Source organism: Photinus pyralis, unplaced genomic scaffold, assembly GCF_008802855.1.
Source record: "Photinus pyralis isolate 1611_PpyrPB1 unplaced genomic scaffold, Ppyr1.3 Ppyr1.4_LG7, whole genome shotgun sequence".
Taxonomy (NCBI): Eukaryota; Metazoa; Arthropoda; class Insecta; order Coleoptera; family Lampyridae; genus Photinus; species Photinus pyralis.
The window spans coordinates 6,927,963-7,000,051 of NW_022170738.1; the positions used below are offsets into that span (position 1 = coordinate 6,927,963).

The window sequence follows — 72,089 nt, forward strand, 5'->3', positions numbered from 1 at the left end:
ATTAGAACTAAACGATTTTCAGGTTTTACGTAAAAAAGTGCGATATAGTGTTTCTGTTTTATGTTAGCACCAATAATCATATTTTTTAAAGCACGTATTTATGTTTAAACTCCATATTTTATGTCTAGACATATAAACATACATTACCATTTTTATACTTTACGGCTTGGATTAAATTTAAACTTGATTTATAGCAGTAGGCGTATGTAAATGTAAACAAATTCAAGAAAACAAACAATTACTTGCATGTAATGTTAAAAAAGTGACCCAAAATTAAAATGATGTAATTCGCTCGTAATGTGTCCCATTCTTCTCTGATATATGATGTCTTCTAGATTTTTGGATTATTGGTTGCTATATAAGTAAATTGAATTATGTTCAGGCTCATTCTCAATTATCGATGCCGAAGTGATGAATAGTAAAATTCACGCTTGCGTTATAAATGTACAACGTAAATGGATTTACGTTACAGTAGGTACTATGACGTTTTCTGAAGAGTCGTCGAATAATCAAATCTTTCGGATCTATCTACGCTATATGTACACTTTGCTTAAACTGATACGCCCTTCATATATCTACTTTAACATGTGAAAAAAGACGAACTGTAGAAGAAAGAAATTATAATATATATGTTGCTCCAAATCGATTTTTTTCTCAATTTTTGATTGAGATTGCATTTATTTGTATTGGATGGCTAATTCATTGTAGGTATCTTATTAACTCATTAAGGGTATGGCTGAGCTTTTTATAAAAAGTAATCATACACAAGCAATTATCCTTATGTTCATTAAAAAAAACGCATCAACTTAATTGGGGAGTGTTGTACTTTTCCATCTCTGAACTGCCTTTTAATTCTATTATTTGATACCGGGCACTTTTCTAAAGCGACTATAATTGCTATTATACCTATCAATTTATAAAATGCATTTTCTTCACGTCGAATCGATTAAATGAAAATACCGTTTTGGCAGGCGCAAATTCAGTCATTTGTAATTTAACCTCATCACTTAAGCTTCATGCATAATGACAGATTTAGCAATTACAAATTAAACCAAGAAGTGACATAGCAATCTGCTCTACCTAATAGCATAGACCAGACCAAATACAATAGACTGAGCACCGGTTTTAATGTGGACCAATACGTATAGATGGAGTTGGACCAACAGAAGTCGCTTACCAGCAACCAGTGGCGCACTGAATTAACGTCAGAAATGTTAAAACTTAATAATTTTATAATACTGAAAACCCGTCATTTGACAGATTGCGTGATCAATATTATTATTTTGATTGGTAAATAGTATGATTATTTTGGTTTGTATGCTGTGTAATATCGTCCGATTTTTGAATTATTAATAATTAGAGTTGTAAAAATTGTGTTCTCTGACCAATTCTTGCAAACGCTCAGAAACCGAAAGGAGATTGACGAAAATATATGCGGACTTTTTTAAAGGGCATTAATTAAATTTTCTACAAAAAAGTCCGCGGCAGCTTATGCCGACGACGCGAAGTTCCGTTTGGAAACGACAACCGTTTGAAGATTATCACCTCTCCCGCGTAATTGCATTGCCTACTCCTACTCCATTCATAAAGATACGCGATATAAACCTAACACCAGAGGAATTTGCCGATGTTTGCGCCGGTTTTATAGTTACTGCATTTGCTAAAAATATACTTACATTCTTTCGAATTACGAATTTTACATTGGAGATTCCGCCATTACGGGGGCCGAAATAGTGGTAACGTTTAGGAATGTAAATTGCTGCACATGCGTTTTTACGTGCTTATAGGTAGGTACTTCGTTTTCAAAGAAGTTTAGTTTGCATCTACATTAGGGGTGGGCGATATCAATATGTATCCATACTTTCCTAATATCGATATGACGATATGGCAAAACATCGACGATCGACGATCGATATATCGAATATCGATATAGGTATGGAATATCGTTCGTCAATATCGACATCGAAATATCGAATAGCGATGTGTAGAACTTCGATATGCTGATGTTGCATAATAAATGTCGAGTACCGATATACGTGTTTTGCCGCATTTTCATTTTTGCAGTTATTCTTTACATGAGAATGAAACAAGGTAAAAAAAACATGACGAAAATTGCGTCTGTGGTCAAATCAAACCCTTGCTTTGCTTTACCCAAGTGCTTAACACCTGTGATGTGGGGTGTCTAATTAACTAATTTAACCATCCACGATATCGACACAATATAGCAGTGTATTATCCTTGTTTATCTGCTTAATAGTTATCAATTATAAAATATATCGATATTCGATATTTGATATATCGACATATATCGATTTCAATAGAGCATCGAATATCGATATTTAAAACGCAATATCGCCCACCCCTAATCTACATTATAAATTTATACCTAACCGCAGTTTGAAATACTTTCTTTGCAGAATCTGGCGGCTTCTGAAGGCATACTTGCAAATTTTTTTATTATTTTTTCTGTAGCATTTTTAAACAGGATATAAAATAACGCCATGTAAATATCAAAGTCTAATACATAAATTTTTGCAGATAAAGTAAAATTAAATTTCACAATCACTTATATGAGGCTAATACAAAAAAATAAATTATTTACACATTTTTGACGATCAAAATCTTAGGATGAGTTCGACGATGAGGCTGTCGTAACGCTGAACTGTAATAATTACATTTTTTATGTAAAGTAATTGTTATTAGATTGATCAATAAAAATTTTACGTGCTCCAAACATTGTTCATGTGTTATTAGATGCGGGCATTTTCGTTTAATGAAAACCTTTAAAACATATTTTTGGAAAAAAATTGGCAAATTTTTTTTACAACTATACTGGAGCCAGTACTTACCAACAGTTTTCATTGAAAAGGAAGTTATTTTAGTTAACAATTTTGTTGGGACTTTTAAGCTCTCCTCGTTTAGATTAATGTTATAGTCTTTATTCAAAATTAATAACTGTTGTTTATCATTTAAATTTCGCGACCCCAAAAAATTTGCCTGACAATGTTCGCAATTAAATTTTTCCATTAATTTTTTTACAATATAACCAGCAAAATATGTCGTTGAACACTCTTTCAATTTGATTACATATTTCCGTTGGCGACTGGCTTTTCGTGGTTGATTCGGATGACAATGAGGCTAAAGACTCATCATCGCTTTCGTCAACGTCTCGTTCGATATGAGAAGTCTCGTGTCCAGCACTATCAGCGAACATATAAGCTTCATCCGGTTCACAGTTGGATTTTTTTGGGGGTTTAATTAAATTTAATACGGTATTGGATTTGAAAAGCCCATTGAAAATTCGTACAGTGGGATTTTTGTTATATCCACCGCGCTGTCGATATTGTGAAAATAAATTTTCCAACGGGTCCTGATTCAATCTTGCTGTCAACACATAAGGAAGGTCTTCTGTTTTAATGTGATGATGAAGCATTTGTATCGCTTTAATTGATTGAAGCATTCCACTAAAGCTGGGTGGTGTGGTGGTGCATTTTGAGTTGCCTTTGGACGAACATTTTTGTAAATTGGACATTACTTCGAATCCATTTTGTAGAGCCTGTACTACTGCAGTATTTTTGTCACATAATGGACGTTGCCAAGGCTTCTTTCTGTGTACAAATTTGGAATTCAAGGCATCAAACAATCGATCTACGACTTCTACAAAATCCGCAGTGTACTTTGCCTCCTCTGGCATCAGTTGTTTACAGTCGATTGCAGTGCGTAGTGCAGCCGCGACACTATGACTTAAAATTTGGGTTGCCAAGCGCACACTCATTTTGTGAAATGGGTTTGGCCTTAAATGTTTATCTGTTAGCGAAACCAAAGCCCTTCCGGTAATACTTTTTTTGTCAATCTCGTATATCTGTTGAATATATGCCCAGGATATACGTGCGGTACCATCTTTTATAAAATCTTCCTGCAGTAAGTTATTACGTAAGCTTTTCACCAAATGGGGAACATCAAAAATCGCAAAATATTTGTGATTGTTGTGGATAAAAAATGGGCGGTCTGCAGTGGCTTGTAAATCTTTGAAACATTTTTGATTTACTGTCGCTTGGTCGCAGACGGTGGCCATGGGTTCTAAACCATGCTTTCGCAAATTGTCCAAGTTTTGCAAAATGATTTTTTGCAAGACGCCGGATTTTACCCCATTTTCGGAGAAATAGTAAGAAATTGGTAATTTCCAATCCGAGTAAATTCCTCTTGCCATTAGTACGAGGGCATGTTTTGCTGGTACAGGTCTCGTGCCAAATTCACCCAAATCTTCAAATCCTAAAATTTTGCCTGTTGATTTACACAGCTCTACTTCTTGCTTAATATCTATTTCGTCAAATAACAAAATGCATTGTTTTTCTTTTTGTTCCATTGATGCAGATTTTTGTTTAATATTTTCAAAAAAGAGTTTATTAAAGCCTGGTTTGGTTTTATAGCTGCGTAATGATCTCTTTAATTTCGTCTCCGATGGTAAAATGAATCCATTGTTTAATAGAAATCTATAAGTAGTTGGAGATTTATAATAAATCCCAAAAGCCGCTTTTATTTCGTCAGCTGTCCAAGCTGTTCGACGTTTGTGCTTTAATTGCATGTTTACAACTGTTCGCGGTAGAAAGTCTAAATCATCTATACTTCGAACAGCTGTCTTTGTCTGAGTAGGTTTCGTTTGTGGTTGACTTTTTGGTGACGGCAGGTCGGTTATTTTTTCGAGAAACTTCATCCCAGGAGAAGATGATTGCTTTCCCGTTTCAAGCGACCTACTACGTCTGCTGGGTGTGAGCAAGAGCATGTGAATCTCTTGCCTTTTCCTCTTCGGTGTTGCTGGATCAGACTCAATCACGTTTTCTGGCGATGAGAGATCTATCACGTCTCCATAACACTTCACATTAGGGGACATTGGTTGCTTTCGCGGTTCGGATAAAGGTGCAGATCTGGCAGGTGTGTCAAGCTCGCGTCTTAAAGGTTCGACATATTTGTCCCTCAATTGATCATCTTTGGAATCATAATGAAATGGTAAAGCACTGCGAGGCAATTTCGCTGAATTTTTCAAATCTGGAGAAAAGTGCTCACCACAAAGAAAACGTTTTTTCAGTTTTTCATTCTCCAAAAGTACGATCGCCGAGTTCCCGCAGAGTGTAAGCCATTTTTTACACGCTTCATCGTCATTTACAGGAAAGAAACGTTTCCGAAGTCCTGGTGTATTTCTTGCAGATTTCTTGCAATTAAGGTAAGAACATAAATTTCCAGACATTTCTCCTATAACAAGTACGTACATTAATATTGGCAGTGAAGGAAAAATATAAGAAACGTAATCAAATTACTAAGCCAATGAAATACTAATTAATCCATGCGGTAGAGAATAAAACGGTAGGCATAATCTAATATTACAAATATGAAATAATATCACAGTAACTTACCTGGATAGCTATTTCACGTCACTAATCTAACTAATAATGTCCATAAATTTACGCACAAATTCGCACCTTTAAAAAAGTTCGCCTAAACAATACAATAATCAAATAACAGCGACACACACACACACCCACACAAGGTAGCTTCTACACTGTGAAATTTGACTCTGCTAAAACATTTCCTGTAGCTGACATGATAAGGCGAGTAACCAACGCTTTTGCATGAACGGAAAACATCATCACGATTCGCGAAATAAAATTTGAAACGCTACTGAGGTCATCGTAATTAATGTGTGCGCCATCTATGCGACCAATGATTCATTACGCCGTGCACAGTCATTTGGTCTATGATAGACCAGACCAAATACAATCTATGCTAATAGTAATATGTCCATGCCCAAAGTCATTTACACTTACACTATCCGATTATCATTTGGGCAACTCCAATGCTACTGAAAGATTATTAACGACCTCCTAAGCGAGTTCATGATCTTGGACTTTCTGACCGTCCGTCCGTCTGCAACAAATATAGCAAACGAACTCCTGGGTCACTGAAAATGTAATCCGTTCTGTGCTCGTTTATGACGATGCGCCACCGTGTAGTAACCTGGACCTGAAGGAAGGGCACGCCGGATTCGTTCTTTTCGTCCAGGTTGTAGAACAGTGCGTTCAGCCTGGACTTAATCGGTAGGCTATTGTAATGCTCCATGACCCACTGTAGTCGAGTAAAATTAGAGTAATATTTGCTCAAACCTAGAACAAATTCGGGACAAGCAACCCATGTCCGAAATTAGTAGTACCAATAATGCTCTTCAACATACTAAAAGTCCCCGTATGTCCGAGGTGCGGAACATCCTGAAAATTGAGCCGCCATCTTGGATTTTCATGTTTTTTGCTAATAACTTTGTTATTATTATTTTTTTCGGAAAAAGTTAGGAAAGGGAATTTGTGAAGCTTTAAAATACGAATCTAATGCTTCTTTATTTCTCGAAATCGATTGCAAACTAAGGGAGTTATAATTTTTTTATTGTATCAATAATCGCACTATACACGAATAACTTCGCGAATAATTCCATTTATCCGATAGGCGAAATTCATTGGAACTTTATAGACCAAAGACTAATTATTCTTTATCGATTCAACAATTTTCAGTCCAAATTTTAGTTTACCGCCCCCTCCTGGGGCAATATTTTCAAATAACTACCGAATGTTGGTTTTACAATCATCAATAAAGTGGATGATAAAGTGTGTCACAATATTCTATTTGCACATGCGGTATCAGGGCGGGACACAACTTCGGCTTTCTACAAAAAAGGCAAGACTTGCGCTTTAACTACTTTACAAAATGATGAGACTCTATCAAAGTCGATATTGATTTATTCCATGACGTGAAAGCGCCTATGGATGAGCTTCTCAAACAAGGACAAGCATTTATGTTGAAGTGGTACGGTGCCAAAAAATGCAAAACGCTCGATGACTACCGGTACATCAAGTACAACCAAGTCGTGGCAAGGCAGAATCTCTTTACTAATTTCGAGCTAGCAACATTACCTCCTACATCGCATGCTGCTAGATTACATTTGAGACGGGTGTATCTACAGGTCCAGAATTGGATGGGCGAGGAATTGAACCCTAAAGACTTTGGCTGGTTTACGAATCAAAACAATGTCTTGGAGCCCGTAAGAATGGAAAAACCCTGTGGACCGGATCTCATTTTGAAAATGCTGTTTTGCGGTTGCAAAGAAATGTTTTCTAATTCTTGTAGCTGTAGGAAGTCGGGGCTCAAATGCACTGCATGTTGCAAGAATTGTACTGGCAATTTTTGCGGCAACAGCTTAGACCCAGAAAGTGATGATGCTGAACCTTTACCCTAAATTGTCGATTGCAAACAAATATACGTTAATCATGTTTAGTTTTGTAATTAGTTTAGATCAACTATACTAGAAAAGGGGGATGAAGCGAGGGCAGATGGGCGGAGAGGGGGGTGAGGGCAGGAGGGGGAGTAACACACATATCTCTGCGCATGTCTGGGGGAGGGCGGAGTGTTGCACTGTCGTATAGTATACACAGCGAAAGCTGTATAGTGCGATTACAATAAAAAAATCATAACTCCCTTAGTTTTCAATCGATTTCGAGAAATGAAGAAGCATTGGATTTGTATTTTAAAGCTTCACAAATTCCCTTTCCTGACTTTTTCCGAAAAAAAATAATAATAACAAAGTTATTAGCAAAAAACATGAAAATCCAAGATGGCGGCTCAATTTTCAGGATGTTCCGCAAGTCGGAGATATGGGGACTTTTAGTATGTTAAGAGTCTTCTTTACCCAAGCGCAACTTTTTTACATTATAGTATATAGATGATTATAGTTGCAAGATACAAGATGATATTTTTGCTTTGTCAACTCCTGTCTTGGTCCTTAGTTAGTTCCCGCCGAGACTAAGCAGCGGCGCCACTTGTTACACTGAAATTGTTAATTTACCGCCCGCCAAGATACAGACTTTATTTACAAAAAATATGATTTCATTTTTTGGGGTCATGTTTAGAATTAACTTATCTAAAAAACTGTCGGTTTACTTTTTCCAAAAATCGTCTTGATCGCGAGTAAAAAAATGAAACAGATTAGCGCAATAATCGGTGCAAAACAGCTAATCTTTAAAAAATCGATATTCAGTTGCTATACACTTTTTAAAAAAAATAGTCCGAACATTTTGTAGATAAAGGTCTAAATTTATAAAATAGTTCTTAAAAAAATTTTTTTTTCGATAACAACTTGAGTTTTTATGGCGGGCGCTCTTATGGAAATTTACATTGGGTGCAGTGGGTACAGAAGACTCTTAAAGAGCATTATTGGTACTACTAATTTCGGGCATCGCTTGCTTGTCCTGAATTTGTTCTAGGTTGAACTCTAATTTTACTCGACTACTGCCGCACTTCGGGATACGTCATAGGGAGGTACGTGCGCGGCTTCCACCAGCTAGCGGCCGCCTTCGGTAATTGCTGCTCGGCCAGTGCGTGTTGGGTTCGTTGGGAACGGCATTTTTGACGAAGTGGTCTCCGAAGAAGCTGGCAGGGTCTTCGAGTGGGTGCCCGGAGAAGACAGGAAGATCGGTAGTGGTGCCCTTTACTGCTTAGAGTGTGGCGGCGAGAGGGTGTTTATAAAAATACAATTAACTGTCTTTTATTCATTATACATTGCGTTTACTTCATTTTATAAATAAATAAATTTGAATATTTCCTACCACTCCGAAGTGTGTTTTTGCGAATAAATGCATTTTAGCTATTTGCTTGAAAGGATTTTTGAGCCCGAAACCCCATTTACTCATATTATATTGTTCTATTGCACCAAAGCTAAGAACCGCTTCATATTTAATAAACTCCAAAAGCGGATCTAAAAAAGCAGCAGATCGTCTCGGTTTGAATCACGGTGTCTTACACAGTGGTTTGAATCTACGGGTCATTGGATTTGACCCATATTCAATGGGATTGTTACATGTGCCATGTAGGTCAATTGTGCAAAGTTTGAACTGAATAGGTTCACAGATTTAAACGTGTTTAAATCTGTGATAGGTTCAAGCGTTTCCCAGAGGCAGAGTGGCGTTCACGGTGTCATTGGATTTGACCCATTTTCAATAGATTTGTTACATGTGCCGTGTAGGTCAACTGTACAAAGTTTGAACCGAATCGATTCAAGCGTTTGGCAGTTATCGTGTTCACGGACAGCCGGGTAGACGGACATCATCGCCTCCCCTATAAAGCTTGCTTCACTTTGCTCTGCCGCTTAACAATGATTAGTGTCTTATCATTTTTCTCGCTCCAGTAAAAACAATGTACGGATTATAAAACAGGGGATGAAATTGAGTTTGGATTCACATTTCTTGACAAAATTTTGAGGATAACGTATCCGTCTTTAAAAGTGTTGTGTAGTTATAAAAATTTTAAATGTTAAACTCAAAAGTATGCCAGTCGACTCCTTGGTTTCTGTCTCACTTCAATTATTGTTGTTTTATGTACTATCCTTGTTTAGATTGGGATGACAAACACAGCATACAAAAAGTTCAAATTTGGTGCTGTAGATTTATCTACAGCGTCTGTCGTTACGAGCACGTTTCCAATAAAATTCAGCAACTAGAGTGGTTGAATATGGAAATGCGTTTCTAGTATCAGTTGACACGTTTCACTCGTACGATAGTAACATCCCTGCACAATTTGTAGCTCACGTATGATATCCCAATCATCTATACATTCCGTCGTCAAACGTCATAAATGCATGCCTCAACATTCTGCATCTTTTTGTCGCCGATGCTAACCGTATAATTCACCCTGCGTCGGGCGCAATGCGTCTCACAGATTATTAGCTGACACATTTGCTTATGTTTCGGTGGAAAAACGGAAGCGGTTATAAGTCTTTTGTTTTCAGTCCTATTTAACCTCACAGATTAATTGCGCCTCTTCACGAAAGTTTTTTCAATTATATATTTTTTTTAAAATTACTGCATGAATGATTTTATATAATGCTATTGCATATCCTATTTTACAAGTCCAAGTTGATAAACATTGATTTTAAATAATAATCTGAGCGATTAATTGCCCAAAATTGCAACAGATTTGTTCCTGCAGCACATTACCGCAGGGCGCACTAATTGCATTATGTTTTCATTTTCATTTATTTCTGTATATTTGCCAACTATTTGTAATGTAACACTCGTCAAAACTTAATAAAAATTGTCTACAATCTAATGGATTCATTGCGTCCCGGTGGTGTTGCAAATACTATTGCGCCCGAGGCGACGTAGGGTTAAATTATATAATTCTATACAAACTCAAATTAAACAGCGCAGTAGCACAGATAATTGTGACAGTAGTTAAAAATTCAAACTCGAAATAAGACATAAATTTCGAATTGCACCCATCTCTTGCGTTTCTCTTTTTTTCAGCGTTGTCGAATAGAGAATTTAATATACTTAAGTATCATACAAAAACGGTCGTTTATTATTTTTATTTTAGAAATTTTTCAGCACCCATAGCTCCACTCCATATAAACGTCGCAGGTGTTGTTAGGTTTTGTTAGAAAAAAAAACCTACGTTAATTGTTCGCATCAAATGCAATTGTTAATTCTCGCATAATGAATGGTGTTTTTCTTCTGTTGATCATTAGAATAGATTCATCTGTTTTATTAAAGGTGATCATGCATATATAATTGCACTTCATTGTTGATCCTGAACAAGATCAATATGACTCTTGTAACGGCTTGAATTATTTTGGTTTCTGGGACTGCCGATTGGTCTCTGCTTTATTTGAACGTAAACTTCAAAAGTGAGCGTTTATACAGCTAAAAACGAGCAATTAGTGTCTGCATGAAAATGGCACGTCTTTGTTGCGAATTATAAAGCAAATACACACCTTTGTCGAGCGGATCGTGTTTGTAACTTTGTGCTCCCAATTATTAGATACAGATTACGTGTTTCAAAGTTCGCCGTAGTTTTATGCCCTTTCAATTGAAATTAATTTAACCTTCACTTTAAAGCGCAATCAAAGGAGAAAAGACAAGCGTTGTTACTTTGCGTTATAATTATAACACAAAATTATATGACAACAAAACTGATGGTTTGATGAATAGGATGAACGGTTGTACGGGCGGTAGAAACATAACTTTTAGTAAGATAACCTTAACAGAAAGCTGTGCTACACTGCTTCCTTTTTAGCGCGCATTGTTGGAAAAATATACGCTACTATATTCGTTATGGCTGACTGACTGTCCGACTGAGATCACAGCAATTACAATAGCTAGAGACTTCAAATTTTGACTATAAGCTTTCTAATGCAGTGTAGATGTGCAGGCTTAGTCTATTTACTTGTGAGATCGATAATTGAAGAAAATAATTTCAATATGGTTTTCGGAGGTGCTATAATTTTACCGTTAGATAGCGCTACCAGTATAACAACTTAATTAGTAGCGCATTTACTATATTAGTTATGGCTGGCTGGCTGGCAGTCCGGCTGAGATCTCAGCAATTACAATTGCTAGAGATTTTAAATTTTCACTAAAAACTTTCTGATGTAGTGTAGATGTGCAGACTCTAGTCTATTTCGGGTTAGATTACTCATGAGATCGATAATTTTAAACTTTGCTAATGAAAAACTAATCTGCATTACCAAAAATGCGCTTTCATCATGCATACCTATGCTGATTTACAACTTGTTTTAAAACTCAACTCAACGAGATTTTTCCGTAATCGGACAACGCGCGTTGAACTTCTCCCATAACTTTAGCAAATTCCTATTCTTAATTGTTTTCTATTTTTAGCATTGGAAATGCTTATGTTTTGGTATGGGTATGAATTTACCAGATTTACCGAGTAGAAAAAAAAGACAGTTTGTCGCGTCTAGTGTTGATTGTACCGTACTCGACTGCAATCGGTAGATTCAGGAAAAGTCGCGAATACTGTCGATACGGTACTTACTTAACAGTGTGCAGGGGTTTTGTTAATTCGAGTTTCGAATTGAAAATTCTCTCACATCGCCCGTGATAGTATTACAAGCATGTTACGCTGCTTATTATTCAGAAAGTTTACGTTGTTCCGCGTGAAGGGTTATTTATGGCTTTATAGGTTATACGGTTATCATTTCCAATGTCTCCGATGGTTGCAAGGATTGCGAAATCGGTGAATTCTTTTAATGGTAGAAGAACGAAAGATGGTACTACACTGATCTTTGGATGAACCATGAACCTAATTATTAACTCATTTTACAACCAATGTTCGAAGGCGCTATTATGGTCACTTTCTCCATCCATCCATCCATCCGAGGGCGCCACTACTACAGTTTTCAATATGCGCAAGCCATGCGCCTAGTAGCTATCGGTCCCTCAATGAAATCGTGCCCACGTGTTTACGTATTTAAATATCCATGAGGCATTCGACGCGGCCTCAGCTTGCCTCATTCGCGTTCGTCCTCAAGGGAATGTTTTTGCCCCGCAGCACAACAATATAAATTGACTAAAAAGAAAAGCCGTCAATGCGTTCCACTGAAGTAAGTTTTGCCAAAAAAATATCACAAATTTCCATAAAAGTACAATGTTGCCGCCGCCAATTTTACCACACAATTATTTAATCAATGTTTACCCTGGTTGGTTAATCAAGGAGTCTTTGTTTTGTGCATATCAATTGAATTTAATCAAAGGTTTCATTTAATTTTTTGATAGAAATAATTTCAACGCATACCTATATTGTAACGCGATTGTTGTAGATTAGATTTCGTACTGTAGGTACGGGTCCGTATCTGTACTTGAAGGGGAGTTCTGGTGATTTTAAAAACTGCGGTAAAGTGACGTGTAAAAAAGCTGGTGATCACATCACATAAAGGACGTTAAGATAAAAACATTGAGTTAGAAAACTAATGGAGGGAATCAAATGCTTGGCCAGACGTAGACCACGGGAACCAAAAGTGGCCTCTAGCTGTGATTAAAGTACCACACCACTTCCGTTATCATTAGCGTCTCACTTCAGTGGCGTAGAGATATAATTTTCTTTCCACTAATAGGAATAATAACAAAAAAAACGTATAGAAGGAGTAAAATACATGATCGTGATAAAGTAAACAAAATAGACAAGGATGGGAAAGTATGCAGATTTAATATAATCATTGATTACAAATCTAAATATACATCGATGTGTTCCATTAGTACCTATAATTAAGGCCAGTTTACTAGGTATATCCACTACAACTTGACAACTCCCATTAAATTCACTGTGTTGATCAATAGCTACAATTGATTGGTTGGTCTCAGGTTCATTACAAGTTTTGATAGTACCTACTGCATATTTCCATATTTGACGAGATATTTGATGAACATTTTCCGGTGCAACCTTTGGTCGAAATCACAGTCAATGAAGCGTTGTGAGCACAAAAGTAAATTTCGAGAACTGTTCTTGAGATATATTTACAAATGTAATATTACCATTTTGCTCGAAGTACCGGTTCGTTTGGAAAACTAAGAAACATAAACTAGGTACCTACAACCTCGCCTACAACATGATAAATGACATGTCTTACCGATTAGTAGGGGAGCTAGCACGAAATCCACTGAACGAGAATGATCAAAATTTTAACTGATGGTGTTCCATTTTGCCCTATCAGAGTATGCTAAAATCGATCGTCTGCCGCCTCAGGTCATACGACTTAAGGCGCTGAGGGTACTTCTTGTGCTACCAATTCTGAAAGGTTGTTTTTCGAGAAAATAAGTTATACACCAAATGAAAACGTTGATAATAACTCTTAAAAAAATATTTAAAAAAATCGCGTACATTAATTCATAACTCCGTAAAGAAACAATTCTTAGTCGGTTTTTCACGAACTTTCTACGGATATAACTAGGTTACCGTTGGAAGAATGAAGCTGAATGATAGGTACAGCCAATGACTATGAGAGTGTTTCTTTTTTAAATTTTTTCTCTAATTATAAGATATCTTATAATGTTAAGATAATAAGATAATCTTGTAATTAGAGAAAAAATTTAAAAACGAAACACCGTTAAGTCATTAGTAGTACCTATCATCTCTGTAAAAAAAATCAGCTTCATTCGTTCAACCATAACCTAGTTATATTCGTAGAAAGTTCGTGAAAAACCGACTAAGAATTGTTTTTTTACGGAGTTATCAAATGTGCGCGATTTTTTTAAATATTTTTTTAAGAGCTATTATCAACGTTTTCATTTGGTGTATAACTTATTTTCTCGAAAAACAACCTTTCAGAATTGGTACCACAAGAAGTACCCGCAGCGCTTTAAGTCGTATGACCTGAGGCGGCAGACGATCGATTTTAGCATAGTTAAAATTTTGATCATTCTCGTTCAGTGGATTTCGTGTTAGCTCCCCTACTAGATGAAAGGAAATGCCCTGTTTCTTCCCTTTATGAGAAATTTTGCATGATACGCAGCTAATCATTACACTATGCGGCAGTTAGTTATTTATATAAACCAGAGCACAAACCGATCCGAAATTATTAAGTACGTACTTTAAAATGGCAAATTTAATAAAATTTGAATTTGGTGGAAAACTGACAGTGTCAGGACCCGCGTTTTCATATGTCAAATAATGTCGGCCAAAATGTACCTTCACGGGAACCTATCCACGCGAGTGGCCTCTATCTGTGGCAACTTCCGTCTACAAAAATTCTTACCCCCTCTACCATTATATTCCCTCCATTAGTTTTCTAACTCAATGGATAAAAATAATGTAGTGTGAATAGAACTTTACTTATACAATCCCAGACCAAATGGGCTTTATGCTTGCTTGCTTTCCTTATAAATTTCGCATATTTTCATTTTGTAGGTCCTCATCTATATTAAGTCTTGGTTTTTTACCTGGTAACTGTGGCTTAAAAAATCCGTCACCTTTAATTATCTTTTTTCAAAATACGAGGGACTCTTTCTCTCTCTATTCTTAATGCAGTTTTTATAAAGAAAGTTATCAAAACGCACAAAGTAAAAGCGTATGTACCACTTGCTTTGTGGTCAAGAGTGCATCTCAAAATAAATTAATTAATTTTGTTTAGACCAACACTTAACGAACGTTTAACCTTAAAGGTCTGTTTGATTTGATACAGTGACCAAAGTAGAAAGGTCAAGCAACGATAATGTCCTTTTGTTTTCCGCAACCCATTTGGTTAATGTTGTATATTGTAGAACACCTAAGGCCCGATGCACACGATACGTAATAAGTACTGACGTTCCTTTAGTCCAGTCAAATTAGCTCTAAAAGTAGTATAAACTGGATGTTGTCATTTCACTGAACGAAACCAAGCGTATTCTATGTAAAAAAATCCGCTGAATCGGAAAATCATAGTCTCCCCGGCCGAAAACGCCCGGAACATATTGTTATAAACAAAAAACGAAGAAAAAATGGGAAAATGTCGTGTTTTTTCACATTTGACTGCCAATATCTCGTTAACTATTGCCCAGGGAAAAAATGAATAGAAATGAACTTGTTTAGAATAAAATTTTCTATAAGATACAAATCCGGAATTACATTTTTCCATAAATAACAATAACAGTTGAAAATGAGCGTTCCGGACCAACTGTATCTTATAGAAAATTTTATTCTAAACTTTTCTTCGTTTTTTGTTTATAACAATATGTTCCGGGCGTTTCCGGCCAGGGGGACTATGATTTTCGGATTCAGCAATTTTTTTACATAGGATGCGCTTGGTGTCGTTGAGTGAAGTGACAACATCCAGCCCAAACCGCCATTTGACTGAACTACTTGTGTATTTCGCCATTACTCCCAACGTATTTCTGACGATCTTGACAGAAAACAATCTCGCCGTTCCGCGAATTACTTTGTAGCACGTGCACCGGGCCTAAACAACGATAAACGCGACGATAACCACGAACCCTCCAATCTCATTAAGAGAATCTTAGTATCTCGTCAAGTGAATAATATCGTCTGTGTTTATTAACAAAAATGCTGCTGTTTACAGCGTTCCTAATTTCCCTCAAGTGCCATGTGACTCTTAGTGATTTTGCTACAGTAGTGGACAGTGTAAAAAACGACGAACCGCTAATTCTAACACCTCTCATAAATGCTGGGAAGATAAAAGAAGCACAGGATGCATCTGAAGTGAAATTCAACGGGTTTAAAAACGTAGTAAGTTATTCAGGTTATTTCACTGTCAATGAAGAGTACAATTCGAACCTCTTCTTCTGGTTCTTTCCATCGCGAACGAGTTACGCGAACGATCCCGTTCTTTTATGGCTTCAAGGCGGACCTGGCTCGTCCTCGTTAATGGGTTTATTTTTAGAAAATGGCCCTTTTACTGTAAAATCTAAGCGGGGATTAAAATTCAGATCTGAAACATGGATACAAACCCATTCGGTCATCTACATCGACAATCCCGTCGGGACTGGCTTCAGTTTCACCAACGACGGTGGTTATCTTGAGAACGAAGTGGATATAGGCAAACAGCTATACGAAGCGCTGTTGCAGTTTTTCAAACTTTTTCCCAATTTACAAAAGAACGAGTTCTACATTAGTGGAGAGTCGTACGCCGGCAAGTATGTGCCGGCTATTTCTCACACCATTATGAAGCAAAATCCTGGCGCGAAACTGAAAATCAACTTGCAAGGATTAGCGATTGGGAATGGTTTGTGTGATCCGGAAAATCAGTTGGTGTATGGTGACTACATGTACCAGATTGGGCTGATAGATATTAATGGGAAGGCTACGATCGACAAAATGACACAAGACGCGGTGGATCTAATTCGCAAGAGACAATGGACGCAAGCATTGGACATATTTAACAAACTTTTCTTCGAGAAGCCACAAAGCGTGTTTAGTAATATGACAGGTTTCCATAATTTTTACAATTACCTTCAGGTGGACAAAATCAATCACGATTATATTGAAAAGTATTTGCATAGGCATGATGTAAGAGATGCAATTCATGTTGGAAATAGGACAATGAATTATAATCCAGTTGTAAGACATCACCTCCTTGCGGATTTCTTACAGTCCATTGCACCCCTCCTAACAGAATTGCTCGACAACTATAGGGTGCTCATTTATAGCGGACAGCTGGATGTTATTATACCATACCCATCAACTGTAAGCTTCCTACGAAAGTTGACCTTTAGGGAAGCTATGATGTACCAAACGGCACCCAGGTATCAGTGGCGTGTCGACAACGAGTTGGCGGGTTATGTTAAACAAGCAGGAAAATTGACGGAAGTTTTAGTACGTGATGCCGGCCATTTAGTTCCAGCGGATAAGCCTAAAATTGCACTGGACATGATCACAAGATTTACAAGAAATAAACCGTTCCATTCAACCATTAATAATTAGTATATAGCTATAAGCTTTATGATCTTTTCGATTTCATTTGTATGCCGATATTAAATTAGTGTTGAAACCAAAGACATAACGTGCTGTTTTTTATTCCTGGAATTTTTTCGTCATGCTCGTCAAAACGTAAATAAGATACGAGCGACATTTTGGTATGGTAACCTGCTGTGCATCCTACATCCAGTGGCTTGTTGAGTATTATATATACCAAAAGACTAAGCTGTTTCAATCCCTATGGTGCTCCTTGCCGTCAACTTTGCCTTGTTCTTGCACCTCTTTTGGTATCTATACATGTATTATTATTGTTAAAAATTGTGGCAGTGCTTCTAGGTTATTTCTGAAATTTTAATGCCACCTTTCTCTAATAAAACCAAATTAATCGCTTATACCAAACATGTAGGGGAAGGGGGCAGAGTTTAAAGTTGGAATGTCTCGAAAACGAAGTTTCGGTAGAGGGTGTTCATAAAGAGGAAATGTCATGTCCATGGGATCAGAGCTTCAACAGTGAATATTTCGAAAATGGAGTCTGGAAAGGATACTGTGGTGACGGCTGTGTGCACGTAAAGTAAATTCGACGAAGAAAGATTTGTATATCGCACACATCGCACATTTGCACGATATACCAGTCTTTCTTCGTCGAATTAAAAACATAACTTCTTTTCATTTACAATCCACAAACATTTAACAATAAATGTTGTTATACTCAAAGATATAACTCAAGATCAAGTTTCATGGATTGCATTAGTAAGAACCAATTTTGTAGCTCAATATCTGAACAAAGTAATCAGAACAAACTGTGGCCAAATTGCGCCTAATCTCTAAAAAGAGGTGCATAAAAGGACAAATTCGTGGTTTTCCAAAATTATTGGTTTCTACCACAGAATCGAGGCTTAGGTATTTGCTAGGGTATTTGTTTCTGAATAAATACTCACCAAATGCCAAATTGTGATCATCTATCTTTAATGCGTAAGTCTAAGCATAAACTAAGCACTACGCTCTCCTCTAAATTTCCACCATGCACCCCAGAACCAAAAGCAATTTGGTAGATAATACAAAAGTGTTCGCGTTTCTAATTCATCATGAATATATATTGTCCCTGAAACCGTGTTAAATTTTATTTGATTAGACAAACAGAGACAATGGTTTCGAGTATTCCGACACTTATTTGAGCGAACGCCTACTAAGTAATAATAATAATAATAATAATAATATTTTAATGCTATCGTGCAAAGCACTTACATGCGTGAAAAAACATATAGAACAATATACATAAGAAAACAAACGTATCAACAATTACATGACTAACTAAATACAGTTAACATTTCTAACGGACTGAACAAATTCTTCAAAAGAATAGAATACATTACGGGACAAATAGTTTTTTAAAGACACCTTAAGTTCCTTGACTCTAAGATTTCTAACATTTAAAGGGAGACAGTTGTAAAGAGACTGGCCCTGAAACAAAGTTCCATTTTGCGTAACTGACAATCTGCAGAATTTTGTATTCAGATTTAGTTTGTGTCTTGTGTTATAGTCATGTTTATCTGATTGCTGATTAAACATAGATATATTATTCTTAATATACAAAACTGCTTCCAATATAAATAATGAAGGAAACGTCAATATTCCAAGGTTTTTGAAAGCCTTGTGACAATCATCACGATAACCAAGCCCGGCGATGACTCGAACAGCTTTTCGTTGTAATTTAAACACCTTATGCCAAGAGCAGCAATGTCCCCAGGTCAATATTGCATAGCACAAGGTACTTTGTACTAATGCAAAATATGCTGCTTTAACAATATTACTAGAGACGTTGCTAACAAGTCGACGTAAGAGAAATATTAATTTACATAGTTTCTTAGCAACCAACTCACACTGAGGACCGAAACTTAAACGTGAATCAATAACACATCCTAAGAATTTAACATGCGGTACAGTAACGTAAGTACCTGAGTCCGATTTTTTTAAAGTAAAATTCATGAGGGCTGTTTTTGTAGTGTTCACTGACAATTTGTTTGCTAGGCACCAATCCTTAACTAAATTTAAACTATCATTAGATTTAGCAAAAGCTAACCTAGCATCACTCTCGCTGGAAATAAGCGTCGCGTCATCAGCATATAAGATGCAGGTTACATTAGATGGAAGACACAGAGGTAAATCGTTAACATATATAAGAAACAGCAAGGGACCAAGAATGGACCCCTGCGGTACTCCTCTTCTTAACGGTAAAACATCCGAACGTTGATTGTTAAAAGATACACACTGAAAACGATTACTTAAATAAGGCATTAACAAGTTGGCGCTATTATAACTAAAATTATAAATGCATCTGAGTTTACTAATTAAAATATCATACGCGACACAATCGAAAGCTTTTGAAAGATCTATAAATGTTGCTACAGTGTTCAAACGTCTTTCAAAGCCTTCCAGTATAACTCCCGTAAAGTCTATAATTGCTTTAGCCGTACCCCGTCCTTTCCGGAAGCCGTACTGCTTATCGTAGAACAAATCATTTTTTTCGAAATAATCTAAGCTGATCGTATAGAATTATTTCAATGACTTTTGAGAAAACCGGAAGGATAGACACGGGCCTAAATTCGGTAATATCACTCGCACCAGGTCTTTTTGGAATTGGAATAACCAATGAAGTTCTTAATTCTTCGGGAAAAACCCCCGACGAAATAATAGAATTAATAACAAAAGTAAGAGGCGGTACCAGTAAACTCATGTTACTTTTTATAAATTTTGCGTTTAGTTCGTAAATGTCTCTACATGTTCCCGTTTTTAGTTTTCTCAAAGAATGCCTAACTGTAATTTGAGAAACCTGCACAAACTCAAAATGCAAGGCTTGATCTATTTGAGTACAATAGTGAAGTGGATCTATGTCCCTTCCAGGATCATTATCATCAGTACTATTAGCAGTGTTCGAAAAGTATACACTAAATTCATCAGCAGTTAGTGTTGATTGAATGTGGGTATTTGAGTTCGTATGAGCGTTTATGATTTTCCACATTACGCGAGTTGAATTGTTCGAACCACGAATTAACTTATTGTTCGCTTCGGTTTTAGCCGCTTGGATCTCCTTTTTATATTGACTATACAGATACTTCTTAATTTGATACAAGTTAGGGAAACGGTATGTCTTGTACAGCTTGGTAAACAGATGAAGTTTATCTCTTAGGCATTTAAGTCTCTCGGTAAACCAGCTTACATTATGATCGCAAGGCCTACTGTTCACTACGCGAGTCGGAAAACACACTAGAAAGGTCTTATAAAATTCTTTAAAAAAAATGGAAAAAGAGGGACTTCCGCACTTTTCGTTTGTTAATAAACACTTCCAGTCATATATACAAAACTTCGAAAAAAATTCACAACACCCTACCTCCGTTAAAGGGCGATGGATTGTAGTTTGATACTGTTTAATGTACGGTGATTGCGTACCTCGCACTTCGATTACTTGACCCATATGGTCTGAAAAGTCACAATCAATAGTTCCAGATGCAAAACTATTGGTTGAAAAATTAATAAATATATTGTCTATGCAGTTATGATTACGAGTAGGTGTAAACACTGTTTGTATAAACAGTACCCACTCTACAACGAAATTAAAGGACCCGAACCGCCCGCTCAGCATCCCGGACTTTCTGTCTGTCTGTTTTGGGTCAGCTTTTATTGGTTTTGTGTACCATTTCATGTTAGCGTAAGTGTGAACCGTATGTGGTGAGGAAACTCACTTTCTTGCTGTTCACACCGCAATTTAAGGCTCATTTCTGGTCTCAACTTGCAGTAAACTATTACAACTAGGTACTCTAAATTTCTATGAAATACTCAAATTTATAACAACACTCTTACCCAAGCTGCTGGAAATCTTGCACCATATTCCACTCAAACGTCATCTTACTGCTCCAGTGAGCCAACCTAAACTTTTTGATACCTACATGGAAGTACGGTACCTACATAAATAAGGTATCAAATTTTCTAGAGACAGCAAACTCGAAACTTGTTCGTGGATAGGGTCAAACGTATGGCTAGAGCTGGAGGGGGGGGGGGTCAAATGACCTTATTAACAAGTTCATGATTTTGGAATTTACTGAACGAAATCAAAGTCAGAATTCAAGGCTCTGCGGAAAAGGTGGACGTGTATTTTGCAATTCTTCAGAGGTTTTCTCCCTACTTTCTAGTCCTTCTCTTGAAAGCGACTCACTCCGTTTTTAGTTAGGACCAAAGTTACCATCGACGCGTTGTTGACGGAATGTCGAAGATACGATGCGATCTAAATCTTAATTAATTTATCGTTGCACGAACCGAGATTTAGTAATTCGGGTACACCACAACGGATACCGGAACGACTTTCTTTGATGTTGCCGATAAGAATCTCCGTATTGAAACTGTCAACGCTTAGATCATCATCGAACGGAATGTCCAGAGCCGCTGCAACTTTTCTGTTTTAAATGTGGGACCACAGGTTGTACTATACGTTATTATAGATTTTGTTCGGGAAACGGTCCGAGGGGGACTTCATAAGTCGTCGGGAGCTCTCTGATGGTCAATTTACTCAGACGACGTCGTTTCATTATGTCTCGACTAAAATTTCTCACTGCAACATGTAGATACGCCAAGATTTGAGAGTTTATGTTTAAGTGCACATATTTGATTCGCGCTCGTCGAAAACTGTTATTATTGAAACCTTGTTTTTTATTTTTTATTTTTTTATTTTATTATCCCTCTCTTGTTTTGGGCCCTCAACAGGCATACGCCCAATTACAGAGTGACCCGCATAATGCTATTTAGAGGTGCCTCTGCAGAAGGTCTTAAGATGGTCTATACTACTCCGGTATTTACCTTACGAATTAGGAAAACTGCAGGAAAACCTAATTCGGAGTAGCCGGTAGAATGCTCGGAACTGGCCTAAGGTAATTTCCATCTCCGCCACAGATGAAAAATTCACCTCAACCCAGGTTCGAACACCCGACCTTCGGATTTATAACCCAATGCTCTTACCACTGAGCCATAAATCCGTAAATTCCAAATTACAACATTTACGTTACGTTTTATTAATTAACCTGCGTCATGTGATTATTGCCGATGGTGGTACCATAATTTTTACGGGTTATGTGACCACGCCCATTACTCTAAAAAACCGAACTGTAAGTATTAATGTATTGGTCGTACCTACTTAATTTAATATTAGGCATCTATTTCTGGGGTTTGCTTCAAAGAACGATGGGACATATAGATTGATTACTTACCGTAAGTTGAAGTTAGTCACATTAAAGGATGATTTTCCCATACCTTACGTTTCCCCATTATAAGACGTGCGTTGCCTCAACTCCATCGATATCAAGTCCGCATATTGGCAAGTTAGAAGGGCATCATTTTCGAGACCATATACTGCTTTCACTGTGCCCGGACGGGGCTTATACCAATTCTTCAGAGTGCCTTTTGGGCAGACGAATACACCGGCAACCTGGCAGCGTCTCATCGAAAAAATTGTGGGATCAGAATTACAACCAAATATGGGACGCGATCGTCCTCTCTTCTGATCTCTTCAGTTTTTAGCTGAAAAATCATAAAAGTAAACTAAATCCCCTACAATTTTAGTTCAACCACAGTTTTTTTTGGTGCAGTACTTCCCAAGATACAGCCATCCAAAAACTTGCAAGTAGAAAATTTAAGTTTTGAGTCTCTGTTAGTCAAAGCATTGGTTTAAATAGTAATTTTATGGGTAGCCAGTGTTAACGCAAATATTTGACCAAACCGAAGCACGTAAAGCCATACTTTTAATGTTATCTTAAAAAACGAAACATTTTCAACATTAATACCATTCGGTCTGTCCATCGAGCAATAATATTGTTTGATATTCCTCACACCTGTGTCAAACCACCCTGACTCTAGCCCTCCCTCTGTAAGCAAGCGGACTCTTTGGGGGCCCATTCTTTGTTCCAGCCCTCTCATCTCCTAGAGGTGGAGACGACACCCTTCCAAAGCTGCACCCAGACTTTTTGAAACGTTGATCAATTCACTCGTACGGATTTTCGCCGGTTACCTTGTACAGGCTGTAAAACGAAGGGCAAGTAGAAGGCAGGAATTTATTTAATAATTAATCTCACTGGCTGAAAGCATATGAGAAGGTGCGTTCAACCAGATTCATTTGTGTTCATTACATTACATATAATCGTAAATAAATAAATTTTAAGTGGAGAATGTGGATTCTCGGTCCAGGCCACTGGTTAGAGTGTGTGCCAGTTCGATTCTTGTAGTTTTGCTAGAAAAATTATGCACCATTTAGTCTGAGACACTTCCCACAATCGTTGGCAAATACTCGGCAAGAACAAATGTGGGAGCCTTTGCTTCACACAATTTACACTAATATGTACACTGTCGTCCATAGTTCAGAAGTGCGTTATTTGTTATTTTGCGGACGGTCATCTTCATTTTGTTCTACACACAGGGAATGATTTCGAGTAAATCGAGTAATTAAGTGTAACATTCTTTTAGGTTGGTAGGTAGGTACCATATGACCTGCATTACGTACTAACACTTCAGTCAAGTTACCCGCACATTTAGCATAACCTGCCAGCATATCTTCGACTATCCATTTGCTTCTGGAAACGGAACCATACAACTTCGAGCTGCTGAAATTCAACTTATTTAAGTAGTTGATTGTGCCAGTATAAGGCACAATAATGTCTAGCTGCCCATTATAAACCAAAACACGGTACGAATTTAACAATTCAGATATCCAAACGGCGACTGACTGCATAATGTCAGGGATTAAGTAGCGAACAACCATTTGTCCCTTAAAGACATGATCAACCGGAACATGTAGCGCTGACATTAGATCGTCCCGCAAAATATATATTAACGCTTCAATATTATGCGTAGGGCTTTCGTCCAGCAAACTATTTGTGTCATTGTAACCGGTCAACTTTGAAAATAGAGTATCGGTATCATTTCCATTGTAAATCAAATCGCTAAAACTGAAATAGGCCTCCTCCCACTTCTCCAAATGGATAAGATCGATTATCTTCTGTTCTTGAGCTTCCATCTTCTTCTTATCGTTCATGTCGATTAAACCTGTTTGGTATAAATAGTCGCTGTATTTGATTTGATTCACTGGATCGCTGAATCCGTTACCGATTCCTAAGCCTTGCAAGTTGATCTTCAGTTTAGCAACAGGATTTTTCTTATGGATGGCGTAGGATATCGCAGGTACGTATTTGCCTCCATAAGATTCACCGAACACATAAAATGGATTCCTTTGAATTTCCGGAAAGAGTTGAAAAAACTGAATTAGTGCAGTGTAAAGGTGATCGCCGACAACGGTCTGATTTCTGGCGTAAGTTTCGGGATCAGTGAAACTATATCCGGTACCCACTGGATTATCCATGTAAATGACGGAATGGTTCGTGGTCCATCTGTGTTTTCTTAATTCTAGTGTTAGATCGGGCTGAACTGTAAATGGACCGTGTTCCAAAAACACCCCGACCATAGTAGAGGTACCTGGCCCTCCTTGCAGCCATAAAATGACGGGCGCGTATTCGTAATCAACCTCTGCGGGAAAAAACCAAAAGAATAAGTTTGAGTTAAAGTTTTCATTTACGGTCAAATACCCTGAGTAACTTTTAACATTTTTGAAATCTTCAAACTTCACTTCCGCTCTCAGTCTTGCTTCTTTCACATTTCCCTTGCTTATGAGAGGAGTAAGTATGAGTGGTGCACAATCCTCTAGGCTGTTATCGCAGGTTGAATTTTCACCCGAAGAGAAGCAGATCATGCAAAGAACCCCGATAATTAAGGTTGTTAAACCCATTTCACACGTACGAATGTTTGTCCGAAACCCAAACTGACAAATAGGTTACTTGTATAATGTAAGAAACGTGTGATAGCTTATCACGCGTGATAACCCCTAATGAAATTTGTTGATTAAAGAACATCAATCTAATGCGACTATTTTGAAAATGCACTATTTTTTCAGAAGGAACGCACTTCGCCAATTTACAAAAATGTTGACTGTATATTGTAGGTAACCAGCCAAACGTGAGAAAATCTTCTGGAATGCCAGTTCAAGGGATTTCCGTTGTGCTTACTAAAAACGTTACCCGTACTCTCCTGCCTCCCATTTCACCGTCTATAAAATTCTAGTAATTTGTTCTAGGGATTTTAACCAAATGTGAATTAGAATCGGCACTACATTAACTTAGTTACTTTTCTAGGGATTTTATTTTAGTACCATTTAGAATATCTGCAGAATCTGATAGACTAGAAGAGTCTAAAGAATTCAAAAGAACCGACGAAACTGAAAAATGGAAAAAATAAGAAGATTAAAGAAGGCCACGTGTCTAAAAGCGCACAATGAGAAGAATTCGGTGAAATGAAAGATTTTGGATAATCCAAACAATCTCAGATCTAATGTAGGTATCTATCTAATCCAGGCGTCAGAGACTGAAAAGCTTTGAATAGACACAAAAATTCCTATTTTTTTCGTATATGTCTAGAGAAATAAATATTAAAAATGCACACCTAAATCGATCGGCAACATATTGTTTAAACAAATAAAAGATACGATGTTAGTGATTTTCCTAAATATCTTCAAAAATATTGATTTTAGGCCAAAAATTGTATAATACAAAAATATTTCTCGTAAAATTTTACATGAAAATGGTCCTTACATTATATTCGATAAAACTAATATTTCTGAAGATATAGCCGTCCAAAGATGCGTACCGTAGTTTAGTATTGACCACGCTTTAGTTCTCTTACGCGGCGTTGCCACTAACAATTTGAACAACTGCTAGAAATACATCGAGAAATATGCAAGTATTCCATTCTGTATACCTGAACCCACCTCGAGATCCTTTCCGGTCAGAGCAGGACCTATACGAACCGAAAGAGGACGTGTTTAGACTCATTACTAGGGATGGCAATAAATATTGAATAATCGATTAATCGGACATTTGATAAACGAATAATACTAATCGATTTTCGATTAAAATTGACAGAAATTAATCGATTAATTGGTCGTTCAAGACGCTGGAGAAACTGGAAAACCGGAGCGCCAGCAGTGCCAATGTAGCTACAAATCCCAGACCAACTCGTATACGCAAAAGAAGAAAAGACTCGTCAATAGGAACTGAATTCATGTAAAAATTATTTCAAATACACCATTGTTAAAAGTTAAAATAAAATTATTCCAACTCTGTACCTCAGAGGTAAGCTGTACTAAGTCCATTTTTCACACATATAGTCACATAAGTTTTGTTGTTCTACACGAAATTTATGGATTTAGTATTTTTTGATGATAAACAACAGAGTTAGCGAATTTTAAACAGTACTAAGTCGCAGTAACATTGCGAGGTAAACTGTAATAAGTGGACTTAGTATCAATAGTTGTATTGTTTTGATGGACATGGAAAAATGTGCTATTGTTTGCGTTTTGTCCGTCTGTCCGTCCGTCCGGACCCACTTCTGCCGTTTTGAACTACTTCTAGAGTCCAGGAATTTTTGCAGTAGGTAGCCATATACCTTAAAGGTGTTCCAAATGGCCATCAAATTTCGCTGTCTTAAAGCCCCCCCTCCCCCCCTCAATTATTTCCTGAGATGGGAGTGACTGGTTTCATCCTTCATGGTGCCCTAAGAGAGCGAATATCTCGAAAACGGTTTGTCGGAGGACGTAAGGTCAAATTATTCCTTTGTGCTTCTTATAATGTGGTTTTCTGTAAACTTTTGAATTTGTCACTTAGTATACTTTACCTCTGAGGTACAGAACTGATTTTGTACTTCAAATCACTTCCATACCATATTTTCGTGTCAACAGGTTCTTTGTATATTGTTCTAGCAGAAAAATTAAAATTACAATGATTACATTATAATTTTGAGCAGAAATAGGTATCACTTAATTATATCATTTTATCTCAACCTACTGGTGCTTTCTATGCCGACGTGATGCGCAGTTGGTAGAGTGAGGCGCGCTACTTTACAGGTCTGTATCTTCAAAAATATTAGAAAATAATGTAAGTAACATATATAAAATTTTATGGGGATTATTTTTGTATTCCTTAGTTTTTATCCTAAAATCGATATTTTAGAATATATTTTAAAAAAACGTGAAAATCGTACTTTTTATTTGTTTAAACAACACGTTGCCGACCGATTTCAGGTGTGCATTTTCAATATCTGTTACTTTAGACCTATAAGAAGCAATAGAAAGAGAAAAAGCTTCAATAGGAATTGTTGTGTCTTAAAAACCTCTGACGCCTGTATTAATCTGAAGAATCTGGATATCGAACGAATCTGAAATAATTGAAAAAACCTGGAAATTTCGTAGCATTCGCAGAGTACCTACCTGAACATAGTAAGGATCAGAATCCACACTAAAAGGACCCCAAGCGTATTAAGTCAGGAGAATCGGAAAAATTAGAAGAAACGAAAGTTTAAGCTGAAAATTCGGATGATTAGGAAGGTTCTGATAGATATGAGAAAACCACCCCTGTTAAAGATTTTAGAAATTTGAAAAATCCCAAGAATTACAAAACCAGAAAATAGAAAAATAAGTATGTTTGAAGAATTTGAAGAAACTTAAAAAATTGGAAGAGGTCTAATAAGCAACGGGAGGGCCCAAGGCGTTTTGAAGAACTATTAATTTTGAAACATTTTGAAAGATACAGGTAAGCAATTTTATATTCTGAAGAAGCGGATATAGTGGACTCAGTGAGAAGGATTCGAAGGGCCAAAATCCAAAGAAACCAGAACCGAAAAATTGTAATGTTAATAATAAAAGTTTTCCACATGCTGCGAACTTAAATGGACACGCTGTATATATCAAATTGGCGCCAATTTGTTGGTCATAAAGGCCACTTAAAACCTCTATATGATATTTCAAGGCTAGATCTATTTTTATAATATTTAAGGAGGTCGCTGCGTTGTAAGGTTGTTACGTAAATTCTTGTAAAAAAAGTCTCGCTTGCGTGATTACATGATAAATCGAGGATTATCAACAGCTAATAGTTTTAATCGACGCAATAATCCTAAAAGGGCAAAATAGTGAGAATAAGTGCGCACATTTAACTCGACCATTACTTAGAACGTATCTTACTTACGTACCCACCCCAAGTTCGCAAAAAATACGTACGATGCGCCATAATAATTGATTGCAATTGTAACGTTATAAATCGCTGCCATGCGCAAATATTTCATCTAGCAGACCAGTTCTCAGTATCTGTCATTGATTTTGTTAGTGTAGACGTCGCGGTTTTAGTTGCAATTCTTTATAACGGTAACCGTTACAATGTGCAAATCACTTTGTGTCACTTTGTTACTGTTAACGTGTATTTTACAAACGCATAGTATTACGAATATGTACCCTAAAATAGAGTCAGAGTTATATCGAGGGGGCAGCGGTGAACCCTTAATATTGACGCCGTTAATAAAACAAGGGAGAATTAAAGAAGCTCAACATGCTGCCAGTGTATCTCTTAACGACGTCAAACAAGTAAAGAGTTACGCGGCGTACCTGACGGTAAACGAACAATTTAATTCTAATTTATTCTTCTGGTTCTTCCCCTCACAATTAAATTACGCCAACGACCCTGTAATTCTTTGGCTTCAAGGGGGCCCCGGTGCGACTTCCTTGATAGGCCTTTTTACGGAAAATGGGCCATTTATTGTAACACCACAGCAAACGCTCACTCCCAGAAAATATTCGTGGACTTACGGGCATTCGGTCATCTACATCGACAATCCCGTTGGAACTGGCTACAGTTTTACAGACGATGGAGGTTACTCACAAAATGAAACCGTGATCGGCGAAAATGTGTACAGGGCATTACTGCAATTTTTCCAACTATTCCCCGAAATCCAACGCAACCCCTTCTTCATAACTGGCGAGTCTTACGCCGGAAAATACGTGCCCGCTGTTTCGTACACCATTCACAAAAAAAATCCCACCGCTACACAAAAAATCAATTTGCAAGGATTGAGTATAGGAAACGGATTAAGCGACCCCATAAATCAATTAAGATATGGAGACTACCTATACCAGATCGGCCTGGTCGATACAAACGTGAGGAAACACATGCTGAACATGGAAATCAAGGGAATTAAGTATATTCAACACGAAGACTATGCAAATGCATTCAGAGTGTTTGATGACCTGCTCAACGGCGATCTAAATAACCACACTTCGCTTTTCAAAAATGTGACCGGTTTTGACAACTATTTCAACTATTTATTCGCCGAAAATGACGACAGCAGCTACATGGGCAAATTTATTCAACGAAGCGATATCCGATCGGCAATACACGTCGGTGGCGCCAAGTTTAATGGGCAAAACGAACTGGTAGAACAAAATTTGATAACGGATATTATGAGATCTGTTAGAGACTGGGTGTCTGAGCTTCTCTCCCATTATAGAGTTTTAATTTATAATGGACAGTTGGACATTGTTGTGGCGTATCCGCTAACTGTCAATTATTTGAAGAATCTTAATTATAGTGCCGCAAGAGAATATAAAACCGCAGCAAGGTATCAGTGGCGAATGGGCAAGGAAATTGCTGGTTATGTGAAGGTTGCTGGGAATTTAACTGAAATAATGGTCAGAAACGCTGGCCATATGGTTCCGAAAGATCAGCCCAAATGGGCGTTAGATTTAATTACTAGATTTACCCGTAATAAACCATACCATAATGAATTATGAATAAATTAAACAATTTTCTTGCGTAATTATAATGTATTTTCTAGTTTCTTTTGTAGTTGATGGCCTTCCTATTCTACTAAAAACGGTACCTATAATAAATAAGCCTAAACCTAAATAAGGTATACATTCTCAAACATTCTCTAAAATTTAAATTACCTATAGGTACCTACAGGTATCAATTTTTTCTTCGACGTTAACGACGAGAAAATAGTCACCAAAGATGGGCGAAATACGTTAACACATTAATCGTTTATTAACGATGTTAACATAATGCTTTAACGCTATTCTTGACTCTCGTTAAACGTAAAAGTTCCGTTATGAGTGAGAGCAGCGTGGTTTAATGGTACCTGTAATAATTGCTTCGTGTTTACACTGTAAAGTGCTACCTACATATAAACACATAGAGCGTTTAAAAAAAGCGACAGAGCGCCTCGGTGTGACCCCACGGAGTCATTGGATTTGACCCATTTTCAATTGGCTTGTTACATGTGGTATAACATCAGGGTGACAATTTGAAAACTTACCACCCCCCATATCTTAGTAAATAAACGAGATATTTAAAAAAATCAAAATCCGTTTCGGTAATTCGGAGGGGGAATCACAATGACATAGTTGGCGACGCACCCCCTCCAACCCCCTGCGCCCCAGCCACCCCAACTTTTAAATCTTAAATAGTGACCCCCCATGTGTGATACGTCGTTGGAAAGCTCTGAAAAAAATGCTTTCCAACCATACCAAATAGCATTACATTTAGGTTAGTAATTATCGTGCAAATCAAAAAATAAACTAATATGATACATTTGAAATCTGTCGTATTTAAAACGCAACCGGCAACATAGACGAACTAAGACAGAGAATAATTCAAGAATATCGAAATATTGTAAAACCAACATTTGAAAAAGTTCGACAATAGTTTGAGAATAGATAACTGGCGATCAAAAATGAGTTGCTGTCGAGTCGGCTTTGGAAGTTCAAGTTAAATACGATTTTCCATGTAAACAAAAATTTCAAAGGGCGACTCGACAGCAACTCATTTTTGATCGCATAGTAATACTGTCTTACCAAGAACGGAAACCATTTTGAACATTTATTGAAATAAAAGCCAACTTTAGAAAATGTATCATATTAGTTTATTTTTTGATTTGCACGATAATTACTAACCTAAATGTAATGCTATTTGGTATGGTTGGAAAGCATTTTTCAGAGCTTTCCAACGACGTATCACACATGGGGGGTCACTATTTAAGATTTAAAAGTTGGGGTGGCTAGGGCGCAGGGGGTGTGAGGGGGTGCGTCGCCAACTATGTAATTGTGATTCCCCCTCCGAATTACCGAAACGGATTTTGATTTTTTTAAATATCTTGTTTATTTACTAAGATATGGGGGGTGGTAAGTTTTCAAATTGTCACCCTGTATATATGTATGTTAACTGTGCAAAGTTTGAACCGAACAGGTTCCAGCGTTTGCCAGAGGCAGAGAGGCGTGACCCTACGGGGTCATTAGATTTGACCCATTTTTAATAAACATATAGGGGCATATAAGTCTACTGTGCAAAGTTTCAACCGAATACAGGTTCAAGCGTTTGGCAGGGACAGAGAAGCGTAACCCCAATGTGTCATTGGATTTGACCCATTTTCAATAGGTAGGTACCTAAATATTATATTCTGCACGGCAAGAAAGTAAAGGCATACATTGCCTATACTTACGTTTATTGTATGTATAGTACGCAAAGGCACGGATGCGAGTCTTGGACGTGTGTTTGTGCGCATGTGCGGAGCCTTAAAAGTATATTTTTCAGTCCTAGGTATTAAAAGTAACTTTTACGGACTTTGCACATGTGTAGGTAGGTACATGACTTCATTAAGTCCACAAACGTAAAAATGCCTACTTTGACCCCACAAACACGCGTCTAAAACGCGCATCCAATGCCTGTGGTGTATAAATTTTTTGTGCAAAACGCTGCGGCCCCCTTTTGTTTGCGGCCTGGCCTAGTGGTAAATCCGGCACTGTAGCCAACAAGCGCCACACATCCATATTATAAACATTGTATTACAATGTTATAAGCACAGATTTAAATATACTATACCTATAAATCCAAATTATCATATTTTAGGTATTTATTATTATTATCACTCTCTTTTCTGGGCCCCCAACAGGCTTGCGCCCAATTACAGAGTGACCCGCATAATGCAAATTGTTGGTATCTAGTGGTTGCTAAGGGTTTTGAAGATATATTTTTAAGCGCGAATTAATTGTTTAATAAATCGCAAATCATATAACTCGAGTTAAATTAACCTTGTGAAATATGATTTCAATCAAGTTCCAAAGGTATTTTCGAATAAGGATAGTTTTTTTACCCATAAAAACAAAAAGTCAAAGGATCGAAAGGTCAAGTGGCAATAGAGGGCAGGTTTTCCTTATAAAAACGAAAATAACTTGAATATCAAGCTTTAGGTACTAAAAGCCACAAAATTACACACAAAAGCCAAAAATGCCAAAGACGCTAGCTTCTTCTGGTATTTTGGGTAGTGGTGCAACTTCTTTTACACAGATGCAGCTTTAAAAGTAAACCCTAACTAATACAAATTTAGAAGAAAAATAGTTACAAAAGCTGAAACCATTATGACAAAACACAAACCTATAATAAACACTATTTAATTGTCTAACAAATTTATATACAGTTCTTTTAATTTATATTACTCAACTCCTTGGATAAATTTCGACAAAAAATCTTTGGGTTTCGGTTCCCAAGTTTCATGAAAATAGTCCATTACATGGCTTTTTTGCTTCCAAATGTTCACACATTCTTTCAGCTCCATTTGTCCCTAAAAGATAACACACCATTAGAGAAATTCGAGAACATGTAGATAATCATAGGTTTAATTAAAACACGGAAAATTACTTCTATTAGATTGTGCCCGTACAACACACCTTATTTTTACAGAGCTTAAAGTGTAAACTGAAATACACTGTTTTTAAAGCATTAGGAAAGTAGAGAAATTAAAGGTAATACAGACACGAATCGGAAATCTCTGCACATACCTTAACTATCAACATATCAATAACACGAACGTCAGTTAAATTTTCGTGCTTTATAAATTCATCGCGAAGTTTTTGCTTGCACTCCTCCACAGATTTCGGTATATCATATTTTCGAACTGCAAAAATTGGAATGAGAATTACGTAAAATTAAGGTTATGTTACCTATGTAGGGTATTTGTTTACACCAAGCTTTGTATAAATTAATCGCTCGCTTTCTGGCTTCTTCATTATCAACGGACAAGATTGGCTTCACTTTCCGAGGAATTAATCTTGCTGCATTTGCTGCCATTTCAAATGCAAAAATTTTACGTTCCTTGTTTTCTATTTTAATTGCCAAAATAACCGTCGTCGTCGCTAATGGCGCTAATGCTGCATGAGGAAGTGGCAAAATGACGGGCACTATTTTGCAGAAATAGCACAGTATTATACACAGTGATGGAATTTTTTAGACGGACGGTGCGGTGCACGTGATTGTGCACGCATTGGCATAGTTTGCTCAATAATTTCGGTTTGCTTGAAAATGAGGAAGGCAGGGAGATGCTGAGGGCCTGAGGCTAGCTAGAATAATTATGGTGTACAATCCTTATTTAATCCTATAGAATCTCATACTGTGTAAGTGGGTTGTAGTTGGTACTTGGTACTGGTTTGCTTTCTCTGCAGTGAACGCTACCGCTGTGTTAGCGCACCTGCATCGTAAGAACATACAGTCCCCGCCTCCGCGAGATACATCCAGGCGTGCATCGATAATATTATTTCAGAATTTTGTCAAATTAACAAGCAATTTGGTGCCATCCGCCTTTATCTATAAACACACGGCGCCAGTGCATAGATTAGACTTCATACACCGGGACACTTTAGGTCATCACAAAATACGAGTACATCGTGACCGGAATTCCCTGTGAATTCGAGTCTAAATGTATTCGCCATTTAAAATAGCACTAGAGGCGCTGATGTAATTTACAAAATGTAGTTGCACAGCCGTCTATAATTACAAGCCATGCTGAGAAGTTTGGCAACGTTGTTCGAAAGTCAATCGGTGGGCCGATTTAGTTTTAACGGCGTCTTGTTGCTCTTGAAAAATGGCATTTTCCTCTCTCCTGTGTTTCTCCTTGGCGGTTTTAATATAGAAGAAAGATACTTAGGCAGCTTACAATTGTGCATATATATTATTTATTTACAAAAATGGATAATAACATTTTTATTTGACTTTAAAATTCGGAACGCTGTAAATTGGTAACTGCATCATAATGTGTTTTCCCTCGAGATCTCCGAAATTGGTGAACTTCTGTCGAAACAGGTCGAGGTGAAGCACACGCTTGAGCACTTAATTTCGGTAAAAGGACAGTAAATCGCTGTGCATCAGCGAGGTTTTATCAACGACCAGGTGTGATTCGGAATGGCAGACTTTAAGCCAGCCGCTACTCCAGTGGGTGTAGGTACGAAGCTTTTAAAGAGGGGAGCCCTGTAGACTTCAAATTCCCGTACCATGAACTCTTGGGAATAAGTTGAAAGGTTCCTTCAGAAAATCGATTTGACATGTCTGTGCTAGAATACCTAAAATACAAACTAATTGTATTTTTTCATGATAAACACTTACCGTACTTACGTACCACGAAGCGTGTAGGTCATATTTGAGCTTGTACAGGTACTTTGAACAAATACAAGTGCTTCTAAAGGGTCCAGTAACGAGTAGCCTGCTTTAGAGGTTATGAAAACAAATCGATATATTTCGTTTAGCAACTTACCTGAATAATAACTTCTGTTCATTCCGTACGGAGTAACACAAATTGTCGGAATCTCGCTCTGTTAAAACAGGTAAATTGGAATATTACACCCAAAACACATATAAAATACACACAAAATCTGTCAAGTTGAATTGCGAAATCGGCCTACCATGCAGTGTTGCCATAATTCTCAGCACGGCTTGTAATTATAGACGGCTGTGGTAGTTGTGAGCGCTTTGAAGGCTGTGTATTAAGTGAAAGTGTACCATCATTTTTAAAGTGAATTGAGTTTATCCTAACTCGTTGATTTTATCTATCCTACTTGAAAGCCCTTTTTCTTACGAACTCGAGGTCGAAGCTGATGTCTTGAATTAGCTTGATTAATTTCATTTTCTAATTACAAATAAAGACAAGAATTTATCATTCAATTTCTAGAGCACTATGTGTGCCTTTACAACAACTCGCATTACTTTACGTCGATAACTGTTAAGTTGGTAATCTTTACTTAGCGCACCCGCTAACAGACTTGCGCAGTGAGTATGCGCTGTATACTAGTTGTGGTTGTCGATATACAATAAATGTATGTGTCGTAGTGTTCTGATTCTGACCTTTTTCTCTTTACTTTCTCCCGCCGCTGTGCAAATATCAACAATAACGCTTTAATTAATGGACAGTGTCTGTGTCATAATTACACACTTACGACAAACAATGTTTTTCGATGTTTCGGGCTTTAATAAATAATGACGATTAAATTTTTTTTACTATTTGTGGCATAATTGCACAGAATGCACATCCTTGAATGTGGTATGCTTAGATATGCCGCTTTCACGTGTCGGCATATGAAATCAATGTGAGAGAAAAAGGCGCTGGGCGTAAGAGCTTGTCCAGAAGGAACGAATTCACCGAGATTCTCTTGCGCGTGTTACGCGCGTACCTATTGCGTCCAGAAGGAGCGTAAAAACGCACGAACATTTGGGAATGCAAGTATACTGTCAGTAGAAAATATGGGGTTGAACGAAGCCTTCGCTGTGAATTTCGCGCGTATATACAGGGTGACAATTTGAAAACTTACCACCCCCCATATCTTAGTAAATAAACGAGATATTTAAAAAAATCAAAATCCGTTTCGGTAATTCGGAGGGGGAATCACAATGACATAGTTGGCGACGCACCCCCTCCAACCCCCTGCGCCCCAGCCACCCCAACTTTTAAATCTTAAATAGTGACCCCCCATGTGTGATACGTCGTTGGAAAGCTCTGAAAAAATGCTTTCCAACCATACCAAATAGCATTACATTTAGGTTAGTAATTATCGTGCAAATCAAAAAATAAACATGGAAAATCGTATTTAACTTGAACTTCCAAAGCCGACTCGACAGCAACTCATTTTTGATCGCCAGTTATAATCTATTCTCAAACTCTTGTCGAACCTTTTCAAATGTTGGTTTTGCAATATTTCGACATTCTTGAATTATTCTCTGTCTTAGTTCGTCTATGTTCGCCGGTTGCGTTTTAAATACGACAGATTTCAAATGTATCATATTAGTTTATTTTTTGATTTGCACGATAATTACTAACCTAAATGTAATGCTATTTGGTATGGTTGGAAAGCATTTTTTCAGAGCTTTCCAACGACGTATCACACATGGGGGGTCACTATTTAAGATTTAAAAGTTGGGGTGGCTGGGGCGCAGGGGGTTGGAGGGGGTGCGTCGCCAACTATGTCATTGTGATTCCCCCACCGAATTACCGAAACGGATTTTGATTTTTTTAAATATCTCGTTTATTTACTAAGATATGGGGGGTGGTAAGTTTTCAAATTGTCACCCTGTATAGTTGACTTTGCTTGTGGACCCGATGTATTGGCGCCTAGTATCTTGTTAACGCGCGTATATAATTTGCGCGAAACGATTCGCGGCTAATTCGTTCCTTTTGGACAAGGTCGCCCTTTAAGCGAACGTTGTTAATTGTAGCGTAATTACTCTGATTGCAGCTGAAGTTTTTCAAAGCGGAGCGTATGTCAACAGAATGATGTATTCCTATTTTTTTGTGTATTTGCACTGTTCACAATTAAAGACTGGAAAAGTTATGCGTTAAACTTGAGGTTACACGATGTTTTCTTTAATTCTCCTTATCCTTCACTGTCGTCTTAAATGAAATCTACCACATCACTTTCCAGCGACAGCTACTCATTCGTGGTTGCGTAATTGAAGTGTAAATAAAGAAACGCTACCTCAATGGTGTCTTCTCCCAGCTGTATTTATTGCAATGTGCTGCCACCAGAGGGTTCACTGATGTTATTTGAAAAAGTGGGTCCATTACATGTGCACTACTATGTGTATAATTGATTTAACCAAGCAACTAAAGAAGTGGAGCTCTGGAGCCACATTCGACTGCGTTTATAGATCCACGCTCAATATTCAACAAATCTTTTTGTTAAAAATAAATGAAATAAGTAATTGTTAATCGATGGAATCGTGTAACAAGTGTGATATTATGTGGATACATGTACTGCTAAAAGTATGAAAAGTATTGTTACAATTGGTATGGGTAATACAGCATAATCTTTATGTTATACCTACACTATTTTGTTGTAGAGATACACTCCTAATTATGAATATGGTAGAGCCTACTATTCAAATCGACAACCAAAATAAAGTATTAACATACATCGCAATTCCAGTAGAAGCCTTACAGGAGTGCAACGGTCAGAACTTCACTGTTCTTTCGGATACACAAAGTCTTTTATTCAAGGCTTTTTCGGAGACCGATACACAATTGCAGGTAGAAAATGAAAGTGGTACCAACATTTGTAGGCAAGTAAGTTTAAGTGTGATTAGATGGCAAGGTACGCATAGATTGTGAGACATTTGCTCCAACTAAATTATCTAATTGTAATTGCCTGATCAAGCATTGTTCTCGTTTCAATGTGATATTGAATCTTTTCATCTTGATAGAAGCTTTGTCTTTGTGCACTGCATAACCTCGTATTATAGGTACATTTCAGCGTGAAATGCTCTCATTACACAAGGTGACCGAAACATAGTTCACATGCTAATTTATTTCCGCTGTTTATCGGGGTGATTAAGTAGGTTTGTGACCTTTAGCACCAGCCACCACTGATTTTGGAAATAGGAAACCGTAGCTTGCTAGATATTGTTTAAAAATTGAAATGCATCATTTTCTCTCTCGATTTCTACTCTTGATCTAAAATGTGAATGAACAAAATAATAATAAAGACACTTTAAGGCTGTAAGATCACACAAGTTGAAGGTAGGTGTCGAGGAAGTATTTACATCAGGAACTTTCTTGCATGGCAATCTATGATTATGAAACTTTTAAATTAGGTAATTGATTGTTTCTTCATGCAAATTTTATATCAAAAATATATTACATCGTAAAAATGGTGAAACGAAGGATGATTCACTAATATTAAATTATGTTTGCCAATTACCCACCACCAATAACTGCTTATGACTTAATAATTACAAGTGCTTTCAATTGCCAATTACTGGTGGTGACAGCCAACCAATACTAGTAGCCGTCTACAACTGCCAATGGCTGGTTGTGGTGCTATTGACTTGTAACATTTAAGTAGAAATATCTCGAGAAATATTAATAAATTGCAATTTTATTTTTAATAATGTACAAAGTGAGTCAAATAGACTCTTTGGGGCTCCTTTAGTATGTGATCTGGGGACCTTCTATAATTGTCTGCCTATTTTTAAAAACGCTATGTAATCTTGTTACCAATGAAACAGTATTCTAGGTACTGGAAGTAGGATGTGAACTTGAACTGTACCAAATTTGAGGGTGACCATTGGGATCCGAGAATAGAGTTGGTTAAATGAAGGTAAAGTGGTGCATTTTGGAGCGAATCTAACTAATTAAAACTTACTTTTGGAGGTAGGTATTTGATAAAGTAGCTGCTCGCAATATTGGCCCCGAGAGGCGCTAATTACTCTTCTTTTTTGCAATTTTTTTGTTTATATTTAACAAATAGTATTGTTTTAGAATGTAATATAATATGATTCCACCTTTTCTGAACCATATTATTATAGACGAGATTATAGATTACATTTTTCTAGACCGGGAAACATTTAATTCTCCACTATGAGTCCGCCTTGTAATGGGAGCATTTAGGCTTGGATTTAAATGTTTCAATTTTTTCACATAAATAGTAAAATGGTAATTTTAAAAGCTGTAAAAAATTTCATGGTTCTGAAGTGTCCTCCCAACTAATTTTGAGATCATTTAATCTATTCAACTTCGTACATTATTGACGTCATCTGAATTTACCACACTGCCATCCATATTATTGTTCCATTTTCCTTCTCCAGCACTGTTATCGAGATATTCGCACTTAAACCGACGTAGCCAATAGATATGTTTCATCCACACATTCTATTATTTTCCTTTGTGAGTACCCTCCTTCAACACTACTGTCTTGAGCCATTATAGTTATGCTTTGGCCAGATGTTCTAATAGCCTTGTGTAAGTGCCTTCCTCTGACATTCCGTTCTTGAGACAATCGCACTTTTACATCATCAACGAATATATCTCGTACAGACGTTTCTTTTTGCCTTTGTGTGTACTATAATCTGACACTCTGGTTTCTAGATATGAGGTATTATAACTTAGCTCGAAAAGATGTTGGACAGAATACCATGAAGGATAATACTAGTTTTTAACCCCCTCTCCCAATTACAAAAAGGTAAGGAATTATAACCAATTTTGATAATAGATCGTGGAGGAAAACGATAGTTGGTAGAAGTCAATTCCTTTCGTTCACTTTCTATTAGAGTACCATGAAGAATAAAACCAGGGTCTTTCCCCCCTCCGCCTCAATTTTGATAAGGAGCAAGAGAGAAGGGATTTTACTGATAATTGTGGTGTGATGCGTATCAGCTACCATTATGTGCCACCACAGTTGTAAGGAAACAAACCGTACGTACTGTGTTTTTGTCGCTTATTAAACAACTGCTGTTAAGTTTTACCGATTTTTGTGTATTATTTAACACATTCAAGTTGTACGAAAGAGAAAAAAATTAATTTTCTAATGATGTACCTATCACATGATCTATATTACCATTTAAAAAATTCAAGATGGCGGTCGCATTAAAAAAACCCTGTGTCGAAAGAAATTTTTATAACCTCCAAATATTTGAAATAATTTCAAATAGGAGCGTTCTAATTTTCTTGTTTATATCTCAAAGGGTTGAACATTTTTAGATATGAAAAATTTTTTAAATATAAAAATCTATCTAATCTGGTCAAAATAACGGTTTTGCGATATTCAGGCGCACGTAGCACTAACACAACACATGTTCGCAGCATCAGGAAACTTCATTTCTTTTCTATTACACTGAACTCAGTTACTGGAGCTGCTTTGTTGAATTAAAACAACATTTTTCTTATGGCTATTCAAACGGGAAAGACTTTACACTTTTGTTGATAAAATAACGTTCTCACGAAACTGCATCTTCAAATAACCAGAAAGGCCAATTACTTACTTTAGAAAATTAGCGTACAACATACATGTTCTTTTCCTGTCGCGAGGTGAACAGCATACGGCGAGACAGCTCTTTCTCTTCCTTATTTTTCCTACTCCAACGGAACACCACTCTAATTCCTACTTCCGCCAATCTCAAATACAACACTAATAAGAAACGCTTTAGGTGTCCCTTTCCCCATAACAAAATTACGCCCAAAAGATATCGTGCACTTGTATCATTTGTTTAAAAAAAATCAATTAATTCTCGTCCGATAACATTCCTTATCGAAAAACGAACAGATGTTTCTTACATTCACGCACGTACACAAATTCATGTTTTACAATTTAAATAAACAAATTTACACGAATGATAAAATTTAAACAACTATGCAATTCTAAAATGGAAAAATAGACACTAAAATACCGAATTCCGATTAAATAAACCAGTTCTGTGCTTCTTTGTGTTTGTAATAAAATCCTCCAGATTTAGATTAAATTAAAACATTGGCAGGTGGGACCGCTATTATTTCAGCGTAAATAATGTCCACCTGACATTGTTTACACAACAGTAATTTACTTAGTAGGAAATTTGATAAACTATTTATTTTAATAAATTCCCACCTAATTTCTTAGATTTTCAGCTAAAATAATTTTTTACTCCATCCTGATATACTTACATATCAAGTGAGTTTTCTAAGTAACTTGAGCAAATGTCTTGCAATCTGTATGTGATCATTTCAATGTGTTTTTGACTTTGTACTAAGCAGCAATGTTTTAGCCACTGCGGATTGCGAATTTATCTCAATACACTGCCAAAACTGGAATACAAACTGTGATAGATACAAATAAATATAATGAAATTAGGTACGTAATCTGTATCAGTATATTTCCTAAAATGGAATACCCCATTCTACGCATTCGCCCACCTAGTTTTCGACATTGATGTTATCTTTCATTAGATGTGTCTGTCGTTAAAATTTCAGGAAAATTAAATGCGATCTGGAATGTCTAATGTTACTATAGCTATACTGAGCTAGTGTTTCCTACTGAACAATCATTTCATGCATTTCCAGAACTTGTGGAACAATTCTCCTGAAATTTTAATAGTACATCCTTTTAATAAAGGTGACCTAAATGTATAATGCTTTTAACAGTTTAAGAAAAGAATCTGTGTTAAAGTCAAGCAATGCATCGACGGAAAATAAAAGAACGAAAGTCAAACTCAGTAAACTTGTTGCGGGTGAAGTTAAAGATGAGCTAGGCTCGTTTAAATGTCAACTCTGTGATGAAGTACTTGAGAAAATGTCGACGTATCGGAAACATATGCAGATGCATCGTGACACTAAAAAGTATAAATGCGAGAAATGCTCGTGTAGCTATAACGTCGAAGATAATTTCAAACTTCACATGGCACTGCACGAGCAGTCGCAACCTACTTGTCCAATTTGTGATAAAAAATTTCAAAGGCTGGCTAGTTTTAAAGCTCATATTATCGTGCACGAAGTAGAGGAGACGTTCACTTGCGTGGAATGTCTCTCAGAGTTTGAAACCGAGGTAAGTTTGTCACTTCTTAATGGCGGTGCTAATAACGTTATTGCAGAACGAGCTCAACACTCACATGTTGACTCATCAGCAAGGTGAAATAGAGCAGGCTGTGGAGGAGTCACCGTTACAGTGCTCCATTTGTAGCTATGTATTTGATGATCCAGAACGGCGGAAAGAACATATCGCCTATCACATTAAAGTAGTTAATTGTATAGGGAGTAAGTGCTAATTTTGTGTTTTTAGATGAAGAAACTGGTTCAGCCTTCCAAGCGTCCAAAACGTAAAGTGGATACAAATAATCCGGCGCATCAATATAAATGTAGCGTTTGCGGTAAATCATTTTCTAAATTATGTCTTCTGGATAGGCATTTTCGGATACATAGCGGCGAAAAACCGTATGCTGTAAGTAACCACGATACAGACAGTATTTAAAAAGAATAATTGAAAATTACATAGTGATTTAATCTCCGATCTATGTAAATAAACATGAAACATCAAAATGTATGTAAAAAAACAATTGTTCTCTCTTCTGTCATTTTAAATCGTCACATAACTAATAGATGGCGCGAAAGCGAGATGTAGTACACTGCTCTAGAAGAATTCATACCGTCGACTTCAGGTAAGAGACGAAAAAATAGACGGTCAAACGTACGAGGGGTTTTTATTATTTATAATGGTTATGAGTTATGACCTTTATTTGGTTTTCAATGTATCTAAGCTTTAGAGCCCCATTTAGTTTTTAAAGTCAGTTTCAAATGATGACACTAGAAAGTCGACTTTGGGATTTTGCATGGAGTTGAGTTAGGATCGGCCCTATATGGCTAAAAAAATTGAGTATTACTTTTGTAAATAACATCACCACAAAAAGGAGCCAATGACCTCGAAAAAGAAATATGACCACAAAATGGGGTCTTGAACGGCGACCAACCTTTGAACTTTGAACGGGGACCAACCTTTGGACTTTGAACGGCGAGCAATCTTTTTTTAGGTTTTAATATCTGCGCCAGAATTTGAAATATTCGCTGGCTCCTTATAAAACATGCAAAATTTCAAAAGTTCATTTATTTTCAAACCCTTTGTGATACTAATCATTACATTTTTTGCAGTGCCATTTATGCAAACGTGCATTTACTCAAAAAGGAACGTTACAAATTCATCTTATTCGTCATAGTGGAGTTAAACCCTTTCGATGTTCGCTTTGCCCTGCATCATTTTGTCAAAAAGGTAATCTCGCCGCAATCAAACCTCATTGTAGCAATCTCTTTTGCAGGTAATTTAAGGGTTCACTTTCAGAAGACGCACGTGATGCCGGTGGCCGGAGCGAAAGCGTACCAGTGCTCTATGTGCACGTGTATTTTTAAAACGGTGTCATCTTTGAACACTCACACTACAAGAGTTCACGCACGAGATAACTGTGATGATTTGTCCGATTTAGTCGCGCAATTAAAAAGGTTAGATAAGCAGTTTGTGCCCGAAACCGATGACCCGAAAGCTTCACTTGAGGCGCTTAACGAAAGGTTCGATGAAGGTGCAAGTTTAGTAAAGTATGTGAAGTTGGTGGATTACAACACTGAAGACGGTTTTCGACGGTACTTAGTCAAAAAGAGGAAAGTAGGCAATCACCAGTGGTATATTTGTTCTTTTTGCACGAAGGAATTTAAAAAGCCTTCTGATCTGATACGTCACATTAGAGTACATACGCGTGAGAAACCATTTAAGGTGCGCAAACAATGCGATTTCATAATCTAATGTTAGTCTTTACAGTGTAAGCAATGTGATCAAGCATTCTCGTTAAAATCAACTTTAACGCACCATCTCAATACCCATCTGACGGAAACGCAGTACAAGTGTATTGTTTGCTCGAAAGCTTTTGCATCTATGAGTGCATTAAACATGCATCGCAGGTTAGTATCTTGCACTCTCTTGTGTCGCTATTATTCAAGCAATTGCAGGCGACACGACCTGAATCCTGGAAAACATAGAACTCATCATCGATACAAATGTCCTGTGTGTGCCAAAATTTTCAATTCGAGTTGTATTATGAAAATGCATATGAAAAGTCACGGTGATGGGAAGACTGCAACTCCTGTAGGAGGCGTTGTAATGCAGGAACCGATGGTAGAAACTGCCAATGGTAATTCATTGTTTTATTAAATTGATTTAATTATTATTTTATTGTCTTTGTTTAATCTGCTTCTTTAGTATTCTGAAGTTTAAGAACCCCCCAGTTTTGTCAATGTTTTCAATACATGTTATAAGACAATAATTACAAGAACAATTTTTCAGGTTTACTCCCATTGTCAGCGCCGCCATTAGTGAAAGTAGAAACCACGAAGCCAAGACCTTATCAGTGCTCAATTTGTGCATCAACATTTACGCGAACCATTCATCTGAAGCGTCATATGCTTATACATACTGGTGAAAAAAGGTTCAATTGTGATATTTGTAATAAGTAAGTAGATACTTAGTTATTGCAGGATTACAGTATTTAATTTATGAAGGTCATTTCATCTAACCTACGCAAAAGAGCACATGAAATTCCACAGTGGGGAACGTAATTACATGTGTAAGGTGTGCGATAAAAAATTTGTTACCAACGCCATTTTAAAGCGACATGCGTTGATACACAATTCTTCAAGACCTTATATCTGCCCTTACTGTCTGAAACCGTTTAAGACGGTCGCAATGTGTCGTAAGCATATTAATATACACAAGCGCGACTTTGAGATTGAGGTAGGAATATAATAAATTAATTATGTTTTACGAAAATTGTACTACTTGTAGCAATTACGAATTGATAAAGTTGATGTCGATCTAACACACCCACTAATTCCTTCCAACGATACGAAAAATGCCGCTCGAACTTCTAATGTTACCAAGATATTTTTTACTGATGCTGAAAAAGGGATTATCATTACAACTCCAGTGAATGACACTGAGGTATGTTATTTCAATTTCGTTGTACAGGTTCTTTTTGGTAAGTACGTACTACATGCGGTCAATATCTTGGTTTAGGTCTCTTAATTCACAAAATCAGCCTTGAAACTTGACCAATTAACAAATTATATCCATTCTCAAAATAAGTAAAAATTTACATCAACATAAGAAAATAAAACATTTTCTTTGGAGGATGACTTAATTATGTTCGAAAGTTCAGAACCTCAGTACATAATGTATACAGTAAAGTGTTAAATAAAGTAAACAAATCAAATTAATAACGTATCTCCAAAGTAACATCCCAAAAAAATAGGGTTTAGGTAATATACTTACCCACAATGTCTTTTAAGTTTTCTACATCTTTATGACAGTGTTGTCAGATCTATGAACCTGAAAATATACATAACCTTGGAAATAGACTGGATGAGTGATACACTAATTCATAATAAAGTGCATGGGTCATGCTATTATTGATGACGTAGATGTTATTGAAGATAGTTCTTCACAAAATGGCAGGATGTCACGAAGTTACAGATGTTTAAATCGAACAGATCGTATTATTTCCAGGAGTCAAACCAACATGTCTTCACAGGTGGTGTAAAGTTACCGGGACGTTAGCAGCTAAAGTACATGTGGGATTAGAAATCATCCTATAGGTAATCCACAAAAACTTAATTAAAGAGAGCCCTTGTATTCGTATATTGGCAAAGTGGTCTATCCTCAAAATCCCACATAAGTGGAAAATACCAAAAATTTGAAATTCTGTAATCTTGTTCGCTGAGTCAAGCGCCATTTGAACTGATCTGTCTCTTCTGCGGCGAATCAGGCCATGCCTGTTTTCCTATCTCGTGATCACGTGGTCATGTTAAATTTGATCTTTATCTAAAATTCATCTTTACCACATAATGGATTTGGATTCGATTCTTATTCTTAATGCAATACAAATCGGTTCAAGCAAATGGTCCTCAAAGGTCGATTCCTTTAGGAATATTAAAATTACTTCGAACAAAATTCATTATGCAAATTCAGTTATTGACGTGGGTAATGATCTCTTTTGGTAACATTTGATCTTATCTCTCCTTTAGAAATATGGAAACAGATCACTTCGATGATACAGTTCACTTTCTGCACTGTTATCTTCATGATGAATGCAAAGTTCGGCGGAAGAAAAGTTCGTATGAATCACGAATCTAAGCAAACCGGCTTCAATTTGGCGAATGTAAAACTCAAGATCGTGATTATGCAAAGGAATAAAATTTCAATTCTCCGCTGTGTTGATAATAATTTTGCCCAATCTATTAACTAGGATTCGTTGCGGTAAAATGCATTGACTAATTGTCTTTAAATTTCTTGCCGTATGCCGTTGTGTACAAAATTTTATTTATCGTAAGGCGCTGTCTAAAGACATCAAGTTTAAAGAACTGCCTTTTAAACAGCCCTTACGGTTAGCGATCCGAAAAAAAAATTTGATCACAATGAGTTTAATGGCAGTTTATTTACCTATTCCCGTTTTTTATTTGAGAAGCGGTTCTCCGAATCACAAATGTTCCTTCTCGTAGATTTTACTACTCGTACATAAAAAGGCCTTGCTACTAATCAGGCTACTAAAACGTTTTTTGTCCCCCCATAATTTCGTGTAATTCGTCTATTCGCTCACATAAAATTGCCGATAATTCTCAGTTTGTCAGAAATCCGAATTTGTTTAAATGTTTCTCCACCACATACTCGAATTTAGGAGTTTTCACTACTTAATATGTACCCGAAGTTAAACTGCTTAGTTTCTACTACTATTCGGATAGATTTCACTCAATGCACGTTCTGGTTCTTGAAATCGCACACGAATCTTCACACATACGCGAGGATATCTCTCACAATCCAGCAAAAAAATCGACCGCGAATAAATTTTTTCACACATCAAAACCTGGTCACTCCTGAAGTTAAACGGAAACCTTTTGTAAATACATGAAATAAACCAATAATAATAATAAGCGTATCCCAATTTGGTACGGGCTCACGTTCGTAACTTCACTAAGAATTCAATTTCAGCGTACCCCACGTAGTACGTGACCTGTCGCGAAAATCAACTCTTCTTTTTTTTTCGCTATTTATTTTAAACTCGCCCGTTAGAAATTCTGAAATGGAACCTATTTTCTGAACGCAACAACCTCGACTAGCGTACCTTTTTTAACGGATACCAAACCTGTATTTTTGTCACGTGCTAGGCTTTAATTAAAACGGAAGGAAACTCTAAGGTTTGACGATATCGTGGCGACCGCGCTCGGTTTCAAAATGCTAATTCAAAACCAAATTCTTGACACGGCAAAGTTGTTTGTTTCAAATTTTCTTTTTCTTTCAAATTGATTCTGATAATCGGTACAAGATTCGATTTAAGTAAGCCATTACCGTTGCTATTTATGGGTTCACTACAGAAGGAATTAAGTAAGTCCATACTTCTCCAAATGCTGAGTTTCTCTTCTTTTGAAAGCCCGGTTCCCTTTATTTTAACGTTTGATTTTTTTAAATCGATTGTTTCCTTTTTGTCCTCCTCCAAGGTCGAAAACATAGTTCTTGTTTCAAGGCCCAGACTTGAGCAAACTTTTAAAACAGTACACCACTGTTGTAGGACAAAAATCCCTACTGGCTGGACTATTGGTATATAGGGAGATTCACTTAAACCGTACGTTAGAAGTTTGAATAGTTGAAATAGAAACTTGAAATTTGGTTTACAGTCATATTTGACCATTGCAAATTGAAATAAAACAATTTCAAGATGGCACCACATCCGTAAATACCAGAAATGGTTCTTTTAAATAGACATACCGTGTGATAGAAGCAGATTTAATTTTTTTAAGCAACCCATTTGCAATGTATTTGTTTCCTACATATTAAGATTGCTAAAAAATGTAATTCACTTGGTAAACAGATGAGCGAAGGTTGACCATATGTGGGATCTTGTACTATTTGCAACCTATATGGGATGATTGCCCAGAAATATAACTTGTAATGATGCTTAATTGGGAACTGTTCTTGGTTTTATCGTCAGATTGTTACTTTTACAGATAGTACCCAACTTACAAGCCACTTTGGATCAACCTGTACCATTTCCAAACAAACCCAGAAATGTCTCATTACTCACGAACACTGGCTCTACAACCATTTTGGAAAACATGGACGAAAATGTTACAAATCTCAGCCAAGAGAGTTTAACAGGCACATCCGACGTCAATTTCCAAACCGTATATGTAAATTCCGACGACATACAGTCATTCACTAGTGCTAATCTTTATAGCGCCTGCTTGTCACAATTAAAGGTAAGAAAAGCTGCGATTATCATTGAAAACGACTGCGACTCTTACGAATGTTTTTAGAACAACGATCCGTTATTGCTGAGCGGAATAAATGAAATTCAAGATCCGAACTTGATGTTTTCGACGGACCCTACACTAAACCAAATTACTGACTCCCAGCTGGACACGCAAAACTTGGAAACCTTACTGCCGACGTTCAGCGTCAATAACGTTTTTCAGAACATTGTCTTGTCGACCGATGACTACATCGATATGAATCAGATACCTTTGTTTGCCAATATAAACGACTCCAGCAAAAAGGTTCAAACGACCGACCAGAAATATGTGATCGACAGGAACCTTATTGAGCTAAGTGACGACGCCTTGGTTGGGAATCCTGCAATGTCGAACTTGTTGCCTAACGCACCTACCTTGGAGGGATCCTTTGATGCAGTCGATTCAGTAAACCAGCTAGACTTGTCATGTTCTTCGTGCAAGAAGAGTTTGAATGATATTGCCGATTTCCAAAATCATGTTTGTGAAGATAAAGAGGATGACCTCAAAGGCAAGGGTAGGACGAGACCTAACAGAAAAGTGGAAGCGAAGAAAAGCACTCGTCGGGTAAGTATGACTATTCCTGTTCATCGATTAGCACAAACTTGTAGGCTAAGATCAGCGAAAAGGACCTCTTTTGTATTGAAGAGGGTGAAAATCTAAAGTACAAATGTACATTTTGTGACAAGGATTTCTCAAATAAAATGATATACACTCGTCACTTATTGTCTCACATAACGGCGAAAAGCAATGTATGCCCCTTTTGCACTAAAGAATTTAAAAAACGCTCGGATATGGTGAGATTGATTATTATATTGTGTTTTGCTATTTTTCTATTTGTAGACTCGGCACATACGGACGCATACTGGCGAACGTCCATATAAATGTGACAAGTGTGGGAAAAGGTTCTCTCTCAAATCAACGCTGGAGTCGCACGATCGCACACATCAGCCAGGTGGCAACAAGGAATTCAGTTGTGCCGTTTGTAGTTCAAACTTTAGCTCAAAGTCCAGTCTGAAAGTACATACATTAGTGCATACAGGTAAAAGAACCGAAACGTATTAATGGGATATTTTTACATATGTTTAGGTGTGAAACCGTTTGCGTGTCATATTTGTTCGGAGAAGTTTCGTACTTCGGCTCATAGGAAGTCTCATATACGAGGTCACTTTAAAACAAATGATTCCAAGAAGAATGGCCAGTCCAAATCTTCGAAAATAAAATTGTTGCAGGCGATAACTTTGGACGCGCAGAATTTGGAAAATAAAAGTACTAAGGAAGATACTCCTCATGTGCACCTAAAGGTATTTTTAGATTATGAAACTTTCATTTTTTACCGCGAACGTTCAATTTTATTCTAAAATTCATTTAGTGTGCACATTAAATGGTAGCGATTTTGATTGGTTTGGAGAGGTAATGATCAACATGGTTGAACGGTATAACATATATCAATTGCACAAGTCAGTGGAATTAGCAGCTTATAGCCAGATTCTCGGCCAGATTTGAGTCCATTTTCTCACAGTCTGCCTATTTTTTTATGTAGTAGCTTTGTTTCAGACCTGATGTACTAAATAACCTTTAACAAAGAACTTTTATTTGAAATTGATATAATCCACAAACTCACCTTAATTCAGGGAGATCATACATTGTTGATGAGATGGAGAATTTTTTTTAGAAAATTTACTCTAAAATGAGCTTATTTCATTTCCATTATCTCACCATGTGTAACACTGTAAAATGTAAAATATTCTGTCGGAAGGTTTTTATTACAATAATAATAAGATTGAGTAGATACTGGATATATTGGAGAGTAACAGATTCCCATGTACGGTTAGTGACAAAAGTAATGATCGCCTAATAGGTCAACTGCAACTTCATTGGTTGGTTGGTTCACATTTCCAAGTTGCACAATATATTAAAATGTTGGTTTCATATGCTGCAGGATTTACCTATTCGGCGATCATTACTTATGTTAGTGAACGTACATTCGACAGAGTTTTCTGTGCTTGTCTGCCGTAGCTTAACCGCATCACTGCTTGAAACCACTCCCACATAATGTGTTCCATTCCTTAGTTGGTTTCTTCTATATTTATATTGTTTGTAACAGTCATCTTATTTGATTCCTGCTTTAGAATATGGGACTGCCAGCAGATGTAGAGTAAGAGACAACCTTTTTATTAGTATTCTTCCAATCTACCCAGAAATGTGGTCTAGCTTGATTAGTGGTGACTAAGACTAAGACAAATAAAATTTATATTCGTTGGCGGAGTTATATATTGAATATACTTACTGCAAGAAATCTCCTCTACATAATATACAGAGTGTTCCTTAAAGACATACTAATATTTAAGGGGGTGATTCATGAACTCATTTTAATATAAAAAAATTTTTATGAACGTATGTCTTAAACGTTTTAATTTTTTAGATACAGGGTGGTCAAGTTTTAAAAAAAATTCGGTTTTTTAATAATAGAGCTAATATTGTAGAGATCTTTATGAAATTTGGTACATGTCTTCTATGCATCAAGGTGCATTTTCTTATGTGCAAAAGTTTTTATTTTCTCTACCAGTGAATTTTGCAAATTTTTTTGGAGAAAAAAAACTACGCCACTGCTTTCTCTTAAAATAAAAATTATTTTTTCAAATTTCATACAGATTGCTGCAATATTATCTCTGTTATTATTAAAAAACTGATTTTTTTAAACTTGACCACCCTGTATCTCAAAAATTAAAACGTTTAGGACATACGTTCATAGAGAGTTTTTTTTGCTTAAAATGCATGTCCTGTCCTGTATAGATATAAGAGGGCGGTTGTAGAAGTTTGCTTTCCTTTTTTGGTAGGTTAAGAACAGATTTTCTCAGTATCCTGTAACTTGTAAGTAGGAAAAAAAGCATAGGTGAGGAAGATCATTGAATCTGGATAGAATCAAACAAGGTTGGTAGCCTAGAGGCTTTTGATTCTGTCCGGAATTACAATCTGCATTCCATCCTCCGCAGTTAAGATGTTTGATATTTTGGTAAGGGAGAGGGTTGGCAACCTTGGCCCCGTTGGTAATGTGATAAGCTCCGCCAGATGTGTTTCAAAGTAATTATAAATTTGCCTAGTTTCCCAACCGCAGTTGTATTGAGGTTTTGCTGAAATCACTTCTTGGGTTGATGCCCAGAACACGTCGTCTCCTCAGACTACGCGGAAATTCCACCAATTTCTGTCTATTGCCAGTTTCACATAGACTGGTAACCAAGGTTGTCAAGACCAGTATGGTACTACTACGACACCCTCAGCTTCATCTGTTTGAAATATTCTTAGGATGATTGAACAAGGGGTAAAAGAAATGTAAGTTACTCCATGATAGAGTAAAGACGTCGCAAGCTACTGGATCTGATTGCCACATTTCGCATTTGCGATTAGCTATGGAGGCGAATAAATCAATATATGGTATTTTTCAGTCTGCTCTTTATTTTCTGAATGAGAGAGTCCACTAAAGACCACTCTGTGTCTGGACGAAAAGCGCGAGACTCGACACCCGCTTCCCAATTGTCCTTGGTGTTAATATAGGAAGCAAATATCCTAATATTTCCCTCTTTGCACCATTGCCAGATCTCCCTAGTTTGTTCATACGTTCGTGCTGCACACTGCCTACTTGACTCACACATGCGATGGCGGTGGTATTGTCGCATCTGACAACGACAGGAAAATTCTTTAAACTTTAGTGAAACAAAATTACCCTAGGAGGATAGCTTGGAGTTCCATAAAATTAATATGGTGTAATTGTTCGTTTGTCAACCACTATCCCCGCTCCCTTTTGTTCCTACAGCATGCCTCCCAACTTGTGGACGATGCGTCCGAGAAAATCTCGAAAGCGAAAGATTCGTGAGTGATAGCCATTATTGACCATCTGGACATTATTCTGCCACCAATCAAAATTCAGAATGGGCATGGATGCATTAAAGTTCATGTGTTATTCTCTCTCAAAGCGTATAATGCTTTGAAGAGTTTTGTGTATATCCAGCCGTACTTCGTTGCTGGGTATACTGGAACTAAGAGTCCGGCAAAGCTTGCAAAATCACGGATTTTACAAGATTGTCTGTTTCGAAAAAATCTAATCAGTTGTAGTATTTTATTCCTTTTTACCACCCGCACGATAGTAAGGGAGGTATTGCATTGGGGTAAAAAATGACTCCCCACTTTTTTGACGGAAATACACGTTTTTTCTTTCCATGTTCTTTTCATTTTCAAAAACTGCAGAATTCTTTTTTTGCGCTTTTTGTTCTTTAACATTTGATGTGGGTTTTTTGTTCTCTTTTATTGTTTTTCGTTCTTCTTTTTCTTTCAAATCTAATCCTTTTTGGTTCATCGAGGTTGACATACAGAGTGTTTCGAAATTCGCGCACACGGACTATGGAATGATGTTATACGACAAAAACTGAACAAAAAGTTCCTCAACCAGTTTTCCATCAGACTGCTATTTTTCGAGCTACCGCGGTTTTAAAAATCTCCGCCCCCCCCTACGCTACGCCACTGGTTAAACTTAATGATAACACATTTTTAAAAACAAAAGAAGGTTCAAAATAAAACAAAATATTACAACAGTTGTTCAAAATGTACACCGTCTGCTAGTAAACAAGTCGAAAAAAAAAGTGCCGGTCTGATCAAAACCTGGTAGAGGAACTTTTTATTCAGTTTTCGTTGTATAACACCATCCCACAGTCCTTGTGCGCGAATTTCGAAACACCATGTATTTTTAGTCAGTGTTTTTAAATTTTTGTTATGGTTTTCATCAGTGAGCCAAATAAGTTCTTCTCGATTATTTGGTTTTTCGGACAACTCTTCAATATTATTGTTATTAAGAAAACTGCTATAACAAATATCTAGATCAAGATCTTCTGTCATAATGTTTTCTTTAATATCGCTCATATTTAAATCAGATAGATAGTCATGAATTTGGGCCACTGGTGGAGTTTCGAGATTTAATATTTCTTGTGTTTTGGTCAAATCAGCTTCGTCATCTAAGTTGTATGTTGGTAGTGGTGTCGGTGCTAATTTCGATGCCATTGTTATCTTTGAAACAGGCCTGCCCACACTATCTTCATAAATATTTACAGTTATTGTTGGCAAAGACGAGAGTCTCTGGCGATTGAGCACATACATTTTCGTTTATTGACCATCAGAATTAAACAAAGCCTGGAAGAGTGAAAACTTTTCTTTGCATTCTTCAAAAAAAGTAATAAACTGATGTTTGTGATTTTTTTTGGGGAATCATATTTTGTACTAGTAATGGAAAGAGTCCACATCTAAAAAATCCATGTTGTACTATGCTCAGTAGTCGTCCTTTCATGTTCATGTTTCACTGAAGAAGAGAAGTAAATACTTTTCGTGTAAGTTTCTGGGTATTGTTATCCATGCGCAATATTTTAACAACTCTTTTCCATCCATTACACATCTATGGGTTTGCCAGTTTGGATAAAGACTTACATGTTAGATTAGTATCATTATTTGGCTACGCGGACCTCATCTGGAGTTAAAAGTCAACACAAGTATTGTGAGTATCCCTTTAGGCCCTCGTTTAGGCCTTTACAATACCATTCATTCCCTTTCATATTTTTAAGGCATCATTCTATCCCCTAAGTCTGTAAGCTTACGATTTCCTAATTTTTGGATAACGCTGCACCTGTAGGCTCCAAATGACTGTAAAGTTGGTAGGTTTTATACTTGAGGAACTTTCTTACATTAAATTCATGAGTCAATTGCAATCACAGACGTCACTTATCGTCTTCTAACGTTTTAAAACTAAGTAATAAATTTTCAGACTGCAAGTCCTAAGGAAGAATCTCTGCACATAGCTTTTGAAGAAGCAAATCAGAGCCAGATAGTGGAAATTGATCCAATTTTTCTGCAACAACTGCAGATGAACGGTATACTAATGCAAGATAATATCAACGAAGAATTAGCCTCCCTCATACAAGTAGACGTGAACAATTGCGAAATTGCGAATGGTGAAACGATCGTCGACAATGCGGGCGAACTTCAAAAACGTAACGTGGTAAAAGATTACAGTTGCGAACTTTGTGACAAACGCTATGTCACCAAAGCGACGTTGACTAAACATCAGAAGAAAGTGCATGCAACCAATAATCAGTTTAAATGTACAAAATGTGATGACAAACTTGCCTCCAAAGAGGAATTGGACACTCATCTAAAATTACACTCAGGCTATCGACCCTTTTGTTGCCTATTGTGCGCAAATACGTTTAGAGAAGAAAAAAATCTGAAAACTCATATGAGACGGTAAAGTTTTTTGATATTTCCAGCGGTGATTTACTAATGTTTTTTATTTTAGAATTCATGGTGTATAGGGAAAAATTGTGAAAAACTACTGCAGGGTGTTCAAATGAAATGGTGCTCTAATTAAATATTTGTTTTTATATTAGTATCTAAGTGTGCATTTATATGGTTGATGTATAATGTTTACAGCGTTTCAGATCGAAAGTCTACCATTTGTCCTGCTTGCTTACAGTGGAAAATCGGTCTTATTTATTTCAAGTGTATAAATTGAAACGTGATGCTAAAATATAGATTGTCTCTCCGACGTTGAGTGAGTGCAGAGCATTTCTTTGACATTTTTCGTAAATTTAGTACATGTAAACAGGATGTGCAGACATGTGATGGTTAAAGTTGAGGAGAATATAATGAAACATTTTATTGCTATTACATAATACCTAAGGTTTACTGATTACATTTAAATCAATTTGTTGCTGCCTTCCTTCATTATTTATGTTTCTGTCTGGACACTGTTCAGTTTAAATTGAGCTACTTATTCCAAATGCACATTGAGATTTTCCTTCAACACTTTGGCGCCAGTGGTTAATTATCTGACCAAATACTATTTTAACATAACCATTTTGAATCCTTATTTTGTCCAAATCACAACCTAGAAATTAGACCAAACGAAATTGATGTCAATAATGGTTGTTTGGTTCTACTCCACATTTTATAACTATAAATTTGTTGAAGCAACTTTTTTTACACATTTTCCCCGTTTACACTTCAGCTGAGAAGGCACACAATGGAGGCTTTCTTCCCAGTGAGAACCAGAACCCGGTAGGTAGCGAGAAGAACGGAAAAAAGGAGAAAATATGCTATATTATAACTTCTTGTTCCCCACCTAATATTTTAAAACTTGTGATATTCAGCATCAGTAATAAATTAGAAGCAGGACTATTGAAAATGTAAAAAAATTTACCTAGTTAAGTGCTAAATTAATGTATGAGCTTGTCTGTGACCAAACCACGGCTGGGGTGCAGTCATTTGACTATATTGAAACAGAATTTTTTATCCTATGTTGGCCTAGTCATTTCATAAATCTCTCGCCAGGAAAGATTGCCGGTCACAGAACACTTCATCCCGATCTACAATAGTAGAGTATAGTGTCAATGTTAAAAGAAAAGACTTTTCGTTCAACATTGGCACGATCCTATTCCGGAAGTCGCTCGCATCTTAAGAAAAACATAGATTGTAGATCGACACAAAAGTGTACTGTGACCGGCAATCTTTCTTGGCGAGAATAATATGAGAGTATAATAATGTAGGTTATGTAGAAGATGCAAGCATATCGAGTAAGTAGATGCCTAACGTGTTGGTACGTCAAGAATTGTTCACAGTAGATGGCGCTTCTAGTATTTCTGCTAGTTTGATCAATAGTGATATTTGATCATATGCCTCACTTGGAAATCGTAAAGTCAGCTTTGCGCAGTGGCGATATTGTAACCGATGAAGTATAACTGAGGTGCAATTATTGCTAGTTGAAAACTTTATACCAATACCCCGCCAAGTGGACGTGAAATACCGTCCGCTAAGGCAATTTTTGACAACCTCTACGGGGGTTATTTATGAAACCAAACTAAATCTTCGTTTTTTATACTTATAGGCGTTTTGTGTATGTGTTGCGCTGGTTTTTCGACAGTGCAAATTTGAAATCATAATTAACTTGTACGTCCGTTCTATCCGATGCCGGATGCCAATCCTTTTTTGAACTCCCGTTTTTGACAACCTCTACGGGGGTTATTTATGAAACCAAACTAAATCTTCGTTTTTTATACTTATAGGCGTTTTGTGTATGTGTTGCGCTGGTTTTTCGACAGTGCAAATTTGAAATCATAATTAACTTGTACGTCCGTTCTATCCGATGCCGGATGCCAATCCTTTTTTGAACTCCCGTTAGATGTTAGATCGATAAGTGATACCATTTATCGATCTCCGGAAGGGGAAGGCGAACCAACTCACCCTAGAAAGGTACACTAGTCTCCACAGTTTCAATAAACGACTAGGCGTTCCGTAAAATGACGGATTTTTAAAAGACTATGACAACACAACACATGCAAAATGTAACGAAGAATGAAAATGAAAACGTGTCGTTACAATTTGGGTGAAGGGGGGAAAGATGCCCGTTATTGGTGGTACCCAAGGATGCTATATGTGGTACCATCCTGATCTGATCACACATTTGAGTTTTTACCAGAAAATTCAAAATGCGTCGGCGTAATAAAATCGATTTTTTCTACAACTGTCAAAAAAACCTGTCATTTTCTGACGGATTTCGAAACGCGAAATACTAGATTTTTAAACGGTTAATTAATAAATAAGTAAGGTTGCTATTGACAACGTGCGCGAAATCGTCAACAGTGAAAAAAAGTATTTCGCGCACGTGACAAAGTTGAACTTAAACAGCAAATTTAATTAACAATCGGTTCAGTTGTAGAAAAAATATTGTATATAACGCTAGCGCGAAGTTATTTCGCGCATTTGACTGATATTTTGACTCGGCTTCGCCTTGTCAAAATACCTTCAGTCTCAATGCGCGAAATTGAACTTCGCGCTCTTGGTATATAAATAACTAATTTTATTATACCTGAATGACAATCTCCGTTTTAAACACTCAAATGCGTGCGAAAAAAGGCCTTTAAAACACACGTGCTTTAAAGTTGCTAAGTAACGATACTTCAAGTATGACTTTTGAAACTGTCATCTGGATGAAATAAAAAATCCTCTTAGGTCGCTTTCTGTAAATGCAGAACATTTCTTTGGCTTTTGTACCTATCCTTTGGTTGAAGGTTTCACAAACGCGCGTAATTTAGGGTATGCTTCCAAATCTGTTCCACTTTTTAATCGCAGTATTGCTTTGAAGTTTTGAATGAATGCACCAAAATATAGAAGATTTAAATACCTTTGACATTTCCTTCATATATGCCAGCATTATCGATGCATTTAAGACTGTATTCGTAAGTAACTTCCTATTCATCCATGGAAACAACTTTTCATATTCTTTATAATAGGCTTTACTGGATTGGATTTTACACCTACCAACGTTTGTTTATATTCTACAACAAGCTATTTAATGGACGGTGTATTATCTTTTTCAACGGAAATCGTTTCATTCACAAAGACGATGATTTTTATAAGCAAACGTCAAGTGACATTTCCATGGCAATCGTGAAATTACGAACACCCAGCCCACTTAATTAGACATGTATTCGAGTATAACGTCAATATGACTTCATTGTATTTCCTATTTTTAAATTATACTGCAGGTATAATAAAAAATACTATAAGATACACGTGTATAATAATTGGTCTTTAAAGCACTTGCAACGTTAAAGGCACTCCGCTTTGCGTCGTGCCCTTAAACTCGTTGCGCGTGCTTTAAAGACTTGATTATACACTTGTATCTTAATATACTATTTTACACAGATTTCGCAATCCATGCAACCGTTGGGAGACATTGAAAATGATACGCGTAGTATGATCTTTGATGATACTTAATCGCATAAGGCCATATGTAAAACACAAATAACTCTTATTCACCTGCAGAGGTCAAGCTGACTTAGTGTCGCAAACGTAGGGTGAAGTGGGGAATCGCGGCCCCTTAATCAAGTTCTGTGATTGTGACCACATTTTTTAAGTTAGGGAAATGATTTATATACCAATATAAAGTTCAGACAATACACAATCCTACTTTATTGTCAAAACTTATTATTAACATAAATAAAAATATAGTTTTTTTTAAAAAACCAATAGTGTAGTACCCGCACTTATAGTGAGGTAACCGCGACCAGGGGCTGCTATTACCAAAAAAAAAATATATATATATATATATATATATATATATTGAATAAATACTGAAATTTTGGTTTATTGGCAAAAATCGCAAACATAAGTATTTTTTCTGCTTTTCGCCGTCTGTGCATGCTTGATGATGATTTCTTCCAACTTCTCCATATTATGCAGATATCTTCTGTGATTTCTTTATCAGAATCTTCATCAACGGTTTGTAAGTTCTTGCGAACCATGGGGGTTGATATGTCACCAGATGACGGAAACACTTGTCTCTTAAATTTCCCCCAGCGACATCAGTCATCAGTCTGGTCTTACCCCATAAGCACATGCCTTTGCAGTGAGTTGTTATTTAAAAATGCTTAATGATATTGTAACTTTAAGACTTTGTTTGGTCTATAAAACTGAGATTCTTACCTTCAAAGTTGCACGATTCTTATAAGAAAAGGGTCACTTTCAGAAAATAATTTACTATTCACGTGTAGGTGTCTGGAGCACGTTCAAATTCAAACTAAGCGTTTCTTGTGAGAGGGTCACATGATTTCACTGTTATACCCATGTAAAGTTACTGGGATGGGGAGATACTGAATGTCCGGCATTACCCCCAGGGCCGGTATTTGAATTTGCCCACTTTACCCTAATAACCTTCTGAATTTTAGATTGAATGAATTAACAAGACATTATTGCGCACTATTAAGTAAATACCGTATCGATTGTATCCGCGACTTTTCCTTCACCTCCGATCACGACCGAGTACGGTAGATACCTACATCAATCATCACTTGATGCGACACCGTGTCTTTTCTGCTTGAACGAAACTTGTAACTTCATACTCATATAAGCTACGAAACAAGCATTTCCAATGCTAAAATGTGTTAGTTTCGTTGATAGAATTCCTATGTAACTACTTGGCAATAGTTATTTACATAATAATAACTCATGAAAGTGGTCGTTTACATGACGCGGAGGCTTATTGAAAAGAACGAGGACGCGCAGCGTCCGAGTATCTCTTTAATGCCTCCAAGTCATGTGGACTCACTTTCATGACATATTATGTATAAAATTTTACCTGAAACCGCAACATGTAGATAACTTTTCCAAATTAAATTATTCATGTGTGTGAAATTTTGATACCTAATCACGCATGCTAAAATCACTTTATTTAATTGTTTCCATAGATTTCAAAATAATTAAAACATTCAGTGTCATTTTTAATGCAGTTTGCAATTTATGCTTTGTACTTTTCAACTATACAGTCTTTATAACTAGGTACAAAAGCAGGTATCAGTGAAGAAGGGTACCTACGCGAGACGTTGTTGTAATGTAGCCGAAGCTGCGGCCGCCGTAGTGCAATATTCGCTCCCCAAAATCAAGAAAGAGGTACGAAAAGGCGTACAAACCTTTTAACTACTGGCGCAAAACTAAAGGAATAATTACTTCCACACATATTTCATTAATTGTTAGTAATTAAAAAACCATTATCTTTTTATTTAAAAATATCCACATAGTCTGCATTATAATAATTATCCAATCGGTGATTGAATAACTTATTCAATGAACGATCTAATTGTTATTTTGCATGTACTAGGACTCTAATGGGAGCCAGGGAAAAATATTACAGCACTAATCAGGTAAAGATCAACTTTCTAATGTTAAAATAGCCCTGAAATTTAGATTTTCTTGCCGGTTTCAGGTAAAATAAATAAAACATGTTTCCCTGAAATTCTGAGCAGGTGGAAGGTTTTCTTTATCTTTCTATATCTACACATAAGGATTGTTCTTTTATATTTTGTTGACACCTTTTTTTCTCTTTTAAGGAATTTTTCATGTCAAAAGGTAATCTATCTAAAAAAGAGGATTTTAGCCCGATTAGCCCACTCAAACGCATTCGTTAGAACTGTAGATGACGCAAAGCAAAGGTCAGTTGTGGGCCTCGCACAAACGTTGGCATTTAAAAGAAAACGCATAGCCGATTTGTTAGAATCTGATGCTCCGCTAGGCCTATGGTAAGCAGAAAATTATGTGCATCAATGTTTCTGTTGAAATCAAACTAGATTTGCTTTTGATTTCAAATCAGTTGTTCAGCTGATCTCATAGTGGAGGTGTAGGTAAATCAGTAAATAGTATACAAACACGCATTACATATTGTAACAAAACACCCTCTTTGCAAAACTGATCAAGTTGAAAGCTGCAGATTCTGTTACAATCACGGTTCAGTTTGCGGTAGTGTAGATGCAGCTCAAGCTATTCTTAGATCATAGTAACGAGTTCATTTTTCGGCAAAAATTTTGTTTGTTTGATTATTATTAAAAAATGGTTATACAATCCAGTTTCGCAATTAATTCATGATATAAATCATACATTGCTATCTTTGAAACTTCACTAAGATGTATTCTGCCCCCCGTAAGGCTAAAAACGTACGTATAGCATGTATAAGATTTTCGATTTGTAGGTACATACTATACATACCTCGGTACATACCTACTATCTGAACCCTAGTCAACATCTACAGATCTTTGAATATCCAAATTGTCAGGAGGAAGTTTTAGTACCATTAAGGTACCCTAAAATATTAGCTGGTCAAAATATCAGCTAATAGTACATTAAACTTCCTATTAATTTTGGCTACACAGGATTACCACTTTGATGGGTTACAAATACATTCGTCATAATCCAAATTGTCCATAGGAGTTATTAGACTTTTACGTTCTGTCATATTGAACTGTTTCAACAACTGATTTGCTCTCGGCTTGATATATTATCCTCAGCCGCTAAAGTGCACCTACTGATGACTTTAATACTGAATACTTTAATTTGTATCGGGCACCAATACAGCGACTTAATTAATAGTGTAGGAACTTAACAAAATCCTGCATTATTGCTAGCTTTTTTATTAATCAGTTCAATTCTGTAACTAACAAGTTTGCAATATTACTAATCATAGCAAGATTGTTCACAGAAAATTCCAGCAATATTATGAGCATTCATAACAACTTGAACAATATTGCTAATATTACTACACTTTGTGAAACTAGTTAGAACTTAGTAACAGAGTGTTATCCCGGACCCAAATGAAATATCGGTTCCGGTTCTGTTTAGAATTTAAGCGAAAATATTTATACCGGTTCCAGTCCGCTTTCGGTTCTAAAAAAACGGTTCGGTTCTGATCATTTTTTCTGTCTATAATGGTTCTTTTCAGTTCTAATCTTATAGAAAGTATATCTACCATTCAAAACATTCATTATAACAATGTGATGTGTTAAAAAAAGAAGTAAAAAGTCACGAATACCAAAACGTGACGTATCGTCAGTGTAGCTAATTTACGACAAGGGGAATAAGGGAAGAATAGGGAAACATGTATTTAAACTTAATTTATTAATAAAAAACAGAAAAGATACACAAAAACTTATGTAAAAAATCATAACCTCGCCCCTCCTTTTATCACAATACTGGAAAAATTATACCGACACCACCACCCGTATTGCCTACAATTTCGACACCTTATTAAAAATGTATAATCCACCGATGGCAATCATAGAGTAATATTTTATCAATTTTCAGGAGGCGTTTGCCGGCGCGTCCTTCAACTTCCAATAACCTGTTAAGAACCGTAAAAAAACGAAAAGAACAAAAAAAATTATAGGGGTTCTGATTCTGAATCAGTTTCCATTTCTAAGGTTTTCGCCCTAAGACGAGTAACTTTAGCCCATTTTCCATGTATTGATCAGTAGTTCTCTGATGTTTACGATATTATGCGTTATGTTTACTAGAGATATCTATGTGAAAACTTAAAAAAAAAAAATCTCTATAAATAGGAAAGTTGACATTGCGCAATTTAATGAAAAAACTGCTCTAAACGATATTAATAAACTAGATGAATTATGGGAAAAATTCAACAGCGTTTAAAAATTCGTATTCAAACAATCCACCATGCCATATTTGAACGGGTGAAATATACATTTGCTAAGACTTTAACAACAGCACTTTACCTATATTGCTAGAGTCAAGCAATTGAACTGTTAAAAATTTTAGATATTGCTAAGTTTGTAAGTACAGAATATCAAGAAAAAACAATGGTCAAATCAGAGGAAAGATGCGCGATTAAAAAGTGATTATCATGCTTTAAAGACAACCAGAAAAAATTCCGATTACTTCCGAAGATGTGCCAGAAATATCGAAATTTACCGATTTCGTTTTCATTTTTAGCGCATTTTTTAAGAATAAAAAAAAGTGCTATTGTTTGCATTTTGTCCGTCCGTCCGTCAGTTCGTCCGTCCGTCCGAACCCACTTCTACCGTTTTGAACTACTTCTAGGGGAATAGTCCTAGAGTCCTGGAATTTTTTGCAGTAGGTAGCCTATACCTTGAAGGTGTGCCAGACGGCTACCAAATTTCGCTGTCTAAAAGGGGGGCCCCCACGAATTATTTCCTGAGATGCTGTTTTTGAAACTAAAACGTGCATAGCTTTTACATACGACAACCAATTGGTTTCAAATTTTGCATACGCATATGCCTTTAGTGCTGCTAAGTTAAACTTTAGGAAATAAGGGAGCGGGGTAAACACATATGTTCTATCCTTCATGGTATTGTAATGAAAGGTCTCATCAAAATAAATTGGTTTGTACAAACTATAACTTTCCCGTGCGATTCTTTTTCGAGATGAGAACGGAGCCTGAGGGGGGGGGGGGGGAGTTAAAAATTAATTTTATCTCTCATTGTATTTTAATTAAAAAGGAACCGTTTTCTGGCCTCCTTTCTGTCCTCTTATCAAAGTACGGGGAGGAGGGGGGGAGTGGAACTAGTTTTATCCTTCATAGTACTCTAATGAAAGGTCTCAACGAAAGGAATTAATTTCTACCAACCGTAGCGCTCCTCCTCGATCTCTTATCGTGATCGGGTATATCCCGCATACCTGAAGAACGGATTGTCGGAAGAGGGTACTCACAAAGGGCGATTGAGACGTCTGCAAGAAATATATCCACTGGTGATGTAAAAACAAAAGTATTTCGGTTAAAAAATGCGCTTTATCTGTACAAGAGTTGTGCACAATTTATACTTGTTTTCTATATTATTTGAACAGATAAAAAGTAAAAAAAACACATTTTCATTGCCACTTTTTGAGCTCTGTAAGACATTGTGGAGAGACTTTCAATACAACGTTTCGTTTCGGAGAAATCATCATCAACTTTATTTTGTTATACCGCCCGTAAAAAAGGACATACTGTATGGAGTATCATTTTTTATTACGTATACAATTCTATATGCGGGAGCGGGATACGGCACACACAAAAAAATAAAAGTTGGAAGCTGTTGGTTCCAACAGGAGATGGTGCACCTGCGCACAAGGTGCGAATCGAGCAAGAATACCTATAGGGCATCTGTCCAATTAATTGCGCATCTTTGCCCTAATTTGACCATTTTCGTATCTTCTATGGTCTCCGAGAACTCCATGATAGACATCGTTATCTTGGACACGGTGTATAACTTAAAAATGGCACGATTATGTATTATACGTAATCGGAGCTATACATTATAGAATTATAGAATACCTTCGTAAATAAACAGTGTGTTCTAAATCACCGACAAGCTGTTTAAAACCGAACCGGTACAATTAATTTACCCGGAAGTCTAACTACAAAAGTAAGTTTAATAAAAACTGTCGCATTTAGTGATATTTTGTGTGTGTGTTACGCGACTGAAGAAAAGATCGCATGGAAATACCTGGCATGTGTACTTTTAAAAGAACATCAGCTTTTGTATTATAAGATTTAAGAAAACGAGCTTTAGAAATTTATCGAAAATAAAAGGTAGGTTCTCCATAACTTCGAAACAAAAGAGAAGAACTAAAATCATTACGAAAAAAAAAAACTTTAAACAAGCGCTACCGGGCGGTAAGTAAGCAACAATATCAGTGCCGCTATCTGTAAGTCTCCAGAGAGGAATAGTGCACGAGTGAGGAGCCATTGTGACTGACAGATCCTGGCATGTTCAGATGGAAGGCCCTTTCCTTGCATACGAATAGCCTACTTGTACTGAGACTCTGTCAGACAAAGATATTTATGGATCCATTTGTTGGCTCGATGCGCAACTTCCGCGTTTTATGCAGATAAGATACTTTAATTGGCTAACTTACTAAGATTTTCCTAATATTTTCTTTTTCGTAATAGAACTCTGCACAAAGACTTGTTCCGAAAGTACATCATGAGAAATTCTGGAAATGAACTCAGTTCTACTCGAGATTGTAATGGAAAGCGATCGAATTAGAAACATTTGCACGCATTTTTGTTTATTTTACCTACATTTTTAATACGTTGTTTGTGAGTAGGTACCTGTCGAAAAGGGTGTTGTAGATTTTAAGTAGTACCTACACCAAATTGGTCACATATTCTGAACAAAATGGGCCAGTCGTACACCAAAAAGTGTAATAAGTTTGAAATAGAAATTTTCGCGCCTATTTATATTTTATTTTCTGTAGTTACGTAGCTTCTAGAACCTCGAGAACTATCCTGCCGCGATTCTTCCTATAAAGCACTAAATGAATTAACTCAGTAAAACTTAATCGTTATGCGTCTACATGTGCGTACCTAAACGGTGCCGCTGTCCTAAACGTTATTTTGAACGGTCAATTGTTTTGTTTTTATATAATTTAGAGGTTTTATTTTTATTATTTCGTTATGTGTGCTTTATTCCACTGATCTGACAGACCAAACAACGAATTCAATTATTAAAAATATGCGCAAACTAAGTCAAAACACACAAAAAATGGATTTAAAAAAATTCGTCAGTAAATGACAGGTTTCTTTGACAGTTGTAGAAAAAAAACCCGTGATAAAACTTGGGTCATCGTAAAAATTGAACGAAAAACTTGTACGCTATTGCGATTGAAGTTATACTGAAACCCGTTCTTTTCTGTCTCTAATTTCCTGCGCCTATATAGTTGTCCAAGTAAAAAACCGAAACAGGACCAAAGAAAATGTCTTGACCAAGTCGGTTTCAGCGGGCGACGCTAAATAAAATAGTGTTGCGTTTTATAGAATGCATTTAGCCTATGTAGAATATGTATAAAATTGTAGCCGTATTGCACGCGGCGAGCGCTGTCGTTGAAGTGAGCGAGGATGCGGGTCTTCTGGCTGGTGGAGCGCCGCGCGAGGTTCAGCTGGCGAGGTGAACTGGTTCTTTCTTGAAGCACCGTCGACGCAGGAATTGCTTTGCAGAGTTCGGAGCTCTGCTTTTAAACGGTTGCTGCCAGGGATGCTACACTCTCACCGGTTGGCCGTTTTGACTAATGAGAGTGCAGCATGTTTTAGTTTGCTGCTAGAGTTCCATCATCAGGTACAATCTTGGAAATTGGAACCCAGTGCCTATCCTTGGAATACTTTGTACTACTCTCGGGTGATCCTTGTCAAATTCAAAGTGCGGAAGATGGAGAACTGGTGGCTTTAAATGTCACCTTCATCTGCCACTCCTCAACAGGCGACTATTTGCCTTTCCTCTAGAGGAACCTTTGCGCGTCTCTGTCTTCGTCTTGAATGAGGCATGGTGAAACATCTCACTGATATCAGCTGTGAAGGCTCTTCTCTCCCTGAACCGCATTAAAATCTCTGGATGGAAGCCTAGTAAATGAAGATCTGTGAGAAGATTGTCGTTGAGATTTACTTTATGGTTCTTCGTAGTCGCATCCAAATCTGAATGTTATTTGGCTTTTTGGAATTGAAGACTCCAAAGTAGGGCAAATACCATACCTTGACCGAATTCACTTTGAGTTAGTCCATATCAATTTTCACTTGTTCATTATGAGTGATCTGGTCTCGGTATAGAGACCTGGGTTTGCTCAAATATTTTCTCCAGAAGATTGAGATGAGTCAAATTTCTATGTTTTCATGAAGACAAACGTTTTCATCACGCTAGAGCAAACTAGTTTTCCAACGTCCCGAGTCAACTCTCCTCGTGGTTAACTCAATGATTTGTTCCGCACGCTTGTCTTTCTTTGACCGCGGCCGATTATCCTTGATACTAGCCTGGTTTTTCTCGAATATTCTCTCCAGAAGATTGAGAGGTCTCAAAACTTGCTCTCTGCTGTCAGGAAGACAAACGTTTTCATCGTGCCAGAGCAAACATCTTTCGCAACGTCCTGCGTCAGCTCTCCTCGTGGATAACTCCATGATCTGCTCCGCAAGTTTGTTATCCTTTTACCGCGGCCGGTCGTCCTTGACACTCATTCCAAATGCCTCCGTAATCATGAACTCTCGAATCATCACATACCACACACATGTTCTTCTCCTCGAACTTCCCTTGTTTAACTGATTCCACTTTAGGGGATGACTTTCCCCGAGTTTCACTTCTAGATCACCATTCTCACTAATATCATCAGCTACCAGGACACTCTCCTTTTTCGAAACCTTTTCATCCGAATGATTCTAGTAGCTGATCAAAGTGAGACGTGGATCACCTACCAACTGTAAGCAAAAAACGAAATCATTTAGCGTGGGTAATGAATGAACTGTTAGGAGCTCATGAATTTACCTTTGTCCCTGGCAACTTCTCAAAAATCTCGTTGTGTAACATGGGATTTCACCAATAGTCCTGTTGGTTCAAATGTTTAGTCATTCTTATGAAGCCAATATTAGGGAATGCAATCCCGCAGCAAAATCTCAATCCCGGTATTTGCGGGATTGTTAGATGTTAATCCCGCGGGATCCCGCTCCGCAAAACTTTAAATAAATTGGCAAATAAGCAATTCTGTGCGGTTAACTTCTGTATTACAATAAATCGCTAATTATCACAATATTTAACAAAAAAGTACCTTCAGCCTAACTTAGAACTCAAAAAAACCTCACCTGTAAAGCACAAAATGGTGAACTTCTAAGTTCCTCAAAAATCATAGTACATTTTTAACGAAAAAAGTTTAACAATTATTAAAAAAATAACTTCTCCGTTATGCGTTTCATTAACAAAGTAAACAGAGTCGTCCCCTTGGTCGACAAATTCCTCAGTCCCGCGCAAATCCCGCGGGATCCCGCTCCTTTTATGTGCGGGATTAATCCCACAAAAATGCTGCGGGATCCCGGTATTTCGGGATCCCGGTATTGCATTCGCAAAAATTCCAAAAATAACTCCACGGTTTGCTTTCTTGAGGTGAGGAGGGCGTCCTCAAATTATCAAAAAACGTGGATATGATGTGTTCCAAACTTTTTCTCTACTCCAACATTTGGACTTGTGAAGTGAAGATTCTTCACATAGTCTTTTGCGTACACGCATTAATAGGCCAAATTTCTCACACTGCACCAGCTTACACGCATCCACAATATGTCTAAACCGCTCAATGAACCCAGGTCACTCTGCTGGATCTCCAGACAAGACAGGTGTGTCTGTCTTCATGGACTGCCTGTGGATAGAAGCATGATCAAACACTTCTAAAGCCATTTTCTCGTCGTTGGGACATAATTTTGCGTGGTACAAACCCGCTCTGTTGTGGCTGAATCGGGAAATACCCAGTATCATGCTCAAACCAATAACCCCACTTCACTTTACCCAACTAATGCCATCTCCCGGATTTCTTTCGTCCTCAGGTCTGGTACTTCCGTTCCTCCTTCTTCCGTTAACTTTTCGTTCGGCACCTTGGTCGAAAGCATGTCGTGTAAATTCTTTTAAAGTGGATTGAATTTCAAATAAGAAGCTTTCCTATCTTTGACGATTCACCCGTATTTGTGAATTTGAAATTGGGTTTGTTTGGAATTGCACTGATCTCGTTATGAGAATTTGAATTGGGGAATTTCACACGTGGTAAGAACTGCCATTTTAATTGCAGGCTTTATCTATGGTGCCTTTTCATTTTAGACATACAATATCTAACGACGTAAAATTAATTAATTTATCATCTTTACTCGGTATTATTTGGTTTCTACGCCTTCTCGTTTAATTAGAGGTAGGTGCGTGTGGGATTTCGAGATGTAGTAATTTAAAGAGATTTGGGTACCCTCATTGAACTATAATAGCCCAGATGTAGGGCGTAACTACTTCAGAGGGTTCTTGTGCCCTTATCAAGGTAATTATAAGCAGTACCTGTTTCGCTGTTATCGGGGAGATAACGGCCATCTTGTAGCCATTCTTGATTTCACTTGCCAGATGTACACTTGGGGGACTAGATAAGGAGTACAATCACAGAATTTAACCGAGATACTTTCCTTGTTTTCTGTTTTGTTGTAAAGTGTATCGTTAGCTGATTGCAGCGCAAGTGAGAATCGACCTTTATACTTTTATATTGTCTAATATTTTTCTAACTTTTGAAGTATTATGTATCTACAGATGTATGTAGGTGGGAATTTAACCCAGTTCAATCTGTAGACTCACAAATTGCTGCAATTACTTTTCGAGGTGCTTACCTAATTTATTCCTTTTGACCGAATCAAGTCAGTTGATAAATAAACCTAATTCCTTTTGAAGCAAGGAAGGTTGACATGCGATTTTTATACTCGTCAATCGTGACAAATTTGCCGCGCCTGTTTTTTTCCAACCTAGGCTTTAACCTAGTCAGCCTATGCGTAAATCCACCTCTGACTAAAAGTAATTTAAGTGAAATGTATGCAAATGTTGTACAATGAAACGATGTTTGGTAGATATGATGAGATTTTGAAAAGACAATTGCTGAAAAAGAAGCAACAATTCCTTTAAAGTGTTTCTTTTTGACTTTACACTTACTTCCCTTGCTCCCCGTTTTTCAATAGAAATTTAGTTGGAAGTGGGTTTTCGAGCCGTTAGCTGGTCGAGGACAGAAGAATTTTCATGCTAAAAGCTCACGCAACAGGTGGCTCATAAAGTAGATATTCGCATATCAACAAACTGGCAGAGTACGATTGATATACATCCCCTTGCAGCTAACAACACCTAACTTGAATGTATGTGTTCCCGTATTCGCACAACCTCATCGTTAATTGTTGGATGACTGAATTATGCAAAACTTTAAATTTAAAGATTATAAGTTTACTTGAACCCCCAACCCCTAGTGACGTATGAAGCGTTACAAATAAGGGCATTAAAAGTTACAGGTATTACAAGTTATCGTTTCCCAAGATAATAACATCATCTAATTACCCTCATATTACCACAATTAAATTACATTTAACGACTTTTATAATTGCGCATAACTTTTTCTTATAATTATGTGTTCGAGTTAGGTGATTTGTCGAATAATTATCTTAGACTGTGCATTATTTCTGCATCCTTTACTTGAACGGCTTTGTCATTTTTGTCGCCGGTACAAATCCAGACAAAAAAATTGTACCGTTCGAAGCTTAATTAAAGAAGTATTTGTTGGGGGTCGTAATTCTTACTTATCTGAATTGCGCCGTGTCTATGGATGCAAGGCGGAAGATAGACGCAGGATGCTAATAGATGGATCTTGAAATGGCCAATTAATTCTAACTACGGAAGAAAAGTGCCTATAACTCGTCTAGAGAAAGAATCCTTAATCCGCATTCTCGTTATTTGTCTTTGTGAAATAAAGAAGGTTCATTTAGTTATACGACGCTTTGATGTAAATCTTATCATAATGCAAAAGTGTTGTGAGTTTAAAGCAAAGTACTGTCGTTTCTTAATCTAATTCAATTTGCTTGTGACATTGGCAGATTGTTACCTATAGGCATAGGGATAGGATTAAACTAGTTATCGTGACTTCAATTTTTTGAGTACAGGCCAGGCACCACAACAATTTCACACCCTACGTCGGGCCCATTTAAATTTCAGAACCAAACAAAAAACCAAGTCTTGTCTGAAGTTTCGCTTGAGCTTATAGCTGAAACCTCTGGTACAGTGTTATGAGTTCATGACCAAAAGGCGGATCTTGGAATTGCGCTGGTCTTTCGTCCTCACTGTACGAATCGCTTTAGTTCTTGATGTTCATGTTGTTAATAAGGAATCACGTAATCTAGTTACGCCTGCCGGATTTAAACTTCGAAAAATTCGATTGGTCGCCTGCCGGACCTGCGGACATTTTAACTGTTAATTTTAAATTCTTTTCAAAACAATGATTTTATAAGAATTTAACGATAAAAGTGAATATTATGACAAGACTGGCTTTATGTTATTGAAGTTGTAGTGTACTTAACCACCAGGTTCTACGCTAACTTCACACTACAATACACGGAAATAAAGTCGACCCGGCAACGTTTAAAAATGGCCACCCGAATGACTATTCCCTTCAAAACAAAACAAGATCCCGCTTGAATGTGAAAAGTGGCACGTGATCCAACATCTTAGGCAGGACGCCCTTACGTTAGTGTTGTAAACAACGCTATGACCTGAAGCACAGTAGGGAAGGAACGAAAAATAAAACACTGAAATTGTGAAAAGTTTGTTAAATAATGATCGCAATTATTAAGAATGTAAAAGCTCGGAAATTTAAGTCGAAATAAATGACATTGCAAAAATAAACTTGGAAAATGGTAGTTTACCAAATAAAAATATAAATAGGCTGGGAAAAAAAGAACTTACCAATAAAAAAAGCAGCCGTCAAATTAATATTAAATTGTGTAGTAAAATTAATTGTTTGTAATGTTGTGAATGCGTAACATCACAAAAAGTAGCAGGTAAGCAGGTACCAAGGAAGGGTGAAATACACAGAATGTGACTCATCTATGGTGTAATTAAGTCCTTTTGTTAAAAGCAAGATGGAAAATTGCATGGCGTTGTAGGCAAATTTAACTAAAACCAAGATATGTGGAAATTATTGAATCGGCACTCATTTATCGCACATAGATTCTAAACTGAAGAACTTTGATTAGCGTAATCCCGCTCCTGCAAGATAGGTAACCCGTCCCTGGTTTCGGGGTTTCGAGCCACCAGTTGAATGTCGAAGACAATCACTGAATTAAGCTAGGAATTGGGTGTCGTAATTCAAATTTGACTACAGTTTCTGCCACTCCCGTGACTGCTTCATTCACGGAGAAAATTGATAGTTACAAACAACAAGTCAGTACATACATCAAACGAATCAGTAATTTCCACATAAAAATAAAATGATAAAAACTTACAACATAAATTAAACAAACATTACACCAAAAAGTAAACAATTACAAACAATAGCATAACGGTATCACATATGTGATTCTGCCTTGCGGTTAAACCAAGTAAATTTCAAAAACAAACTCAAACACACAAAAATATAAAATGTGGCATAAAAAACACAAATACGATATAAATAAATGCAAAGATTACTACCTGCACTAAATAATACAAAATAACAACAAACTTATGGAGCGACGCGTTTACCACCGCCATTCAAGACAAGATGCCAAAACGTAACCATCGTCCGTGATTATTAGATGGCACAGGCAGCTTTTTCCATGGTTGCCAACTCTAAAAAATGTATGTATCATCGTAAGTTGTATATACAGGGTGGATCCTCTCAAAGTAATTAATTGATTGTTTTTACACATACGGCAGTTGATTGATGGAAGAGGTTTGCGTCCCGAGATTGGTGTCAATTAATAAAGTAGTGGGAAATTGACTTTTCTGTCAGGGAATACGCGTTGCACCGCGAGGGAAATTGCGTGTCCAATCGTGAGCGAGGATAAGTCACCCACCTGTACATTACCGTAGGATGTGTTTTATTTTAGGAAAAGAGAAGCCGTGCTCTGAACTGAGACAGGGTTTAAGTTAACTACCTCCTGCAGTTCAGAGCCGGGTGATTATCTGGGTTAGCTTTAAATTACCGTGGGATGTAATTATTTGGGCTGATATAAGTGCTAAGTCAAACACCTGAAAATTAGTGCAGGGTGGTTTTATATTTTTATGTTTCCGTAAATGCGTATGTCATGAAGTATATCAACCAATCACCTAAGGACACTTTAGCAAAATTATACCCGCCTGTAACTATTTATTTTTTCCAGTACGAAGAACTCGTTATTATTTTTCACCGTATTATGACTTGTTAAAGAACCCTCGTAACATCTAATGCGGTTTGAT

General features: G+C 36.9%; 5 protein-coding genes and 1 non-coding gene across 7 annotated transcripts; 4 read left to right on the forward strand and 2 right to left on the reverse strand.

Annotated features, from left to right (window-relative positions):
• Positions 1 to 15,773: 15,773 nt before the first annotated feature.
• Positions 15,774 to 17,310, forward strand: LOC116177461 (venom serine carboxypeptidase-like). Its single transcript, XM_031496446.1, has one exon. The coding sequence runs from the start codon at positions 15,868 to 15,870 to the stop codon at positions 17,242 to 17,244; it is 1,377 nt and encodes a 458-aa protein (XP_031352306.1). The 5' UTR covers positions 15,774 to 15,867; the 3' UTR covers positions 17,245 to 17,310.
• Positions 17,311 to 23,319: 6,009 nt separating this feature from the next.
• Positions 23,320 to 25,085, reverse strand: LOC116177477 (venom serine carboxypeptidase-like). 2 transcript variants are annotated; one of them, XM_031496466.1, is made up of 2 exons: positions 24,858 to 25,008; positions 23,320 to 24,798 (listed from the first exon to the last, which is right to left on the reverse strand). In XM_031496466.1, exons 1-2 carry the CDS (start codon positions 24,874 to 24,876, stop codon positions 23,648 to 23,650), a joined length of 1,170 nt encoding a protein of 389 aa, XP_031352326.1. In that variant the 5' UTR covers positions 24,877 to 25,008; the 3' UTR covers positions 23,320 to 23,647. The 2 variants fall into 2 exon arrangements, with proteins under 2 accessions (XP_031352326.1, XP_031352325.1); XM_031496465.1 differs by having other exon boundaries at positions 23,320 to 25,085.
• Positions 25,086 to 28,373: 3,288 nt separating this feature from the next.
• LOC116177142 (venom serine carboxypeptidase-like) lies at positions 28,374 to 29,982 on the forward strand. The gene has a single exon (XM_031496023.1). The coding sequence runs from the start codon at positions 28,532 to 28,534 to the stop codon at positions 29,936 to 29,938; it is 1,407 nt and encodes a 468-aa protein (XP_031351883.1). The 5' UTR covers positions 28,374 to 28,531; the 3' UTR covers positions 29,939 to 29,982.
• Positions 29,983 to 32,577: 2,595 nt separating this feature from the next.
• On the reverse strand, positions 32,578 to 33,330 carry LOC116176490 (NADH dehydrogenase [ubiquinone] 1 alpha subcomplex subunit 6). The gene is made up of 3 exons (XM_031495095.1): positions 33,143 to 33,330; positions 32,981 to 33,096; positions 32,578 to 32,763 (listed from the first exon to the last, which is right to left on the reverse strand). Exons 1-3 carry the CDS (start codon positions 33,267 to 33,269, stop codon positions 32,635 to 32,637), a joined length of 372 nt encoding a protein of 123 aa, XP_031350955.1. The 5' UTR covers positions 33,270 to 33,330; the 3' UTR covers positions 32,578 to 32,634.
• A 3,760-nt stretch (positions 33,331 to 37,090) lies between these two features.
• On the forward strand, positions 37,091 to 54,729 carry LOC116175864 (zinc finger protein 236-like). Its single transcript, XM_031494210.1, has 20 exons — positions 37,091 to 37,248; positions 37,302 to 37,524; positions 40,977 to 41,062; positions 41,353 to 41,752; positions 41,799 to 41,942; positions 41,987 to 42,145; positions 42,850 to 42,967; positions 43,014 to 43,462; positions 43,508 to 43,647; positions 43,696 to 43,877; positions 44,030 to 44,195; positions 44,245 to 44,476; positions 44,528 to 44,683; positions 47,740 to 47,991; positions 48,049 to 48,588; positions 48,633 to 48,818; positions 48,865 to 49,063; positions 49,111 to 49,325; positions 53,828 to 54,306; positions 54,359 to 54,729. Exons 2-20 carry the CDS (start codon positions 37,318 to 37,320, stop codon positions 54,372 to 54,374), a joined length of 4,326 nt encoding a protein of 1,441 aa, XP_031350070.1. The 5' UTR covers positions 37,091 to 37,248; positions 37,302 to 37,317; the 3' UTR covers positions 54,375 to 54,729.
• A 1,030-nt stretch (positions 54,730 to 55,759) lies between these two features.
• Positions 55,760 to 55,901, forward strand: LOC116177541. Its single transcript, XR_004146695.1, has one exon. It is a non-coding gene; the product is annotated as a U4 spliceosomal RNA (small nuclear RNA).
• Positions 55,902 to 72,089: the final 16,188 nt, after the last annotated feature.

Excerpts from the sequence above, each read along its gene's own strand:
- LOC116177461 (XM_031496446.1), top strand. The coding sequence starts at position 15,868 with ATGCTGCTGTTTACAGCGTTCCTAATTTCCCTCAAGTGCCATGTGACT.
- LOC116177477 (XM_031496465.1), bottom strand. The coding sequence starts at position 25,057 with ATGGGTTTAACAACCTTAATTATCGGGGTTCTTTGCATGATCTGCTTC.
- LOC116177142 (XM_031496023.1), top strand. The coding sequence starts at position 28,532 with ATGTGCAAATCACTTTGTGTCACTTTGTTACTGTTAACGTGTATTTTA.
- LOC116176490 (XM_031495095.1), bottom strand. The coding sequence starts at position 33,269 with ATGGCAGCAAATGCAGCAAGATTAATTCCTCGGAAAGTGAAGCCAATC. Across the intron at positions 33,097-33,142 it reads TAAACAAATACCCTACATAG|TTCGAAAATATGATATACCG; the intron begins GTAACATAACCT and ends CAATTTTTGCAG. Across the intron at positions 32,764-32,980 it reads TTGATATGTTGATAGTTAAG|GGACAAATGGAGCTGAAAGA; the intron begins GTATGTGCAGAG and ends GTTATCTTTTAG.
- LOC116175864 (XM_031494210.1), top strand. The coding sequence starts at position 37,318 with ATGAATATGGTAGAGCCTACTATTCAAATCGACAACCAAAATAAAGTA. Across the intron at positions 41,063-41,352 it reads AATAAATATAATGAAATTAG|TTTAAGAAAAGAATCTGTGT; the intron begins GTACGTAATCTG and ends TGCTTTTAACAG. Across the intron at positions 43,648-43,695 it reads GCATTAAACATGCATCGCAG|GCGACACGACCTGAATCCTG; the intron begins GTTAGTATCTTG and ends AAGCAATTGCAG.